At 44.4% G+C, this 72,089-nt stretch overlaps 1 protein-coding gene across 1 annotated transcript; it reads left to right on the top strand.

Moving 5' to 3' along the window:
• The first annotated feature begins 22,906 nt into the window (after positions 1-22,906).
• On the top strand, positions 22,907-61,669 carry PXDC1 (PX domain containing 1). Its single transcript, XM_077353076.1, has 5 exons — positions 22,907-23,515; positions 43,240-43,331; positions 47,705-47,822; positions 50,966-51,077; positions 58,333-61,669. Exons 1-5 carry the CDS (start codon positions 23,260-23,262, stop codon positions 58,448-58,450), a joined length of 696 nt encoding a protein of 231 aa, XP_077209191.1. The 5' UTR covers positions 22,907-23,259; the 3' UTR covers positions 58,451-61,669.
• Positions 61,670-72,089: the final 10,420 nt, after the last annotated feature.

Raw genomic sequence — 72,089 nt, 5'->3', positions numbered from 1 at the left:
GCCAAATGTACATTTTCCACATCAGGTTGCCAGCTTCTGGTTGGAAAAACCTGGAGACTTTGGGGGTGGAGCCTGCAGAGGATGGGGTTCAGCAGGAGGGAGGGACTTCAGAAGGGAGGGACTTCATCAGGCTATAATGCCATACAGTACAACTTCTAAGCAGCCATTTTCTCCAAGGAACTGATCTCTGCTGCCTGGAGATGAGCTGTAATTCTGGGGGATCCTCAGATCCCACCTGGAATTGGCATCCCTATTTGCACAGTAGCCAGCACCCTCCATCCAGCTCCTTGTATTTCCTCAATTAAGTCTGGTTTCTGAAATGTATGCTACAACAGCATTATATCTTTCCCTCACCATTTCCTGTTGATAAAGAGAGTGAGAAAAATGCACATCTGATATCAGTTTACAAGTTTCAGGAACTTAGAGGGGAGATGGGGGTTTTGGCAGCAAAGCTACATCTCATTCTACCCTGAAGCAGAGGGGGCCTGTTGTGTAGGCGGAGTTTAAAGGCCGATTATTGGCCAGTGCGTGGCCAGATCCCGACTGCCGGAGCCAATCAGCTTAAAGCGGAAGTAACCAATCGCATGCTCTAGTAGGAACTTTCCATTGTTCTGTCTTGTATATATGGGGGTGTTTTCAGGGAGGGGTTGGGCTCAGTATGTACCATTTCACTGGTGTCAATAAAGAGCTGAAATGCACTTGCAGTGTCCATGTTTCCTGAACCCACGGATTTAACAGGGCCCAGTGCTGTGCAGTGCTGTGTAGCAGCAGTTTAAAAAAAAGGCAGGAAAGAATTCATATGTTAGTGATTATTAGGAAAGGGACTGAAAACGAGAGGCCAGTATTGCAATATCCATGTATGGTGAATACATGGATATATTGCAATATCCATGTATGGTGAAGCTGCATGTGTGGAAAACTAGTATATACATTTCCAGCCATCAGATTCAGGAAGGATATCATAACAGTGGTGATGATGTAGAAAAGGGCAGCCAGAGCAATCAAGACGCTGGAACACCTTCAGTACAAGAGAAGATTAAGGAGGTTGGTGTTTTTTAGCTTAGAGAAAGCATAAAACTAAAACTCAACAACAGCAGTTACAGAATCCATAGTGGAGAGATTTTCATTTAAGATGGTCAGCAAAACTACTTTTACAATTATTGCAGAGTCCTTCACACTTAGTATAGTTTTAATCCACTGTTTCTCATCAACACAAATAGATCTCAGATCCTTCAGATATTCAGCTAAAGGGCGGCAATGTAGTGTGAACTTAGGACATTCCTAGAGGATGTGGTATAATGTGTCAGGGATATTGCACCTGTGCAAACAAATATCTCTCCTGAGAGGGAATCTGCATAAATCTTCAAAGTCACATTTGAAGGAAAGATGTTTAGACGAGCTAATAGAAATTCTGTTCTTAACAGATGTGGCATTGGGAGATATAAAGGCATAGCTGACTGCCTTGCCAATGCTGGGACACAGGGATCAGCCCTCAAATGGCTGATCTCCTTTCTCTGAAATCTCCTTGAATGACATCAGTAGGTAGATGCAGTTATAGAGGTGAAATAGCAGGCTGGAATGGTGGGAAGGGTTGTTTTACTCCGTTGAATATTGTTAGAATGCTGTTAGTATTGCGATTAATTGGGGTTTTAGTATTGGAGGGGGTATTAATGGGAGTGTACTGTTTTTATAAGAGCCTCTTGTGGCACAGAGTGGTAAGGCAGCCGTCTGAAAACTTTGCCCATGAGGCTGGGAGTTTGATCCCAGCAGCCGGCTCAAAGTTGACTCAGCCTTCCATCCTTCCGTGGTTGGTAAAATGAGTACCCAACTTGCTGGGGGGTAAACGGTAATGACTGGGGAAGGCACTGGCAAACCACCCCGTATTGAGTCTGCCATGAAAATGCTAGAGGGCATCACCCCAAGGGTCAGACATGGTGCCTGCACAGGGGATACCTTTACCTTTACTGTTTTTATATTTATTTTGTTGTATTTCATTCTGTAAGCCACCTCAAGACAACTCTGTCAAGAGAGGTGGGATATCAATAAATCAATACATCAATACATCAATACATCAATACATCAATACATCAATACATCAATAAATAGTTTTGTATGTTGAAGGGATATCCCAGAATCGGCGAAAGCTTATGCTATTAGTTGAATGACTGGGCATCCTGATCCAATCTCTGTGAGATTCATTTTCATATAACTCCTTCTTGACTTGTGACAATTCACTGCTGTGTGAACTTAAGATGAACATCAGTTTAGAGAGCTTTAAAAGGTAATTAGACAAATTCATGGGGCTGACTTATTCAACAGTGATTAGCCATGATGAATGAAGGGGGCTTGCACATTCAGAGGCAAGGTAACTCTGAAGGCCATAGCATTACTGGAGGACAGAAGAAGGGGGAGGCGTTGACCTCTGTGTCCTTGTTATGAGTCATCCAGAATATCTGGTCGTCCGATTATGTGCAAAAGGATGCTGGACTAGGTGGACCAATGGTTCAAGGCACAATTCTTCTTAGGCTCTTACACAGAGGGATCCTGGTGTACAATATTAGAACCCACAGACTTTTTAGAAATGCAAGAAACCCTGGAACAAAAGCAAAGTCTGGAGCTGTCCATGTTGCTTCCACTTCTTCAGAAGTCAAATAGCTGCACAAGTATAAAAGACCATGGGACCACTCAAATGACCTAGGAATTTGCATGTTTTTGTTTTTTGGTTTTTTTGGGGTAAAGTCTCTGTATAGGCTGTTACACACAAACTGAATGACAAGAGACATGATGGACTCGAGTTGAAGTTGTGTAATTACAGTGGTGATGTATATTGCAACTAGACCAAAATGATTCACGTAATTACTTAGTTTATTGCTCCAGCTTCTGCAATGGAGGTCTGTTTACATCCCTAATTATGCTATGCAGACATGTCCAATCATTCACGCTTGTTTTGACGAGAAACGTTTCCCATGGTAAACACTGAAGAGCCATCGACTGCTCCGGCAGTTCTGGGAACTGATACAGCTTGTTCTGGCAGTCATACTTCATTCCGAAAAAAATGGTCTTAGACTTTCTATGCTCTTACTCAGAGTTTTCACAAACTCACATACGGAGCCAGTATGATGCAATGTTGCAAGTGGGCCAGGGATTGGGTTCAAATGCTAAGTCATGATGCTCACTGAGAATCCCTGGGCCTAAAAGGCGTTTTAACCGTAGAGGCATACCTGAAAAATATATCAGGCTTCAAGGCACACCAGAAGTGATGTCAGCTGGCCAGACTTTCCTGCCATGTCCCCCGGAAATGACATGTCACTGGAAGTGACATTGTTTTCAACTTCCAAGTGAGTACACACACAAGAAGGGGCACACAAGAAGAGGCAAGCAAACAAGTGCAGGCAAAGAAAATATGCAGCTTTGTTGTACTGGGAACCATTTCTAGCTACCATTGTTAGAGCAGGAAGAGCTTGGTGGAACTGCACCCACAATTGTTGTTCTCTCAGAAGAACTATGTGTGTGGTAGAGGGAGTAGTACGCATAAACCTATGTGTGAAGTAGGTATCGTAAAGTCCTCTTCATCAAATAGACAAGCATTATAGACAACCTATTCCCACTTGATGAGTCTGTTGGTATTCAAGGTAGATTATGACAATGTTACACAATTTCCAATTGTGTTCTAACTTTGTCAGAAGTAACATAATAGACCATCTCCTTCCGCAGGTACTATTGCATACTTTAAGGCTAACTAAAAGATTGTTTTAACATAACAAGAGGCTGTAATCTGGATTCTCACTGATATTTGAATGTTTTTTTAAAAATATATATGTCTTGATTTGTACTCTCTATGGATAACTGAATTTATGACAAGACAGGGTGGAGCTTTGTATTGAGGATTTCCCTATCTTAATTGCATATTAACTGGATATTTTGATATTCCTTTATGTTTTATGAAATGTTTCTTGTATCACTTAATTCTTGCTTGTTTCCCTTTCTTTATCTCCCATGTTGAATCCAGGATAGCTCCTGTCAGTACTGAAATCTCCCCTGACCCCATAGGATAGTCCAGGCTATGAAATAAATGAAGAACGCAGTGAAATCCTATCAGTACAGCTGTTTTTAATGTGAACTAGTTAACACTAATTGACTTTCAAAGGAACTTGCTACATTGAATTAATGCCAGTATGATGTACAAATCACAGTTCACCACATCTTTTCTCTCTTTCTTTTTACTATTTTACCACCATAGTGGTACCACCAGAGCTGAATCTCAGTTTCCTAAATTGCTTAATTATCCCAGTTCTCAATGTGTACTTTATATCAGGGGTAGTCAACCTGTGGTCCTCCAGATGTCCATGGACTACAATTCCAATGAGCCCCTGCCAGCGAACGCTGGTAGGGGCTCATTGGAATTGTAGTCCATGGACATCTGGAGGACCACAGGTTGACTACCACTGCTTTATATAACTCCATGTCAGCTTAGATTTTGGGGGTTTCACTATCCTCTCCTTGCTTTCACACAATGAAAACTGGCCATCTTACAAGACAGGCAGTTGTCAACAGTATATTGAGCAATATATGAAATATATTTTTAGACTTCTTTTTTTCCTCTAAGAGAGAAAAGAGGAGTCATGTGATTGCTGTGAGAAATGGAGTTTTAAATGGAACCACAGTTCCCTTTGGCATAAATGTACCTGGCTTTCAGCTTTAGTTACACATCCGTGAGCATTTATGATAAAATGTTTTAATGGCATGAATTTCAGACTCTTTCCCCATTATAGCAGATTCATTGCTGACATTGGAAAGGGTCAAGAACCTTTCATATTACTTTTACCCAAGAAGAAGAAAAGTACAGGGCTTTTTCAAGAATGGTTTGGGTGTGTGCAGATATTATTAGTAAAAATAGTAATGGTATAAACAGCCTGACCCAGAAAACCACAGATGGCCATCTTCTTGCCCTGTTTCTGTAGTGAAAGAGTGGAAATCTAGGCCGGAGGCTCCTCATCTTACTTGAATGAATGGAGATCAACACAGCATAAATAGGTCTTCCTGTACATTCTTCAAACACTCACTCTTTTGCTGCCCAAAAGATTTTTCATAGCCGCTAGTCTGTAGCTTCCTTTCATGGAAACCTTTCAAAGATGATCTTGTCCTGGAGAAATTCAGATGAGCAATTGCTTCTGTGGTGAAATTTCATGTTATATTACAAATAAATAAAATTGCTCTATGGGTTATGATAACTTAATGCAAGCATCTGCAACACTATTTTTCAAGACCAGACATTTTCTCTATTGATGAAAAAGGGAAAGTAGGGTCTCATCCAACCACACCAAAGGCTATGCCAGGAATCAGAGGACTTGCACAGACAAACGGCACGTGTTAAAGTAAACAGGAGACTGTGGAGATATTAAAAGAAAAACTGGCTGGATCCAACCCACCATTTGTAAAAATTCCTTCTCAACTTTCTTGGTAGGTCCAGAAACAGAAAGATAGAAGCTGATAACATAAAACAAGATACTTATTTAATTGTTTGACTTCCACAGAATTTGATATAACATTTTCATTCAAGGTTTCTCTTTTTGTGATAGTGGTTGAATGGCTGAAATTTTTATAGGGTTTTCTGTAGTGTAACTATGAGATCTGAGGATTGTTTGGCAACTAGGCAAGGGTTGTTGAGAGGCAGTTTGACTTCTCCTGCCTCTGCATCATGGCCCCTAGTGTTCCTTGAAGGAACTACCACCCAAATCCTTGGAGGTCTCCCATCCAAATATTTACTAGAGTCACAGAATCATAGAATCATAGACTCATTGAATAATGGAGTTGGAAGGGACCTCCTGGGTCATCTAGTCCAACCCCCTGCACTATGCAGGACATTCACATCCCAGTCGCTCATCTACTGTAACCTGCCACCACTTTGCCTTCACTGAATCAGCCTCTCCATCAGATCTAGCCTCTGTTTAAAAATTTCCAAAGATGGAGAACCCACCACCTCCCAAGGAAGCCTGTTCCACTGAGAAACTGTTCGAACTGTCAGGAACTTCTTCCGGATGTTTAGATGGAACTTCTTTTGTCAGCCCTGCTTAGTTTCTGAGTTCGGATGGGATTGGGCTTGCTTGGGCTATCCAGTTCAGTGCTGCCTGATCTTATTACGACACCAGCAGAAACCAGGAATAGCCATCACAAGACGGCTAAAAGTTCAGAATTACAGAGCTGCTGCAATCTATAAAATCCACTTCTTGAGGCTTCTAGCTCAAGCAAAGCCAGTACATATACTGCATGCATACAGGATAAAAAACATAGACACATGTTTATTATAGATGCTTATGCACACACCGTTTTCATACTTATCTAAAGGGACGGATGTTGACCTTTCCAGCCTGCTGTTTTCATATGATGATGGCACAATGCCACTACAAAATATTTACATCTCACAACAAAACTATTTAAATATGTACAACAGGAGGTAATGCCTTCAAAGGAACTTGAAAAATTAATGTTTTATATAAATTGTAACAAATAAAAGGGAGATTTAGACCAAAGCAAACTTTTACAAGACATTTTGTAGACCTGACCAATCTTTAAGGTATCTTGTTGCATGCAAGGTGCATTTTGCTAACAGAATGCAGAGGAAAACCTTGAAAACCTAAAACAAGTTGCTATAGGAATGAATTTTTAAAGAAAAAGACACATATTGATGGCAACCATATTCTCTCAGGTACAAAATCTCCCAATGGCAAAGTCTCCAGATTCCACAAGGGTTGGTTAACAGTTCTGTTTTCTGCAAATAAAAAAACCTCTAGCCAATAAAGAACAAGAAAATAAGTGTTTTTGAGTAAGATGCCTGTCTGTGAAACATAGATAAATATTTCCTAGTCCCTTCAGGGAAGAAGATGTATTTCCCTTCTCTTACCAGTTCTGCCAAGAATTAGTATGAATATAAATGATCACCCTCAAAACAACAGATTCAAAATGAATAGCAAAAATAAATAGACAAGGATTGAGATGGGAGGAGAGAGTTAGAAAATTGTATTGGCAAGATGCATACCCTTGAGGTTATTCATTATTTTATATGGGCAGGCGGGACTGATAACTTTTTAGCTTGTCAAGGTGCCATTTTGCTGCAGATTGTTCTGTGTGCATCCACACATTTGGCTAAATTGTAGTTATGAACAAAAACATCTGTGACATTGTAGCTTAATAGTATACTTTGGGGGAAAACACTATTATGGACACTGTTAAAGGCTTTCCACAACTCATACTGCAATTGTCACATTTATAGATGAACAGCTATATCAGCTATTTTGAATACAAACCTATTATTCCCACAGCAAAAGCAAAGGGACCAGAACATGCCCATTAGACCCCCTGAGTAACTGAAATCTCCTCTGCTGAAGCCCCTTAATGCCAGCAGTTATGTTATAATGGTTCCCTAATTAGGAACAATGGGTGTTCATTAATATTTGTACCCGCTAGTTTTGCCCACAAGCCGTTTGAGTCCACTGAGTTGAAAGCAGCAGTTAAGTCCAGAAGTGCTGTGAACAGAGCCTTGGTGGGGCCCTTCATTCTCTAATAAGCCAGCTGGAAAAGAGTCAGGCATTGATTTATAGTACCTATCTATTTCCTGAACCCTGCTTGTTCAGGATGGATAACATTATAGGAAGTCTCGCAGTCCTCCAGTTTATATAGCAAAAATATGTGTTTCAACTTGCAAGCTATATTCAGCAGACAAATAAGTTGCTAGTTTTGAGGGACTGATTTGCAGCCTTTTAAAAATATTGGGACAACAATGCCTAATTTCTACCCAGAGGAAAATTCACCAGTTAGATTGATCTGGCTGAATGGCCTGACCAAGATGGGTGCCTGCTTATCAGGAAAAGATTTAAACAACGCAGGAGGGACCAGCTCCTCGCCAGGAGATTTAACAGAGGAGAGAGGCCTCTTACTTCAGACACTGTGACAGGACCCTATTGTGATGTAATAAGTAGATCTAAAAGTGGTATCTGCCCCACTGCGTCATTTTCTCAAATACCCCTCTCCAAATACCTGGCTGTAGTGAGCTTGCTAGCCTTATGATGAGATTTGAGCCTCCTATAAAGAGTGGTGACTACTTAAACTGAAGGAGATGAGTTCCCAGAAATTGGACTTCCTCTTTCCTTTTTAACTGCAAACCCTAATTCATGCCATTGCAGTTTAGCAAAGCAAAGCTTCTTCTGACTCAGGAGCATCAAATGAGTCGATGTTAAGGAGATTAGATGATTGATAAAAGTAGGCATGAGCACGAACCACAAAAATGCAGTTCAGTTCATGGGTGAACCATGAAATCTACAAACCCAGTTAGCTCGCATACAACCTGAAATTGGTTTGTGTGGTTCATGCCCAAAACAGTAGAGCCGTGAGGGCAACCTGCTCCGGTGGTCCCTGAGTTGGCGAAAATTGCTTCACAAACCAGCCAAAATTCGTGCTCATCTCCAGATGTTCCTTTCTTACGGTGGTGAATCTTTTGAGTGTACTGCTCTAGCTCTTTCCTAGCAGTTCTACATTCCTGATCAAACCACCCACTTCTAAGATGAGTTATAATTTTAAGGGGCCTGTTATTAGAGAGCAGTGGTCTGAAGCATTTAAGTGGCTTCAAAACACTTGATGGCATCAGAGCTGTCCTGCGTTCGTTCTTGGATAAATTAAATAGCACTGGTCTGGACCTGAAGGTTAATCCAAGAAGCAGAGGAACAGTGGAGCATATTGGCATGAGCAAAGTCACAAAGAGAAAATAAAAAAATAATTGGGACTGAATTTTTCAAGAAAGAGATCTTAGAAAATCAGAAAAATAGTCTCCAAGTCAATTAGAGCTTGGGATCAACTATAGCTTTAAAGCCTCCATAGAAAATATCTCTTACACTGGTTTCATTACCATTAGAGACAGTATCCAATGAATACTTCCTTCTCTTCAAAAACTAGGACGTCTTTCTTCAGAGAGGTTTGACACAAGATAAAACCACAATGATTCTGCATTTTTGTTAGTCTCATAGATCTGGCAAGTAGAACATCCAGCAACTTTCCCCCTCTTTCTCTGTCTTTATAAAAATCAGACTTTCTGAGCCTGCAGGCACCCTTGGCATTCTGAGAAGGGGTGATGGATATATCTAAGGGACCGCCAGCTACCCTATGCCCCCCGCGGGGCCTTACACTCTGCGGGTGCAAATCTTTTGGTCATTCCCAGCCCCAGAGAAGTATGCCTGGCCTCAACCAGAGCCAGGGCCTTTTCAGTCCTGGCCCCAACCTGGTGGTATAAGCTCCCAGAGGAGCTGCAGGCCCTGCGGGAGCTTTCAGCTTTCCACAGGGCCTGAAAAACTGAGCTCTTATGCCTGGTCTATGGGTGAGGCCAGGCGGCCAGGTAGATCAGTGCCCTTCCCACAGAAGCAGCGGTAGCAAATTCGATCTGCACCCTCCCCCCCCTTCTTTCTTAGATGATTAGGATATTATTAGTATGGGGTCATGTTGCCTCCATGTCTTATGGTTTTATGGTTTTATGTAGTAATCTGTTTTAATTGTTAAGGGTTTTTATTGGGTTTTTAACAGAGGTTGTAACCTGCCGCAAACATCTGGGAAGCAGCGGGCAATAAATTCAATAATAATAACAATAACAACAACAACAGCCATGAAATGACTTCTACAGGAAGCCAAACCAACCACAAAATGGCTGCCTCAAGAGGCAGAGCAAACCACAGGAGTGAGAGATCATACCAGTACCTCTTCAACATTTCAGGTAAAGGTAAAGGTATCCCCTGTGCAAACACTGAGTCATGTCTGACCCTTGGGGGTGACGCCCTCTAGCGTTTTCACAGCAGACTCAATACGGGGTGGTTTGCCATTCCCTTCCCCAGTCATTACCGTTTACCCCCCAACAAACTGGGTACTCATTTTACTGACCTCAGAAGGATGGAAGGCTGAGTCAACCTTGAGCCGGCTGCTGGGATTGAACTCCCAGCCTCATGGGCAAAGCTTTCAGACGGCTGCCTTACCACTCTGCGCCACAAGAGGCTCTTTTAAACATTTCAGGTAGAAGGTCTTTAAAAAGACCTTCAACATTTCAGGTAGAAGGTCTTTTTAAATGAACATAATGTTTTACAATATTTCTGGCATAAACACACCTTCAGTCATGCAATGAATATCCATGTGCCATGGTGGTAGCTGCTGCAGAAGCAACTTTTTAAAAATCTGCACAATGAGATCGCCCGTGGCCAGACAGAAGCCCCTGGGGCAAAAGCTGCTCTTGGCCCCACTCACAGTCTAGAAGGACTTGACTAGCACTGCGGCACCCACTGGCACAACACTGGGCATGGGTATGAAGTCTAAGGTTGTAGAACCAAATGTAGTTCAGTATGGAACCAAAGATGGCTCTTTAATTATTAAGAGATGGCTCAACCAAAGATGGCTCTTTAATTATTATTATCATTCAAGCAAACTTAGAGGCAGCCTTGTTTGTATCTGGCTCCCCCTGAGATGGTGTTGCTAGAATGGGTACCTACCTTCCTAGAGCAACCTTCACCTGTGAATTGTAAGAACAACTTGTGGGACGAATGATATCTTCTTCCCTGTGAGATTCCCAGATGGAAAGACCATTCATGGGCTGTATTAGGAATGATTCCTCAGAACTGGATCACGGGGGTCTTTGGGTGCTGTTTGGAGCTTTTGTTTGGAGTTTAGTTGTAAAAATATTGCTGCACATCCCAGCCTACCTCTAGCATTTGCAAAGTCATCACACAATTGTTTTGAATAGTACAGGATATACAAAACAGTTAAGCCATATTACAAATGTTACATCCTGGCTGAATGGCAACAGTACTGAATTGGTATAATGTGTATATTATTTGCCACAGTGCAAATACTTAGGTTCGGCGTATCGAGTTAACTTTTTAGTTTTGGCCAAATTGACTGGATTTTCTTGTTGGCAGCTTGTTTTGTTGAGGCATTTTGGTGTCTGGCACTGGTCAGTTTGGAGCCGTGAATGACATGCACACATTAGCTGAGACCTCTGATTGCATTCAGTTCCATGAGGAATTTTGCTCCCTTCAGGTTACCACAGCAACTTGTTGGAAATAAAATTGCTCTTTTTGTTTAGCTTTCTGCCTTGAAGAGTCTGGGAGAGACTGCCATGTCCTAGAACAAGAGAGGAGATTACAAAAGTGTCCTTTGAACAAAAAGAACCATATTAAGTTGTTCTGCTACAAAGGTTCATGTCAGGCCTAAAAGCTAATAACTCCTACTGAAGAGAAGTCTGTCAATGATATGAGAAATCTTTTGTCACCAGTCAAAAAAAGGCCCGAACTATCCCCCTCAGTTTGTCCAAGCAGAAGTTCTTGCTAATTATAGTACAGTGAAGACAATAATTGGCCATATGCTTCAACTCCATTTCTGGACTTTCATAGATCAGAGTTTAGTGTAATGCATAGCTTCAAGCTTCCTTAAACACAGTTTGATGAGATTTCTGAATTGATTCCATATACTGACTTATTCTGTACTGCTGGCACCATGCTGGGCTGCCACCAGATGTTCCAACCGGGACAGGTTGCCCCATCTCTTCCCAGGTCCAGATGGGGGAGCGTTTTTCCTGCTGGACCCAGTCCGCCTTGGATTTGTGCCTTCAGATGAGGCACCCAGGGTGGCAAAGTTCTGCTGCTCTGTGGGGCATCAGGGGCCACTTTTGAGTTTTAAGAATGGGGTATTGTATCATAGATCTATACAGGGGCATTTCAAAGTAAGCCATAATATGAAATGTACCTTTTTCACTGCTGCAGCATGCTGGGTCGAGACTTTATTTGAGTACTACAATTGCAAGATCTTTTCCCCTCTCTGTCTCAGCAAGTTCAGACGCCATTAGCCTACACTTCAAACTTGGAGGTTTTGGCGAAGTGTGCATTGCCTTACACTTATCAGCTTTGAACTTCATTTGCCTGAGACCATTTCCACACAACAAATCTGCCCCTGGACAGCCTCTGGTTGCTGGCGGGTTTTAGAGCCCTGTCCACATAACGTTGTTTGCATCTCAAGGCTGTCCAGGGGCTGGCTTGAATTTTGGGCAGATTTGCCTCTAAAAAAATAGAGGCAAAATATAATCCTCTTTTCTGAAGGCGGTGAATGGACGGAGAAAGGGAGGACGTGGGATGAAGCAGCCCCCTCCTGATCATCCAGGAGTGTGTGCACTTTGTTTTTAAGCCCACTATTCACACACAATCACTCATTGGGGTCCAGTTACCATTTCCAGCATCTCATACATCTACCCAGATGTAAATAGAGTCTGAAACAAATCCCAAAAAGGGTTGGGGTAATGTTGTATCATTCTGGCATTTCTCTATAGCAACACGGGAGTGTTAATACTTTGTTTAAAATGCTTCTGTGTTATGGCATTACCACATAGCAATGAGGAAGTGCCTTTAAAAAATAATTTTGGGGCTGGGGGGAGAAAGCTTCAGTCCATGAGAGAAGCACTGTGCTATGACTGGTGGCATGATGTGATTCACAAGCCAAGGAGTCGAGGGAGAAGTTCAGCTTGTTTTCCCTTGCAGCCTTGTCAGGAGGTAAAAAGCCGCAATGGGGCAGAGGGAAAATGCGTAAGGGGTCTCCCTGTGAGGAGGGCTGCAATCGCAAGGTTTACCATCCTGTGTTTGCAAGCAAAGAGGTTGCATGCCTTTTACCCCCTGTGCAGAAATGGTCACAGTGTCACCCACTCACCCAATTTGTGGAGGTTCTTTTGGAACTCTTCCCAGTCAGCCCTAGTTTTCTTCAACTCTACATTGGCTACTAGGGACATGGACATCATGGTGCTATGACAACTTGGCTGCTTCCCCCCCCCCCAATTCTTTTTTCACAGATGCGCTAGCACTATTATTGTAGAGAAATCACAGTATAGTACATCTTGAAAGGATAAGTTGCCCAGTGAGTTCCTGTTCCTTTTATGTTTGAATGCATTAATTCAAGCACATACAAAGGAATGAATTACATGATTTGTAACCTTGACAAAGGTTGAACTTTGTGGCAATTAATGATGTCATACCTGGCAAAAAGAGTATTTCATCAATTCATCAGTTATCATCCCCCCCCCCCCATAAGCCCTTTGGGCTCTCCGTCTCATATTTGTCAGCCTGTGGCCCCATTCAGATATGCTACTGCCCCCATTGAGAATACTAGACAGCCTAGTAAGAAGAATTCTGTAATATGGGAACAATGATCTAGCAGTGATTCCATGCCACTGGTCATGTGTACAGTGTACATGCACAGTTCCATGCCGCTGGTCATAGAAGCAGCACAAAATTGGCTGCCAGCATGTAAGCAGAATAGACTTTTACTGCTTTATTTATTGTATTTCTTTTCAGATTTGTCCATCGCCCTTCCCCAAAGGCTTATAGTCTTTATTATAAGTCATGGAGAGCTTTATGAGGTACTGTGAAAAGGTTTTTCATCTTATGGAAACACAGCTCAGCAGAGCTTTGCTCAATTTTGCAAGGCTGTAATCAACTTTAAAATTCATTCAAGACAGCTGCACTGATTTAAAAAGCAGCAACAACACCCCATAGAATGAATGAAATGTGTGAAAGTTTTCCAGAAAACAGAGTGCATTTTTTCCCGACTCATCTGTACATAATCATCAGTTTTGAGTAACTTAGTCAGCCATTCTGAAAATGACTGAGATTATAGACTTTATAGTCGAGCTTTAAGTAGTCTGCAAAGAAACCAACTTCTTTCCTTGCAAAATTTCACTATTTTATGAAGCATTCCAGTGTACTATACCGCAGAGAAATGTATTTCATAATCCAGCAACACAAACAATCTCGTTTTGCAAAGGGAATGGCTTTACATCCCCATATTTAAAATGAATGGGCAACAAATGTACCACCTCCTGAAAAAAATAATCATGAAGCTTCCATTCATTTTAACACATCAGGATTTCCCTTTGGACTTTAGTTCCCTCTGTGTTTTCAAACAATCATATGAAGTACGGTAGTTGTATATATAAACAGAGGACTAAAAACACACAATGAAACATTGCACAGATCCCTCATCAGTACTTGGTCCTGCAATACAATTCACAATGTTTGGGATGCTTTGGTGTTACTAACCACAAGGGACTGAAAGTGAAGAAATGTCCACATGAATTTGGATCCCCCCTCCCCACACACACACACACACATGGCTTTTCCCAGTTCTTGCTAAATATTGGGCTAAAGTTCTCCACAGACTTATGATACGACTCCACAGACTTATGTTGTTATGTCACGTTACAAGTAACTTTGGGGACTCAGTTCAGAACCTGACTCAGTATTAGCAAAAGTATGGTCCCAATCTCCTGTTTTCTGAGAAGCATAAGACCATGCTGATTCTACCCACCAAATACCTCAAAACCTATTAATACAATGAGATGTTGGTAGAGTTTACATATACAGAGAGGAGCAGAGAAACAGACTGCTTAAAATAATAGTTTTATTATGAAGAGGAACAGTTTTGTATAGTAAGAGAGAAGATCAAGAGTCTTAACTAACTGCCTGGTCTGTTGCCTTCATTCAGTTTGTTCTGGTAAGCAGGGAGGAAGTATGTTCAAAGGAGCAGGAAGTCTCCAATAAGCCAATCAGAAGATAGAAGGAAACTATTTGAAAAATTCCAGGAAATTCCTAATCTAACTATGCTAAATACACATCTCCTTCAATGCCCCCTGCTGGACACTCTTCATTTTCTATTCAGTCATGCACACTGCAGATCTTGCATATTCCAACATGAGCAAACATGGGATTGGGTAGCTCATATTTCCTCATAACATCTACTTGCATCTTCAAAGTATAGGAAACAATAAGACTTTAACTGAAAACCTGTCCAATACACAATTATGAGTGCTAAAAATCAGAAACTTCCCCAAACTCTTATCAATCACAAAATGAGCAAAGACAGAGTTGTGGGAAGCAGAACCAGTTAAGTAGCTTTCATAAACAATAAAAATGGCACGTACTATGACTGTCAACTGCACACTATGGAAGACATCAGTAGATACCTAAATTTACTGAGAGCTGAAGTACACACTAGATGTATTTCTATGCTTATTTTTCCTGATTAATTTTTTCAGCCACAGGATAAAGTGCCAAGAGCTGCCATTTAAAGATCAATTCATCAGGGATGATCTGATGCCATACTTAAGTGATATTACGAACTCTTGATTTAGAAGATCCTTTACCCTCTTCCGGCATAATGCCCTGCCCACAGCCTATCTGAGGGGGAAATGTCACAGGCTACCAACTGCAGACCGTGTATGTATATGTAAAAAAGGGCAGATTGAGACCACGGAGCTTGCCTTGTTCGAATGTAAACAAAACAACAAAATTTGAATGGGAGTATTAACATTGCTTTCTGAATGTCCTCAAGGCTTGAAGAAACAGCAACTTCAACGTCTTCTATAAGACAAACTCTTACATCAAATATTGCTCGATTTGCATGGCCAGCTACTGTAATCAGAAGGAAATGGCCACAAGCACTGAAATAAGAAATTTCCATGACAACTTAAAATGCATTCTTTTAGCAATTTTAATGTCTTTAGCTTTTGATAGGTAAGACTGAGAGGTTATTTTATAAAATCTCAAATGCCTTTTAGTGATTCTTATTAGTGCTAGATTAATGTTGTATTTCAGGATGAGACCATTAGATTGCTCTTATTTGTAAATTTGAGCTTTTATTTGTATTGAAAAAAGAGAGTTGCTGTGATGGAGTATTGTGATATATTAGCCTGAGAGGAAGCAAAAAATGTGTTTGTTGTGGGCTGGAAATGCTGAAAGCTGTTTGGAAGAGGGATTGTTAGTTGGACCTCATTCCACTGTGCGCTCAAGTATGTTGGAATACACAAGATATGCAGCAGTGCGCATGATTCAGCAGCATAAGAAAAATGTTCTGCAGGAAGAATGTCCTCTGGTGCTAAATACCCATCAAAGGAAAGATTTATTAGGCATAATTAGATTAGGAACTTCCTGATATTTTGCAGATACTCTCCTGCAGTGCTCTGATTGACTCTTTGGAGACTTCCTGTTCCTTCAAGCTCAAAGAAACCATGTTACAGGGGCAGCTCAGTTTGTGAGGGAACTACATTTTTTCTTGGATGGAAAAATTTACCTCAGAATGGTGACATATGGAAGGATATGCTACTCCTGGTCACACATCATTTTCCTCAGGGGCCCTAGTATCCTGGATTAGGGTGAGGTTGTCTGGGCTAGCCCCTTGTCCTCTCCTCTCCCTTTACACAGAAACTGAGTTGTAGATGAGAGATGGTAGATTCTTCTCCAAGGCAAGTTGTCACACAAGCCTTATGAATTCTTAGTTTTTAATAATTGTCTTAGTTTTTAATTGCTTGTATTTTAATTTTGGTCTGAATGACCCTAAATAAATATTGATTGATTGACTGACTGACTGATTGATTGATTGACACAAGCCTTATGTCTGGGATCTTCAATGGCAGCACAGCAACAGAACGCACTCTCTCATAAAACAAGCAGCTGCCGCTTTTTCCAGGTGGATTAGCTACCATAAAGTATAATAATCTATCTTCAGTGAAAGGTTCCAATCTTTTGTCTGTGGCATACCAGAGGCATGGTTGTCACTGCTGTTTGCCAGCCTTATTTATATTCCACCTCACTCATGTGTATTAATGTAGACTCTATCATCTAAACCAAGCATTCAAATCAAAATGACTTCATTTGTAGCTAGGTGTGGCATCTGACAGATCTAGGGATGCCAGTCCCCAGGAGGGACCTGGGGTTCCCCGGGAATTATGGTTTATCGCCAAACTAAAGAGTTCAGTTCTGCTGGAGAAAATGGCTGATTTGGAGGGTGGACTAGCATTATACTCCAGTGAGGTCCCTCCCCACCCACTCCTGACTCCACCTCCAAAGTCTCCAGGTATTTTGCAACTCACAGTTGGCAACCCTAGACAGATCTTTGTTCCGGATTCTTAACTCCCCTCACGTGGGAAGCCGTGTCTGTTAAACCAGTTTCCGACAGCTTGTAATGTAAAGATGCACTGAGAGGCAATCCCTTCATGAGACAAAGGAGTTTAAACAGCATGAGGGTTTTACAACCACTGACAAAAATAGACATTGGTATCTGTCATTTCTGTTGCTTCCTCAGTAATGCGTCAGCTCAGATTTTTGTCTGGACATTGCTTCCAGGGAAGCTGAAAGAAGGCGTTGGTTCACATCCACAACCCAACCTTCCCTAGAGAGGGTGACTTGCCTCCCATGTCAGTTTTTCCTCAACACAAACAATTCTTCTTTGCCTGGGTCTGAAAACTGTGTCGAGGTCAAGCACAGTCAGAGGTACGTAATGATGTGGCAGCTCCTCTTCTTCCAGGCCCCTGTGCCTCAGGCAGGGGTGGGAAAAGGTTTCACTTCCTTGATTAAACATGTCTCCTGTAAGTCAAGGGGGGGGGCAAGAGGAGGAAACTTGTCATCATCTTTCAGCCTGTCTGCAAAATCATCCAGGTTTCAACTCAAGGCTGATTGCATGTGAACATGCATATACAAAGAACATTAGATGCTTCCTTGATTATCATTAAAATGGACACACCCTACCGATGCATGGCAGTGCTCATGTGTTTTAATTAATGGATACATCATGCTTTTTAAAAAGTGTTTTGCAGGCACCGGAGTCCCATGTGTCTTTCCTAGACTGATTCTGCACTTACTTTTTCCCCCCACTGTTGATCCTGCTGAATTCAGATCAATTTCAAACCAGGTCTTTCTCCTTCTCCCCCCCCCCCATTGAAACAGAAAGGTTTCTGCACTTGATTGGGGAAGCTCAGAGGGGGGAGGGGAGCGCTGGTCACGAAGCTGAACTACCATTCCTGAACTGGGATGGGGGGGGGGGGTCAGATGAAGTCCAGCCGGCACTAGTGCTTTATTTCTTCTCTTTTGACTCCCAAGCCAGCAGCAGCCTCTCAGAGCATGAAGCAAATATCTGCTGAGAGAAGTATGGGCTACTGGAGTACAGTAACTTTAAAACAGGGAGGGAAACCATGCAACCGGGATCCAGGAAGTCTTTGAACTGATGCCCTGGCCAATCAGGGAAGACTGCTTTGCTAAGTCAGCATTGTAGGCATGGAGCAGTAAGTTAATTCACAAAAAGGAGAAATCTACACTTATACTGGTGGCGGTTTTTCAAATATTATAGCTTATATCCACTCATGGATATTGCAGGGGAAAGGTAGGGTCACTGTGGATCAATCATGCATGTTGCAGAAAGAAAATTTAAAACACCCAAAAGGGATTTATTCGGGCTGGGAGTGGATAAAAAGCCCCGTGCAGACTTGACCCTAGTGTTGTTCCTAGTGGATTTGTGGATGGATGTATATATTGCCTCTCCAGAGAGCAGCCCAAGCCAGATCAAAAAGTAAAGCATGAAAAACCAAAAACAAACAAACCAGCATAAAATCAATGGAAATGATCCAACTCTGCTAATAAAACCCCAGTTAGTGCATTAAAACGACACAACATATTTGTTGGCCTGAAACAGTCCTCCAGGCCTGTAAAAAAAATTAAAAAATCAAACCTCTCCATTAAAAATCTGTGTGAAAAGAAATGTTCTGGACTGACGCCTGAAAGATGTGCTAGGCAAGTCTCAACAGAGGGGCCATTCCATTGACAAGGTGCCACCATGAAAAGGACCTGTCTTTGGTTACCACCTGGCTCTGCACAGAATGTACAGCTCCATGAGGAGGATCTTAACAGGTGAGCTGACTCCATTGCCTATAAGCAGGAGTCTCTGATCTTGTTGAGCTCATGGGCACTTGAGGAATTTAGAGAACAGGGAATGGGTGGAGTCATAATATGGCTGCCATGGGAAGCTCAGTTGGCAAACCAAGACTCATCCTGGGATTGAGGCAGCTGTTTCCAAATGGTGGTCACAGAATACACAAAGGTAATGCCTCCCGGGGCCTTCTGAGGCACATCTTGCTCAAATAAAAAAATAAGAGCTGTTTTTTTCCCCATACCCCACTTTTTATTACCTTAGGGAGTCCCAAAGTGGCTTGCATTCTCCTACCTTTCCTCTCCCCACAACAGATATTCTGTGATGTAGGTGGGGCAGAGAAAGCTCTGGGAGAACCCAGGATCATCCAGCTGGCTGCATGTAGAAGAGAAGTGGGAAATCAAACCCAGTTCTCTAGATTAGAGCCTGCCATTCTTAACCACTACACCACACTGACTCTCCAAGTGAAGTGGAGGACAGCTAGAAATGGTTCATTCCTTTGGAGGAAAAATGTTAAATCCATGGGTTTGAAGGAAGCCAGGACCACTGGGAATTCACTCAGCTCTTTATTGTGATCTCAGCATGGAGGTACAAGAGGCAAAACTGAACTGAGGAAACACCCCCCCCCCAACTTATATACAGTAGCACACAATGTCTCTCCCTGCCCATGCCCACTATTGGTCAGTTTCAGTTTAAACTGACTGGATCCGAGGGACAGGATCTAGCCACACATTGGTCAATTTCATTGCCTGCTTCAGTCCTGCCTAGGACCTCAAGCTCTGTCCTCGGCAGAATCACCAACACAACAGAAAGAGCTAGAAATGGTTCGTTCCATTGGTGAAAAGAGCTGGAAATGGTTCGTTCCATTGGTGAAAAGAGCTGGAAATGGTTCGTTCCATTGGTGAAAAGAGCTAGAAATGGTTCGTTCCATTGGTGAAAAGAGCTGGAAATGGTTCGTTCCATTGGTGAAAAGAGCTAGAAATGGTTCGTTCCATTGGTGAAAAGAGCTGGAAATGGTTCGTTCCATTGGTGAAAAGAGCTGGAAATGGTTCGTTCCATTGGTGAAAAGAGCTGGAAATGGTTTGATTCTTTGGTGAAAAGAGCTAGAAATGGTTCGTTCCTTTGGAGGAAAAGCAGACATGTGCCGGAAACCCACTGTTGCCCACCATGGCATCCATAGCCACTAAGTTGGGGGTTGCTGTCTTAATTTAAGGAACTGCCCATAATAGTGCATTTGGATTCCTTCCTCCTTGTCACGTGGCTGCTTGTTGTGGTTAAGAAGATGCTCAGGCTTCTGGGATTCCATGAAGTATGTAAAACAGAATGGTTCCGGAGGATTTGTATAAAGTTAATGGGGCTTTTAAATAACAGAATGGCTGAGGAAGGTACCTTAATGAAGGAAATGGGAATACAGCCTTCAGCTATATTATCTGTTACTGCATGTATTATCTTGCTCCCACGGCATTGGATTTGTACTTCCTTAGTAGCATTTTCCACGTTTAGCATGTCATGTTTAACTCATGCTTTGCTTCAGAGTTCTGCAATCCTCGTCCTATTACATTGCTTATTAGATTCTCATTCTATTGATCATATTTCCTTGTACTGTATAATCAGCCTAGAGCAGGGGTAGTCAAACTGCGGCCCTCCAGATGTCCATGGACTACAATTCCCAGGAGCCCCTGCCAGCAAATGCTGGCAGGGGCTCCTGGGAATTGTAGTCCATGGACATCTGGAGAGCCGCAGTTTGACTACCCCTGGCCTAGAGTGTCAGTGAGAAAGGCAGACTATATAAGAAGGCAAGGAAAAGGTAAGATTCACAGCTAGAGGATCTCTTCCAGATATTTCTGAAAATATCATAACAAACCAGGAATGGGAAAGATGGCAGCGAAGCAAGGGAAAACCTGGAAGGCAGACCACAGCAGGACAATGTCCGGCAGGCTGCCATTTGGGAGGCAAGGCAGAGAGAAACATCTGCTTGGAAGCAACTTCAGCGGGAACGCTGCAGCATCAAACATTCACAAAAGCATCCAGTGCTTTAAACCCTGCCTTTGTGAATACCGAAAGACAATGTTGCCAAGACTCATCTCCCCTCCTCCTTCCTGGGAGGAACTGAGAATCACACGCATGGTTCACATCTTGTGGTTTGTGAACTCATTAAGATAGAGTGTTTAGGTAAGGGGTGGGGATTTGGACCTGGCTTTTCCCATGTGCACCGAGCACGGAGTGCCGTGTTTAGCAAAGCCAATGAATATACAAAGTAATTACTTACAGAAGTTATTGTAACCCCAAGGTTTATACTGACAATTAAACATTGTATAACCTTGAACAAAACATTCCAGATATGTTGTTTTCCAGTGTGGTTAGATGCTTTCTTCCAAATATATTATTTTATGCTGTCAGATGCTTACCTTCCACAGGCACTGGTTACAACCATTTCAAATCTCCTCCTTCAGGGGATACAATACATCGCCCTTCAGCCTGCAATCATTGTAACAATACTGGCTCCGCATAACTCTTTGATCTAATGCTATTTTTACGAATGAGGCAGTTTTTGCATGGGGTGTACATTGCAGCATATGAATGGTGTGTGATATTATGTTGACACGTCATTCAAGGTTATTCAGGTTGTCACTAAATCTTGAGGCTACAATAACCGGTTAGTAATTACTTTGCATATTCATTGAGTCTGTTACACACTTTACTTGGTTCTCACTCACTGACACTTGGTGCGTTTGGTGTGCCCCACTAGCTCTCCCCCCGCCCCAAGTGCAGAATAACCAGGAGGCCACACCATATCCACCATTTCAGCTCTTCCTTCAGTGACTGGAAGCACTGGTGGGTTCCTCAGGACATTTCTAGTCTAGCACATGGTTTCACCGACCAGAAACCATTTCCTTCCTCCCCCACTCCAGTGTGTGTGTCTTCTAATTGCGCTTCTCTTTCTTGCATCTAAGGAACTTGGCCATCTGTCATGTCACCCCTGACTTATGGCACGGTGTCTTGACCAATGTCCCAGAATCCTCTAGGCTGGCTTTCTCCCTCCCTGGTTCTCAGGTCCTTGGGCCATCCAGACTCAACTCATATCATGTTCTGAATATGATCGCTGTCCTTTCCTGCCTCTAAGTGTCAAGTTGTAAAAGGTGCATGCTCTTTGAAGATAAGAAGATGCATCCTGTAAGATCATAGATCGTGGACACAAATGCCCTGGGATGCGGGTGGGTATGCCTGGCTCGATCTCTGTTTCATACTTTTGTATGTGGCCAGCTTTAGCAACAGAGTGCCCTATGTAACCATTTGTAGTCTCTTCAATAAACTACTGAAGTTTTTTCTAAAGATTCAGAGTTGGGGAGAATCGCCGGGAACGTGACACTGCCCCCCTTCGTGGCAAGAGCCCTCAGGCGGCTCTCCCGTCCAAGTGCCACGACTGCTCCGGCTGGTAGGAATGCTCGGCAGGGGCGCTGTCACTGGAGATCCTTGCAGGAGGAAGGCGTCGCGCTCCCTTGCTCCCTCCTCTGGTTCGCAGGCCGCGATCGAGCAGGGTTGTCGCTGGGCCAACGGCCCCACCCTTTCCAGCTGTTGCAAATGGCCAAAGGCAGGGATCGGAGGGTTTGGCAGTCCGACGAGGCGGATTTGCAGGCAGCCGTCTCACGTTCGCCTTCTTGGGGTGCCCCTCCCTATGAGAAGCGGTGGCGTCCCTGTCCCAGGTGGGAAGTCAGCGCGGAAGGGCAGCCCTTTTCTCCAGGGGGCAAAACACACACACAGAGCTTGGACTGGCTTGCGAGGCAATCCCCCCTAGACGGCTAGTTAGGGAACCCCGCGGTGGCGAGAAAGAGCCCTTGCTCTCCGCCTCCCGCACATCTGTTCTCCGTCAGTCCAGCCACGTCCTCTTTTTCCGGTTTCACTGGTTCTTCATTTCTTTCTCCCTAACTTAAAAAAAAAACTATTTTTTTCCGGAATCTAATTGATCTCGATCTCTGTCCGCGTCGCTTGTTCCACCCCGGCCTCGTTGCAGGGGCGGCGGGAGGAGCTCCTCGGGGGCCTTTCTCTCTCTCCCCCCCCCCCGTGTCTCAATTTTCTTCCACGTGTTGCAAGCCCCCCCCCCCCTTTTACTTTTTCAAGGCGCGATTTCGCAAAAGGAGAGGCGCGCCCGCCGAGCTTGGCAGTCAGGCGCCCGGGCGAGAGAGGCGGGCATTCCTCCGACGGGCGAGCGGGAAAAGGGGCCGAGCCAGCCTGGCCAAGGCGCTCTTCTCGCCCGGCCTCGCTTCCCCTGTGCGCGGGCGGCAGAATAGCGCGCCCCAGGCGGGCTGCGTGGCTGGCTGGCTGACACCGCCTTCCCTCCCTCCCTCCCTCTTCCCCTCTTCCCTCCCCCGCTCGCTCGGCCGGGCGGAGAGGGCGGGAGGCGGCCGGACGCCCCCGTTGGCTGCCTGGCTGCGGGCGCCCGCGGGGCGGATGGCGGGGGCCGGTGCTGCGCGGCTGGCCGGCGACTAGAGGCGCGGGATGGCCTCGGCCGTCTTCGAGGGCACCTCGCTGGTGAACATGTTCGTGCGCGGCTGCTGGGTGAACGGCGTCCGGCGGCTCATCATCGACCGGCGCGGCGACGAGGAAGAGTTCTTCGAGATCCGCACCGAGTGGTCGGACCGCAACGTCCTCTACTTGCACCGCAGCTACTCCGACCTGGGCCGCCTCTTCAAGCGCCTGCTCGACTCCTTCCCCGAGGACCGGCCCGAGCTGTCCCAGTCGCCCTTGCTGCAAGGTGGGTCGCGCCGGGCTTCCCTTCACTCCCGAGGGAGATGGGCGGTCCGCGGAAGGGGTGCTAAGGATCGGGGCCACAAGCGCCCTCGAAATGTTGCTTGCTGGGTCTTGGTTGGAGTCCAGCTTTTCAGGATCAGAGCTCTGGATCAGGGCTTTTTTAAAAAAAGGGTGCCCCTGAGCATGGGCAGAGTACCTTTCCACTAGCTGTGCTTAGTTCTAGCCAAGGCATATTGCTGGTGCCTGGTTTGCCACAGAAGATGAGGCACAGGTCATAAAGAACAGAGTGCTTCTGAGAGTGTGTAAAATTCGTTTCCAACAGCGGGGTTTCATGGGATGTAAGCCCCCCCCCCTCCCCGCCCTGCCCTTCGCTTCTTCACCAAGAGTGTAAACCCGGGAACAAGCAAGTCCCTCTGAGCATGTAAAATTCAGGGCCTTCTTGATAAGCTTGCTGTGGGAGACATGATCTCTTCTCCTTTTCGAAAGGAAGTGATAATATCTTTTGGGTTCGTTTTCAAAGTACAGACTGTGCTGTGTCCCTATAGGTCTGCAGTACAAAAAAAAAAAAAGGCTTGGTGATGCTGGCCTGTGATGGGGTGGGGGGGACGCCTACCTCTTTGGCGGCTGCTTGGATTTGGTATCCCTCAGCATCCTGATAGGTTACCAGACTGCCAAAACAGGGAACCAAGAGGGGGAATGAACTCTCTGGTGTAGCCTTCTATGCTGCGAGTCACAGGTGGCTCACCTGCGTTGGTTTGCGCTTAGCCCTCAGGGATAGTCAACCTGTGGTCCTCCAGATGTTCATGGACTACAATTCCCATGAGCCCCTGCCAGCAACTGGCATGGGCTCATGGGAATTGTAGTCCATGAACATTTGGAGGACCACAGGTTGACTACCCCTGCTTTGGAAGATCAGCTGTCAGGGATTTCCGCTGTCTCTGCGGCCCTTGTGAAGTCTTGCCTGTGCTGATTCAGCACTATTGCAAGCTGCCGGCACTTTTAAACAGGTAAGAGAGATGAGTCATGGGCAGATTATCTAGTCACGGGCTCTGGGCCAGAGGTTGGAGGCTGACATGATCAGTGGGGGGCTTAATGACCACTTCCAGTCCTCTGCTGTCATGGATTTTAATGCCGAATGGTAAAAATTCAGGGCGAGGCATTGTCTGAAAAGAGAGATACTTTAAAAACAGATAAATGGTGTGCCTCAAATTTGAAGTTATTCCAAATGGGTTGATCTTAAAGTAGATATGAATTGATGGGGGGGAGGGTTAAGTCTTCTGAAATCAAATGTGGGAGGAAGTCCCATAGTTCTGGGTCTGCTATTAAGCATGATTATTCACAAATTCTTGCTGTCAAGCTCTGGCCCCAAGCGGGAGTGCGTCAGTTCCTCATAACTGTTCTTAGGAACTGCCTACGCACAGTTCCTCCATCTCCAACAGGGATTGCATGAAGATAAGAATAGGCATTCGTTTTATGCTCTTGCAATCCTGGTTTGCCACACATTGGGGTGCACAGGAAGCTACCGGTAGTCATTGTAAGCCAGTAGTGGTTTATCCACTTATCCCGGCTGTTCTAGAACTCCGCACAGTGTCTTTCCCCCCATGGATGTGTGCGGCCAGGTGCCATAGCCAGAGCCTTTAAATTGTGATCCCCACACCTGAACTGCATGTTGCACGGCCTGCTCGGCCCCCAGCTGCCCGTTGATGCTCCCACTAACTTCCTGTCTGTGCCAGCCTGAAGCTGCATGAGCATGAAAGTCCCCTTAGATATTGGAGCATTGCGTTTGTGCGTCCAACCAGGGTTCGAGAAATGTTTTCCACAAACTGAAGGTGTCAGGTGCTTCCACAGTTCCAACTATCCCTGGGAGGGGGTGATTCGCAATTACTTGTGCTCTCCTCTAATCCTTACACCAGGCTTGCCATGGGTACTGGAGTAGAATGGTTCCCACCACCACCAGCCAGTTAGTTCTCCATGTATACCAAATTAATATTCAAAATAATCATTGTATAAAACTGGCTGGTGCTTTTCACACTGGGCTTCCACTGAATAAAATGGGGCTGACTCCCGAGTAGATTTGCTTAGGATTTCTGCTTTTGGTTTGTGTTTCCCTAGTCTGTATGTCAAACGTAGCAACTGCATTAGCACATTTTCAGATCTGGTTTTATAACATGGCACTCTTCTACTTTCTGTCCCATCCAGTCATTATTTTAATGGGGTTTTAATGGGGAATTTTAATGGTTAATATATTGTATTTGTATTGAAACATTGTGAACCGCCGCGAGCCGGTTTCCGAGAGCGGCGGTCATACAAATCAAATAAATAAATAAAATAAATAAATAAAATCCTGTTTTAGCTTGATGCAGTGGTTGTTTACCTTTTGAAGTGGGGTCCATTTTTAAACTTGCTGTACTTTTCAGGAACCCACTGACAAAGTTACTCCATGCTGCTTTCTCCTCCCTGTTATAAGATGGGGGATTCTTCTAACAGTTACCACTAAACAGGTATTCGATTCCCCACAAGTTGACTAGCATTACTTAGCAGCAGGCTTTATCTCATGGCCATTCCCCATGACAAGCAGGGGGAAATGCAAGTCTGCCAAGGGGTGTCATTTCCCCTCCTGGCCTTGCTTGCAACTTACCTGCAAACGAATCATGATCCGCTTTTGAGTCCTGTCTCACAATCTGTCAATTGGTTTCTAGCAGCCAAATGTCCCCGTGGGAGATTTTCAGCCTATTTCCCTTTGTAATATTCAGAAGGATAAAATGTTGTTGTTGTTTTTTAATGCCAAGATTGTTAAGTATCAGCATGTCTAACATGTAAGCAATCTCTGACCTTTTTTTAACTCGCTTCTTCTCGACAATCTTGTGATGTCACTGTTTCGGTCTAGAGTGACTAGCCTGAGTCCATTTTAAGTGGTAGTCAAACTGCGGCTCTCCAGATGTCCATGGACTACAATTCCCATGAGCCCCTGCCAGCAGATGCTGGCAGGGGCTCATGGGAATTGTAGTCCATGGACATCTGGAGGGCCGCAGTTTGACTACCCCTGTTAGGTCGTATATGTGTGGAGTGTAAAGTTGCCCTGGGAAGCCGCCTAAAACTTGGCAGATTCCAGAATGTGAGGGTTTCAGTACAGGCTGCTGGATGCTTTGAATGTCTGGTTTGAGTCAGCATCCTCGGTTGCTCATGTGTTTCCTCATTCTGTGCACAACACTGATTGTTACCCTGGAAGTCGTTCACAGTCGGAGGCCTTCCTATCTGGTTTCAACCCACATGCCTCTTGAGGTTCTCTTAGCTAACATTACTTGAAGCAGCATTTTGGCATAGTCCTCACTGGCAGGAACCGGGACCTTTTCAATTGCTGTGTCTATTGTTGCTTAGGGTCAGCCTTCCAGGGGGAATAATAACAAGCCTTATTGTTAATGAGGTTTTGAAGATTGGGCAAGGTGGTGGTTTTTACAGATTAAAGAATGGTTGGTTATGGGGGTGGGGTTTGCTCTTGGTGGTGGTATAATTCGTAATGCTTAAATTGTACACAGAGAAGAAGGTGCAATTATTCTGGTCAACTTTAAGGAAGGGGAGATGCAAGTAGGAGGATACTGCTGTTTTGCTTTTATTGTCTGAGGGTGGGATTCATGTTTTAGACAATTTATAGGTTGGGGAAAGGACTGTACCACTTGCAGATGGGATGGCTGTACCTTGTTTGAATGTTTACCTTTTTAAAAGGGAAAAATGAACAGGAAATGTTGGAATCCCTTTTCCTGACATGCTATATTTCCATGTGCTGGGAGTTTGGGATGTGGGGACAAGTGGATATATAGGATCTTCCACCTGCCATTGCAGGAGGTGGAACAATATACCAGGTAGGTCCTTTCGTCTTTGCTATCTATGTGCGAAGGCTACTTGTCCATTCAGTAGCCACCAGAACATTTTGCCTTTCCGTGTTACCTTTGGCGAACATTTTAGGGATCTCCACAAAATGAGAAGGACCTTGGTCGCTTGAGACCTGGCTCTGGATTGGCTGGGAGAAATGTCACCAAGTGAATGAACTTGCTTGTCCCCTGTGTGACACTGTGTGGAGTCACAGATACACGTGCCAAGAGGATGTCAGGCAGAAGAAAACAAACGCTCCCGAGTCACATTGAAGCGCTGGGCAGGCAGTGGGAGATCTGTTGTCATAGTCTGGCACCAATTGCTGGGAAACTGAACTGCATAATTGGGCACTGTGTATACAGACTGTGGCTCACTGATGAAGCCTTGGAATACAAGTCAAGGCAGGAATAAAGAGACGGAGGGTCTCCTTAGGCAGGGGAACCTAGCTGGCCTTGTTTACTTTTCCACACCGCAGACTGTGCTCTGTTAGGAAGGGACGCTCAGAGGTAAAGGTCTACAGAGACTGGTTCATGTGTTACAATACACCCTGTGTAACAGAAGTGAGTGTCAGGTTCTCCTCAGTTCTCATCAATACAGTGCCAAATTTGGATTGGGGCCACAGCAGACAGGGAGAAGGGGTTTTGGCCTTCCTCTCTGTGCTGACCTGAAATGGCCCCCAGAGCTAATCAACTCTCTGTTGAAACCCACACGTACAACTGGGTTTCCCCAGTAGGTCAAATAGCCTCCCCACCAAGATTGTTCCAGGTTAGGAAAAGGGGGGAGGGGGCCAAAGCTCCTTCTTCATGAGTGCTACAGTCCCGACCCAAATTGGGCACCTCACTTGCAGGAGCTGTGCAGAACCCGCTGCTCCCATGCGCTTGTTACACAGGGTGGGGATGACAGACTCAAAATGCAACATCTGTAATGTATGAATCCATCTCTGCAGCAGCTGTGCCTGTAGAGGAAAAGAAATCAATTGGAGGGATTTATCCTGGCCCCGCCCACTGTGATACCATCCTGTGTTTGTGGTGGTAGTGCCATCAAGTCCAGTGGACTGAGGGTGACCCCGCAGGGTTCACAAGACAAGACATAGTTTGCCATTGCCTGCCTCCTCATCATGACCTTGGTATTCCTTAGGGGTCTCTCATCCAAATCCTAGCCTTGGCAAACCCTGCTTAGCTTCTAAGATCTGACAAGATCAGGCTGGCCTAGGCTAGCAGATCAGGGTGTGTTTGTAGCAGAAATTTTAAGTCTCTAGCAAGTGTCATGCAAAAGATTCTGGGTATTGCTGACCCTCACTGATTTCAGACCAGAATGTATGTTATCAGATACTATGTGGAAGAAGGGATAGGCATGAATCAGCTCGTGAGCCAAAATGTTTGCATCTGGCCATAGTGCTGTATCAAATAAACTACATTTACTAGATGTTTGTCCAGTTTGGTTCAGCTGTTAGGGTCATGTAAACCTGTCATCCTGTTAGGTCTACCCATCAGCTGTTCGGTTTAAATGGCCGTAAACCATTCAACCTGTCTGGTTTGCTTCCCCGCTTCCAAGCTTCAAAGCAGCGGGAAGCAAAATGGACCGGCAAAATGGCTTGCAACTCTTTCAGACTAACAGCTGATGGGGGCAGCCTCCCTGCTGTTAGGTTGAAATGGCTGCCAGCCATTTAAATCTAGCAGTGTGGCAGATCTGGCGTCAGCCATTAAGGATGCCCATTTTGTTCCCTTCCAGTTCGAAGTGGAGTGAAGTGAAACAGACTGGTTAGATGGCTAGCTGGTCATCCCAGGTGATCCCCCCATTTACCCTGGCCATGACAAGCAGCAGCCAGAATAAAGGGGGATCCAAACTGGCCCATTTGGTTTGGGGAAATTCGAGGTTTGAGCTGAACTGGATTTTTAAAGATTTGTGCCCATCCCTGTGTGGAAGCCACTGGAAATCCTTCCGCCCATAACCATGTGTTAAACTGTAGTCTTGATGTATGGGTTGGACATTGCTTCCTGTGCCAGCGCAAGTTTTTGCTTTGGGGTGTGTGTGCAGGCTGGTATTATGCAAAGTTTCTCAACAGCTTCTTTACCTGAATAGCTCACCATCCCATGGGGCGGTCTCCATTAGTCATGGTGTAGTGGCCATAACTCAAAAGAGAGCTACTAGAGTCCTCTGCTTAGGTGAGCATAATACTTCCCCTGCTATGGACTAGTCAGGGCGCACACACACACATACTTGACTGTTGTATCATTTGATGGAGTGCATGAGCCATTGTGGATTAACTGTTGCAGAACCCCACATCTGCAAAGACACTGGGTGACCTTGGACCAGTCACAGTTCTCTCTTAGCCCCACCTACCTCACAGGGTGTCTGTTGTGAGGAGAAGGGAAGGAGATTGTGAGTAGGCAAAAGCGAGGAACAAAGCCCAGCTTTTCTTCAGCTTACAAATGGACTAGCCCCTCCCCTCTGGAGATTCCAGGAATTGAACCTGGGACTTTGTGCATGCAAAGCTGAGGCTCTTCACCTGAACCACAGCCTCCTTCCTAATTTGCTGATCTATTCATTTTTATTTACTTCATTTTCACCCTGTTTTTCTCCCCAGTTGGGATGGAATCCGAAGCAGCTTATTCCACCCCCCCTTCATTTCACCCTTGCAGCGATCCTGTGAGTTCAAGTCAGTTAACAAGGCATGACCGGCTCACGGTCATTCAAATAGCTTTGCCATTGCCTTCCTCTGCAGAGCCTTCCTTGGTGGGCTCCCCTCCCAGTGCCAACACTGCCTGGCTTCCATGATATGATGAGAGCAAGCCATACCCTGTCACCCTCCTGACTAAAACTGCAGAACTATTTAAAATATCTCCGAGTAAGCATCAAAATAGGTTGCAAGGTGTCCATTTTGCTGTCCAGGGAAGTCTGTGACATCAGTAGCCACTTGGTCTGAACAACAGCAAAGCCAGTTGTTTGCTTTTGTTAATCTCAGCTAGTTCTTGGTTAAGTTCATCACATTGCTATTCCACCCTTCTTCCTAGGAGTGCATAGTTGGGCCCGTGGATGGGGAGGTCTCCTTTCCCCCTTCACATCAACCGTGTGAAATATGTTGGCCAAGGATGAGTAGGACAAGGTTGCCCAGTGAGCTTCATGATTAAAATGGTGATTTGAACCCAGATTTCCATCGCCCAGGTCCAGTGTGCACCAATGCACCACGTTAGATCTGTGCAGATATTTGAAAAAGGTATGCACATGGAGCAGTCTTATATCTAGCAGCCCAGCTGTTGGCATCTGTGCATTCAGTTGAACTTTTGCAGGAAGTCCCAGGCATGTGTAAGGGTATGTGTCAGCTCTTACGTGCTGCTGAGAATGCTTCCAAAAGCCGTAGAGGACTCCCTGAAGGTTTTTGGTTGACAGTGGAGGCAGGGCCTTGCGGACTGGCTTGTGTTAAGTAACCAAGTCATGAAAGATCACACAAGGTACATGCATGTCTGAACTAGCCCATGTTTTCCAGATGATGGATAGCTAGCCAGCCGAGAAACTCCTCAGCCTGAAGATCTGTCTGTGTGTGCCTCTTGCCGGTGACATGTTTTGAACATTAGACTCAATGCCTTGGAGTGAACTTTCACACATTTTCCTGATCTTCGGTATTGCATGAATTTTCCTCAGCCTCGGCCTGCAGCGGTGCTTTGTCCCAAGTATTTGTGCTAGTTCGGTTTCCTTGGCTTCCGCCCCGCAGCCCTGACTGCATTGTTTTGAGCTGTCGTTTCCTTTTCTGATCTTGGAAACCCGAACTTATTTTCACAGCTCTCTTGGCTCCGCGGACGAGAAGGAATGTTGGCAGAGGCTGACAGTCACAAGCTGCCCCCTTCAGACTGCTCTGAAATACTGCTGTTCAAAACCAAAGAGGAATTGAACTGCAGGCTTTAAAAAATGTTATCAGGCAATAGGTGTATGCTTGGTCTTCTTGGAAATACAGATCATTCGCGGGTTGTAAGTGGGTGGGCAGAAGGGATTGTGTCGGTGCTTGGCTCTTGTGGCCCTTTCTTGCCTGCCCAGGAAAATTCCAATCTCCACTTTGGGGTCGGGAGGCGAATTTCCTCCAGGCCAGGCTGGCCAAGGATTCTGGTTTGGGTGGGGGAATCATCTGGGCATGGAATTGGGGTCACTGTGAGTGGGCAGGTGGTTGTGAATTTCCTGCATTGTGCAGAGCCTTCGACTAGATAACCCTGGAGGTCACTTCCAGCTCTATGATTCCAAGTGTTACGAGTTTTCCAGTGAAGCCACATATGACTTAATATTAGGTCTAGCAACAGGAAACTTACCAAGCAGGCAACTAATTTTGGAATTGTGGCTGTAAGGCCATCAACAAATGCTTTCCATCAGAGCCAAAAAGTTCTGTGGCATATCAGCGCTGTATTGTCCTTTGAATTTGGATTGCCAACCTCCAGGTAGTGGCTGGAGATTCTCCAGAATTACAACTGGTCTCCAGACAACAGAGCTCAGTACCCAGGCAAGCCCAATCCCATCAGACAGGGGTAGTCAAACTGCGGCCCTCCAGATGTCCATGGACTACAATTCCCAGGAGCCCCCTGCCAGCAAATGCTGGCAGGGGCTCATGGGAATTGTAGTCTATGGACATCTGGAGGGCCGCAGTTTGACTACCCCTGCTGTCAGATCTCAGAAGCTAAGCAGGGGCGGCTCCAGCTAGCACTTGGAAGGGCGAATACCAGGATTATGACCCAGGGACAGGTAATGCCAAACCACCTCCACAGTCTCTTGCTTGGCTGCCAGAGGAGCTCGGGATCTTCTGGCTATATTATACACATGCCATACGATAAATAAATAAAAATCCTGGAGATAATGGCTGCTTTGGAGGGTGGACCCAAAACCCCCTCCAGGTATTTCCAGATCCGGCAGACCTACTTTGCATGTAGTCCTGCCGTGTTGGGGTCCACAGTCTATTCTCCACATGAAGAAGCTTGCTTCCAGTGCAAGGAGCTGTTCCCCTCTTCAGGACACCCTTGCAGATGCTCTCTATGGAAGTTGTGTTTGCTGCTACAGGCCCGAGGTAGGCAATGGGATGGTGACTGCTGCTACATCTCATTGTAGGTTGTAGAGCCAGCCATAATGGAAGGGTTTTTCATAGTGGGGATTCCTCCCACAAACGCACACATAATTAATGGGTTTTGCTTCAGTTCATGTTCCTTAGAGCCCAGGAAGGTGTGTAGGCCTGCTCTGCTTAAAGCCATAAAACCCACAAATAGGTTGGGCTGCCGATCCCAGGTTGGGAAATTCCAGGAGATTTGGGGGCAAACCCTGGGAAGGGCAGTGTTTGGATAGGAGAAGGACCAAAGTGGAGGATAATGCCATGGAGCCCACCTTCCAAAGCAGCCATTTCCCCCAGGGGGACTCATATTGTAGTCTGGAGATTCACTAGGACAGGGGTAGTCAACCTGTGGTCCTCCAGATGCTCATGGACTACAATTCCCATGAGCCCCTGCCAGCATTTGCCAGCAGGGGTTCATGGGAATTGTAGTCCATGGACATCTGGAGGACCACAGCTTGACTACCACTGCTCTAGGAGATACCCAGGCCCAAACTGGAGGCTGGCAAACCTATTTGCAGGACCTTAAAGGGCAGCAGTTTTGCCCCAGCTGTTAAGCAACGAACTCTACAGACAACAGAGTAGTGTTACAATTTCCACTGCTGCATGTATATTGTAGAAACACAGTTGATTTCCTTACGTGAGAGGCAGAGGGGAAAATGATAAGTCATGCATGAATAAAAACGTCTCAACATTTTGAAGAACAAAACAATTCCATGATTGGGTCCCTTTAGCACGAGTAGTTGAAGGCCCCTGTTCCTTCAAAGTGCCATTTGTATCTGTTATTTCCAGGAAAGAGCGATGGATAAACTGCCACAAAGTACTTAAGATTATCAATCGATTATCAATCGAGGCTGAGATTTGGATATTTTAAAAAAATAAGTTTGTGACATAAAGCATTTTTTAAAAAGAGAATGATCAGGAAATGCTTATGGAGATCTTTCTGCTAGTTTCACGGTAGTCTGAACTGTTGGCATCAGATTCGCAGCTGACTCTACTTGTGTCTGTGCTTTGACAAGCTTTGCCTGCTAACTCTTGCACACAAGATAATATCATTGGAAATGAGACAGTGTTTTGATACACATCCCGGGCATCCCATGAATCTCCAACTGTACCAGTCCTAAGTGACAGATCATTGGTATTTTACTGCAGACTGTAACTTGAATAATATTCGATTGATTTTATTTTGTGAATTGGTTGCTGGATTGAAGCTGCATTATTTAGCAGGTGTGAAAGCACCCATTGTTAGCCTTTGGGAGATATAAACCTTTGAGATCTTCTTTAGCTGACTCAGTTTGTTCAGATGAGCATTGCCTTTAAGAGTAAATGGAAGAGAGGCTGCTTTCATGAGAGAACTGGACATATCTGTATTAGGTGGTCGTCTATTTATAATTATTATCCTTGGGATACTTAATAGGGCTTTGCATTGGAATAAGAAGGACATGGATTTGAGTTAATGGGTGAGCACACCCTCTTGTATTCTCCCTGGTAGGGTTGTTACAATGACAGCAACAACAATCATGCCTTTATTGGCATGTTAAAAGAAGTACAATATAAGGGGAGAAATACAGAAGGACCTACTGCAATACAGAGGGCCTTTACGCACGGGGATCTTTGTTGCAAATTGTTTGCGGAATGAAAAATCGCCATTTAAAATAGTGGAATTCGTCGTTATGCATACCTGCCTTTGTAGTGGAATCAGTTGCGTTTTTTAGCGTTTCCCACAGGCTTCCGGTCTCGGCAGAAATCGCTAGAAAGGAAGCGCTATTGCCAAGCTCGTCCCGCCCCTGGCCGTCAAGCAGCCAATGGGCAGCCGTTAGCATGCTCCCAAACAGCCCCTTTCCCTTTAAGAAAGGTTTTTTAAAAAAAGAAAAACAGACCCATAGCAACGAATCTAGGTAGATTCGTTGCAACGGAGAGACCCATCCAGCTGCCTAATGTGAGCTGTCGTTTGATTGTATGATCGTTGGCAGGCTGCCTCGAGTGATAAAAAAAAAATCCCCCCCCCTCTCACGGGCCCGATTTTCGGCTGAATTAATGTGTAAAAAATAAAGGGACTTTATTTCAGCAAACGGGCTTTTATGTGGTTTGTGCTTAGTGACTAAAGGTGAAGGACTGAAGCCAGGGAAGCCTCTAAACAGAAAGAGGCTCGCTGGTGCGTTTATCCCCGCTCGCTCGGAGAAAAAAAAATGGCGATCGCTTCGCCGGAAGTTTGGAGGACAGGCTCAGGAGGAGGGACTTTGAAGAACCCGCAACAATGGTAACGCACAGGTCTTTAGCGCTAGTGTTGCAGATTGGTTGCAGGAGTGTATCGCTATCCGGAGGGTGAATCCACTTTTCTGGATTCCCCTAAAAGCGCTACAACGAAGCGCTTTTTGCTGATTGGTTTCAGGAGTGTTGCAGATTGTCTGCGACGTCGTGCGTTAAGGCAAATTAGTAGCGTTTTCAATTAGCAACCATTGTGCTATTTTGAAGCCATGCGAAATGGCCCAGAGTATACAAAAGCAGATCTCATGCTTTAGGGGGAGACCGAATTTAACAGTTTCCAAAAACACTGCTTTCAGATCATAAATCCTCATCAGAATTCCAATTATATCTGCGTTGAAATATACAAAGGAAAATAGCTCCTCCTAAGGGAGTTCTTGATAAGCCAGTTAAAATGAGGAGGCCTTCATGGAAGTTCTTACTACCACAAAATAAACTTGGAACTTCGATTATACATATGCCTCTCACGGTCTTCATGCTTAGCTACCCATACCGTGTGGCCAATTTGTGTGTGATTTTCTCCCTCAAATGGCTTCTCTCATTCTCCCCTGTTTTACCGCTCACAACAGCCCTGTAAGGTAAGGTATGTTGGGCTGAGATTGTGTGGCTGGCCCCAAGTCAGCCAGCGAGCTTCCATAGCACAGCAGAGATTTTTGACATCCTTTGCACATCATTAACAGATTCTACAACAAGCACCTTTGAAATGGCACACCAGCAGCTAAGTGCTGAAGCCATAGCCTGCGTGAATTTGGCTTCAAGCTCTTGATAATATGAGATGGAAGTAGCGGCACTGCGTGGTAGGAGTTTGCTGTTCCTATGGATACCTTTAAATAACCTCCGAGGAACCAGTTTATCCTGCTTCTTAGACATACTTTGTCAAACATGAGTACCAAATGAATGCCTTACACTCTGAGCAAAAATGCTCCCTCTTAAAATAGCATCAGCCGTCTGGCCTCCTCAAAGTTCTCCCCTACCCTGCTGTCGTAAAGACAGTAAGCATTGTATGCGGTGGGAGTAGAAGCAGGGCTTCTGTGTTCAGCGTACAAAAAGGGGCTTTGTGAAAGTTTTATCTTCAAATTTTTTTTAGGAAAACAGTAAATCAAAAGGAAAGCCACAGAAAGTTTGACGCTTTTTAACATTTAAGAAATCTGCTGTGATAATTAAACAATTAATGTATGCGTATCAGTGGGGAGGTGAAACTGAAGGACCAGAGCAATACTACGCCATGTTTTTGGTTCTGTTCCACAGCCCCATTGAGCTGACATTTCCCACACTGGGGCACTGGGTTCTGCTGGGCACGAGTAGATTCACTCTGAGTTCTGCTGCCGGGAACTGTTAGGGTAGCTCAGGGCTCTGCTGCTGGGCTCTAGTACATTGCACTGGTTCTGCTGCCCCGGCAGAAATGGCCCCTCCCCTTTGGTTTCAGCTTCAGAAATTCTCTGATGTGAACTTAGTCCTGTTGGGTCAGCACTGGTTCTGCCGGGCACATTGCCCTGGTCCTGCTGCTGGACTGGTCTTGCAAAAATGCCACCCCCTTTCACTGCAGAGATTCTGTGGGCCTAAGAAGATGATTTGCAATCACATTTTGACTACGCTGCATTTAAAAAAATTAAAGCATTGCTATTTGTAATGTGTCCACTGCACACTTTATAGATGCACATTTCACCTTACTTTGTCTGTTAACGACGAAAACCAGCCTCCAGTAAAGGCAGGAAGACACACACATCCCCCAAAGACTCTGGTGAAATTGAGATGGTTGCTTCGTGATTTCATTCCTTCCTTCAGAGAGGAGGCAAAGGTAAGGAGGGGGGGAGCAAGCACATAATGAAGAAAAGGGAAGGGGGGTGGCCTCTGTCTGGTAATGACAAGGCTGCCGCTGACAGTATTCTCAGAGAGTAAGGCCAGCTACTTATTTTTCTCTCGCACAGGATGGACATTTAGAACTGGGACATTATTGTAAAACTATCATTTTAAAGCAGGGGTATGGATCTTGACAAATTCCTCAGTGACTCACAAGAGGTTGCTGGCTAGCCTTGCCAGGAGAACGTTGTTTGTTTTTTAAAGCCAGTATCACACGCAGCATCCCATCACTTTTGGGGGTGGAGGTTGGCATCCAGAAGTGAGGTCTTGTAGTTCCAAGAATGGGCAGAGGTTCTATGGTTTTAACATAGAATTGCCAGCAATTTGTGACAATAATTTCTTTCCCTCCCCTCCCCATGACAACATGGTACACACAGGCCTAGGGTCGCCCATGTCCCCCCCCAGCTCCCCTCCCCATTTGCCAGGCATGACCTGGCAACCCTATTTTGGCCTTAGCCGGACCTGATTCTTAGAATGGGCCACAGCAAGGGCCATGTGTACAGAACATCACAAAACTGATCTAATCTCATTGTTGAAGCTAGCTAAGGTAACACCAAACTGCGGTATTGGGACACTGATGAATTTCCGCATGGTGACATTTTTATTAATGTTTGCTCCCATGGGTGCCCCATGCAGTATAAAACTATATTCTTGAAAGGCGAAGCCATTTTCGTGCTTATTGTTTTTGCAGCTACATGTTTGGATTGAGGATCCACCCAAGGCTTGACAGGCATGCCCAAGCCTTAAGCTGCGCAAGACCCATTAAGCAACCGGTCTCTTCAGCAGCCCATCAGAAGAACTGCAGTTAGGTAGTTAAAGTCACTCTGAGGTAGTCTTTCAAGGACTCCAAAGGCTGCCTGTGGCAGCGCCATTCCTGGGAACAGGACTTGCTTCAAGCAAACCTTTATACATGTTAATATTCACTTGTTGCCCTGTTGCTATGCCGCTGGTACACTTAGGACAGTTTTCCTTATGTGTTCCCATGTTTCACCCTTTCTTCTGTTAGGATGGGGTGCCCCATGGCATTGCCAGGTCCCCTCTGACCACTGGCAGGGGATTGAGGGGGTTGGGTTGCTAGATCCAGGTTCCCAACTCATGGAGATTTGGGGATGCAGCCTGGGGAGGACCGGGACCTCAGTGGACTACAGTGCCATAGAGTCCACCCTCTAAAGCAGGGGTAGTCACACTGCGGCCCTCCAGATGTCCATGGACTACAATTCCCATGGGTCCCTGCCAGCAAATGCTTGAATGCAAATGCTGGCAGGGGCTTGTGGGAATTGTAGTCCGTGGACATCTGGAGGGCCGCAGTTTGACTACCCCTGCTCTAAAGCATCCATGTTTTCTAGGGGAACTTATCTCTGTAATCTGGAGATCAGCTGAAATTCCGGGGGATCCCCAGGTCCCAACCAGGGGCTGGCATCCCCAGTACCCCAGGGCATAATGCTCAGAAAGAAACATTCATGAAAGAAATGCACACATGGTTTCCTCACGCAGAGCTGACCCATCTTCACAATGCAAGTTCCTCTTCTAGTGTTGCACTGACCATGCAAAAATAAGAAGTGCATTTGCCTTTCCCCTCTATCCACATGAAATGCTCTGAGTTAACATGAAACATGATGTGCCTTAGTATAATCTGGTGTGTGTACATTGCATGGGCACACAGCTTGCTAGTGGCGAAGAGCATCTGTATAGAACTATTATTCTGCTGGTATTCTGCTTTTCCATTCTCTCTCTCTCTCTCTCCCCCCCCCCCTCTCGATTTAACTATGGAGCAGCAAATCAGCAATTTCCAAAGAGAGCAGCTGCAGTGACTATGCTGCAGCAGTAAAGATTAATACCTTACATCAAGGGTGGCAAATTTTATTGTGGGCAATGTCAACAGTTCATTAGCCAAGCTTGTCTGGTAAACAAAAGATCTGACTCTTTAATTATCTAACCTAAAGTATATCTTTGGCTGCCTTGATCTCATTTAAAACATGGCACAGGGCTTTGTTGCTGTACAGTTTGTAGAATAAAGACCCTGTTTGTCACAGTATCTTTTCTTAGGCATCACCTTTTTTTTAAATGCTACCCAGTGAAGGATCTTTTCTGCTCATTAGGTGCAAAGTGTTGGATTTCAGCAAATGGCCAATTTATGTTTGTCACTAGAGCAGCTGAATGTACCCTTTTCTGCCAGCTTTGGCACAGATCAGTTTGCCAACGTTTGGAGGTCAAACTTCTTTTTACTAGCTCACCCATCCATGAATACCTAAACAAGCCACCTCAACAATATATAACAATTAGAATGAAGTTTGAGTTCAGTGGCACATTTCATGTACAGGCACACTTAAGCTTATCCTTAACACTATTTTGCTCCCTTATATATTTGGGGAAAAGACTCCTGGGAGGAGACTCTCCAGGGCCCTGTCCATCCAGGTCCACCCTGATTGGCCCTCCCTCTCCAGCTCCCACCCTCCCTCCTTGCCTGCTAGAAGCCTTGTGGCTGCAGCCTCTATTGTCACCCACGAGGAGACAGGCAGTGACAGGGCTTTGCGGCCTGCAGCTACACTCCTGCTGGGAAGGAGCTGGGGAGGAGTTTGGAGCCTCCCTGCGGGAGCCCGGGAAGCATTCTCGCCATGGTGAGCTGGGCCAAAGGGAGCCTTCCTTGGCAACGCCGCCGACGGGAGGGGGGGCATTCCCCTTTAGCCCACTTTGTGGGCCAAAAGGAGCCGCCGCCGTCCTCTCACACCCTCCTGCCTGCCGCCCCTTTCAAAGCCCATTTTTAAAATGGGCTTTGATACTAGTATCTTGAATAAAAGTTTGTTGGTCCTAAAGGTACCACTGAACTAAAACTTTGTTCTGCTGCTTCAGACCAACACGGCGGCTCACCTGAAAGATCTTACCTTTGAAAGCTTTTGCACCTGGCTCCTTTGAGGCAATCCGTACTTGCTGCAGTTTAAGCAGACAGCCTTTTCAAGTGTGAACAAAGCCTACAAAATCACTGCTGTGATCTGGTTGCTGGCCCAGGTTTGTGTGCCCTGCTCTCAGTCCTTCCAATCACCTTCTGCTTTCTAGTGCTGAAACTGGAATCTCTCAGGTGAGAGGTGTGCATGGCTTTCCTGCCTTTAAACACTTGCTTGTTTACCCCTTAAAGAGCTGTGTAATTTTGGATGGTCTATATATTATTTATTCATTGATTAGGATTTGAATCCATATCACCCAGAAATGAAATGAACCAGACGAAACCAAGTTTTGTTGGATCAGTTAATATGTGACTTTACTGTAAGAACAGAAATATTTGATGCTGGAAGGAGATATTAAAGTGCCTGTCTGAGTTTACAACTGGCTAGTGATTCTGGGAGTTCAACCAGGGAGATCTCTTCAGGGAGCTTGTTCCACCTGGTGGGGGCCAGTACAGAGAAAGCTCTGGCCCTTGTTGAGGTCTGACGTACTTCTTTGGGGCCAGGAATTACTATTTTCAGTTGGTGGTGGCAGAGCGTAGTGCTCTTTCAGGGGTATAGGCAGAGAGACGGTCTCTCAGGTATGCTGGTCCCAGACCGTAATGTAATGTAATTACCAAAACCTTAAGTCTAATTTGGAATTCAATTGGGAGCCAGTTGAGTTGTCGGAGTACCAGCCGGATGTAGGATCTCCATGGTGTATTTGTGAGTATCCTGACCACAGAATTCTGAACCAATTGTAGTTTCCGGATCAAGGATAAGGGTAGGCCTGCACAGAACGAGTTGCAGAAATCCAGTCTAGAGGTGACTGTTAGATGTATGATGAATATTTAAATAGCTTTTGGTAACATTGGCCAGATATTTTGCATGCTTGTTGTTCATTTCTTCTTGAAAAGTATTTGTTCTCTTCTTGAAACATACATTTTAACCCAGGAGCTCTAATGATGTAGCTAAACAACAAGCTCATGCTGATGTTATTCACTCTTCCCAAAGAGCTAGAAAAACAGAATCACAGAATCATGGAGTTAGGAGGGACTTCCTGGGCCAACTAGTCCTACCATCTGCACAATGTAGTTCTGGGATCACAAGGAGAGATTTTTATGCAGAATATATGGTCCTATGGGGAAGGGGGATGCTTACACCTGAGACATAATACTTCTGCCAGGTTTTTTCCTCCCATTTTATAGAGTTGATTCTTATCCATGCAGCAAAGAAATATTCCATGGTTGGAAACAATGAGCCATGTAATGTACAAGTACCTAGGCAAAAGAAGCCTTTGACAGAACGGCCAATATTTTTATCAGGCAGAGATGCACATCTCTGGGACTGTTTTTGCTCTTAAACACTAGTGCGGAAACAGTCAGAGAGATTTCACACTTAAATACTAGTGCAGAAACAGTTAGAGAGACTGGTGCTTATGTTTTGCTGGGAGATTCTTGGGGAATGCATGGAACTTGGGCACCCTCTACTGGATAACTTGTAGGTTGTCCATGGAATGGAAATTTTCATCTGAGTTTCTACTTGGGAGCCTTTGTGCATGATTTACTTTTAAAAAAATCATTTTTGATTTTACTGAATGCATTTTTAGCTTGCTTTAAAGTTTAAGAGCAATGGTCATATCTATTAAATGATAAAAAGTGCCAGAAACATTGCTGTGCAATGCATAAAACTGAAGATTGAATCTATTTGTTCTGTTTCTTTATAACTCCACTTTCCTCCCCAGTGGGGAGCCAAGGTGACTTCCATTGTGCTTCTCTCTGCCCTTTGTGAGCCTCACAACTATCTAGTGAGGCAGGTTAGGTTGAGGGTGTGTGGCCAACTTACGCCTTCATGGCACGATGTGGATTGGAAACTGGGTTTCATGGATCCCAGTCTGACTCTCTAACCATCACCAATGAGACACCCACTAGATCGGACTTGTCACATAAAGTATGGAAGATGGCTAATAGAATATGAACAGGCTTTGGCAGTTGGGCAGACCTGCTGTTTAAATGAGGCAACATACCAGATTCTGAATGCAATTGTGGTGCATCCTGCCAAATTATTTTCCATCTGTCACAGGAATGTGAGTGTCATGTTTTCCAGGGAGATGTGATGGAGCTCTTTGTACTCTTCCCAGCTGTGACTGAGTGGATTGAAAGCTTAGATATTAGAATTGCCCAGTCAGTCTGCATAACCTACTTGGCTACCTATATTATTATATGCTTCCTATGTGCAACTGTGTCATACAATAAATAATAACAATAACAATAGTATTTTATTTGTAGCCCACCATTCCCCAGAGACTCAGGGTAGGTAACAATGCATTTAAAACAATAAAATAATACAATAAAGCACTATAACATATTAAAGACTCTAATAGGTCCCTCAAACTGCCTCCTTCTTATAGTGGGTGGGTCGATATATGTCTTCAAATTCTGAGGTAAATTTGGCTGATATTCTGAACAGGGAGGTCGGAATTTTGATATTATTTTAGGCCTCAACTGTAGGCCTGGCAGAGTAACTCTACCATAGGCCCTGTGGAGCTGTCCAAGGTCCTGCAGGCCCTGCTCTCACCAGGGAGAAGGTTTCATCAAGCTGGGGCCAGGGATGAAAAGGCCCTGGCCCTAGTTGATGCCAATTTGACATCTTTTGGGCCAGGGATCTTAAACAGGTTTTGCTCTCCAGATCTTAAACTCTTGTAGGGGATACATGGGAAGAGGCAGGTGTAAATTAATACTTACTGTCTAACTGTTCTGCATTCATTATGCCTGTTCTGGAGGCAAACAAGGAAGAAGTTTGCTCAAGGGAACAGGAAGCCTCCAAATGAGGCAATGAGGACCTAGGAGGAAAGTATATGAAAAATATTGGGAAGTTCCTAATCTAACTATGCTAAATACACATTTTCACTAGTTCCTCCTGTTGGACATACTTCTATTTTGAATCATGTATGCGACAGATCTTCCATATTCCAACAAAAACTTCCAAGAGCTTTTAGTATCTAGACCAGGCTTTCTCAACCAGGGTTTCTTGACAGCCCTGGAAAGGTTTCCTGAATGGGTGGGAGTATATTAATTTTTTAGAATATATTTTTAATTTGTTAAACCATTATTGGGTGATATGACCATCTGTGGTCATGTCGACCTCCCCCCCCCCCAAAAAATGGCCAATGATGGGCCTGGAGAGGTTGGGAAGGGCCTTGGGTGGGCGTGTACACAGCTCTGCTTCCCAGCCATATTCTGCATGATCAGCCAATTCTGGGGTTTCTCAAAGCCTAAAGAATGTTTCAGGGGTTTCTCTATGATAAAAAAGTGGAGAAAGGCTGATGTAGACCATATCCAGATATGCATCATTACTTCTGGTTAACTTTTCTTAGTCTCTGGTCATGTTTATTGGCTGTTTTTATCTGAAACTGTATGCATGCTTGACTATTTCCTGTACTGAGATTTTAATGTTTCTAAGTCTGTTGCATGGAAAGACAGTAAAGAAATATTGTACAGAATAAACATTTTTTATTGGTTGATGGAACTCTTCATGCACGCTTGTTGTTGTTTTTAATACTATATAAAATCTATAATCAATTTAAAATTATTTTATATATTTAATATGCTGGCTTTTTCCCTGGGCATCCAACACCCAGTGTAAATGAATTACTAAATTAGAATGTTGACCCCTATATAAAATGTAAATCTTTGGAAGCCAAATGATCTCACGAACCTTCTGTTTTACTTCTAGGATTAATTGCAGTGAAAGAGTCCCAAGACATAGAAGCCAGGCTTAATGAAGTCGAGAAGCTTCTCAAGAACATCATAAACATGCCTTGGAAGGTAAGAGGTCTAAACCAGTCAACTGTTTCTTGGGGATTTTGTTTGTTTGTTTGATAAATCTCCCTTCCTTTAATTATAGGATTTTCCTGCAAAACTAGGTGACCCCTCCCCACACACCATGTGTGTTGTGTGAGTCCATGGCCCTGGTGCATTGGATTTAAATACTCTCAGATGGAGTTTATTGAATGTTATTATTATCCCCATTTCTGACTGAGGGCTTTACTGCATGCTGGGCTAGTTCCCTACCGTAGATGATCCACAAGCATCCAGACAGGTTAGGGCACATTTCTTCTTTACATCTGCCCTCCTGCTGCATTTTTGCACTTGTGTAATCAGTGTCTTTTTTTCTGCGTGTGCCTTAAATAAGGAAGATTTTTCAAAAGAACAATCATTGGTGGCATTAAAGGTTCACCCCCCCCCCTTATTTATTTTCTGTGGGTCTGCTTAGATTGGTATCAGGGCCACATGTTTCAAAAGATCAAAATAAGGATAAAGTGAAAGAACAAAGGGCTGCTGGGGGGAGGGTAGCATTTCTGGGAAGGGGGGCTGCAGCTGGTATTGGGTAGAGTCAAGACAAGTCCCCCCATACCTCCCTGCAGCTCCACCATTCATGTGTTTATGAACCAATGTGAAGTGTTAGTCCCTTTCCATCTGAGTCACTTTTTTCTGGCCCTTCCACATAGACCAGGGCTTTTGCGATTTCTTTAAAATGCTGCCCTAAAATGACAACATGTGGTTCTACTGGAGGTTTTTTTGAATTCCCAGCTTCCTTTTTTTTTAAGCGAGTATCTATGTATTTATTTAATTTGTAGACTGCCCCTCTTTCCGAGTATGCTCAGGGTGGTTAACAACATATAAAAACACATAAAAATCACACATCGTTAAAAGCCATCGAAAAAATTAAAACTTTCTGACAAGTTCATTGTTAGAGGTTATCCTGATTCCAATGGTGGAGAGGGCGGGGGGACGACGACCCATCATGGTCTTATTTTTTGTTTATTTTGACCTGGTGGAAGAGCACTGTTTTAGCGGCCTTTCGGAACTCCCATGGAGATATGGGAAAAGACATAGCTCTGCAATAGGAGTGGCTGGAAGCATTTTCAAAAAAGGAAAGTTAAGCATCTACACCTAATCCATATAAGGTTGCATTTTTTGAAAAAGGAAAATAAAACCACTTTTCTTCAAGGAAAGTGCTGTTAAGTAAACTAAAATTGGTCCATTAGCGAATCAGAGTCTAACAATTAGTTTGTGAGGGAATTCTCATTTCCTCATGGAAGCTTATGCAGGAACAGTTTTGTTAGTCTCCAACGTGCCCCCAGGCCTGCAGTAGACCTAACATGGCTGCCCTTCTGGAGTAATTTGCAGATCAGTAAGGCTAGTACATTTGGGAAGTGGCTCGTTGCTAAAACAGCCAGTCTGTGGGAGGGATTTTCCTCCCACAGCCAGTCAGGCTGGCAGCCACAAGAAACAGTCCCATAAGCCTCGTTCTGTCTCCAGAATAACCACCATCTGTATGTTGTAATTCATGTGTGATTTCCAAAACATTTGGGGCTAATTATAGAAATACTGCCTGTGGCATTCAGAGCATTTACCTCTATGTTTATTTTCAGCCGTTGAGGCTGCAGCAAATGACAGGGTGTCACTGAGTACAGTGTGCAAACCGTTCTCTTGGTCAGTTGCTTGATGATGCTGCACTCTTCCAAAAGCGTTACAGAGCTGCAGTTTGATGCTTCTCCTGGGAAAGCCGGTTTCATAAGGGAAGGACCCAAAGAGTAGAAAAGGTGACCCTTCTGTGAGCTGTTGGTCAGTTTTGGCTTTCAGTGTTATCTCTGTGGAGGTTTGAAAGCTTGAGACAATCTTTAACCGCTCCTGCGGAGCGGATTAAATAATCGGTTAAGGGCACTGAGGGAGGGCCCTGTCTGTGATGAGGAAGGGTGCCAATAGGCCACTTCCTCATGACTGACAATCAGAGGACCTGCGCTGTCCGATTGTCAGTCCAGCGGCAAGTGACCAATCGTGAGCCGCGCGCAGCGAGGCTCGCGATTGGTCCCTTGCCGCCAGATTGACGAATCGGGAGGCGCAAAGCGCCTCATGATCCGCCCCCCATTGACTGCGCTCGCTGCAGCCTCGCTGCCGCCATTCCTTCGTTCGCCACCCACCAGGCAGCTCCCCTTCGACTCCAGCCGCCCCAGCGCCCGCGCCCACCGCCCCGCAGCTGCCTGCCGCTGCCCCTCACTTGCCGATGCCTCCAAGAGGCTGGCCGCGGCCGGGAGCACCTGCTGCCACCACCCGCCACAGCTACACGCGGCTGGCTCTCCGTTCCCGCCCACCACGCTGCGATAACACTGCCACCGCTGCCCCGTCCTGCAGCGCCTACGACACCAACCCCGCCCACATGCCGGCCAAACCTCACCCGCCCCAGAGGACCTGCGCTGAGCCCACTGCCTTCCTCCTACCCTCCGAGGCCACAAGCTGCCTACCGCCCGCAGTGTCTTCCCCTTGGCGTTCGCACAACAGGTAGCCTGCGGCCCGGTGGCGCCTACTCACCGCCACTTCACGGCCCGCTCACCACCAAGCCTCCGATCTGTCCCCGCTGCGCCGTGACACTCCGACGCCCCACTAGCGCCCGCTGTCTTAAAGTTACAGCAGGCTCTATTTCTAGTTTCTCATATTTGTCTGTTTCTAATGAGCTAGAATGAGCTTCTTGTGGCGCAGAGTGGTAAGGCAGCAGACATGCAGTATGAAGTTTTGCCCATGAGGCTGGGAGTTCAATCCTAGCAGCTGGCTCAAGGTTGACTTAGCCTTTCATCCTTCCGTGATCGGTAAAATAAGTACCCAGCTTGCTGGGGGGTAAATGGTAATGACTGGAGAAGACACTGGCAAACCACCCCGTATTGAGTCTGCCATGAAAACACTGGACAGTCTGAGCGGTTTCTCAGTGGAACAGGCTTCCTCGGGAAGGTTCTCCATCTTTGGAAATTTTTAAACAGAGGCTGGACAGCTATCTGATGGAGAGGCTGATTCTGTGAAGGCTCAAGGGAGTGGCAGGTTAGAGTGGATGAGTGATAGGGTTGTGAGTGTCCTGGGTTGGACTAGATGACCAATGAGGTCCCTTCCAACTCTATTATTCTATGATTCTAGGGATGGCAGGGGACTTGGAGAATGACATTGCAAGGTCATTTCCATTTGAGTACCTGGATGTGACATCACGGCACTCTAGGAATTCCCCACATCTATGGAATTCCTGGGGTGCCGTGACATCACTTCTGGGCATTCAGTCAGAAGTGACATTGTACAGCATTACTTCCTGCACCCCATTTCTCTCCTGTTGGAGCAACGAGACCCAGCAGTGCTTAGAACCTGGGTGTGAGCGTCTGTCTGCTGCTCCAATAGCATCTCTCTAAAGCAATGGAATAATATACTTGCAATGTGAAAATAATGCCACAGTGTGCAGGGCCAGTTTATCCACATAGCACATGTCACACGTGCTTCAGGCCCTGCGTTTCCAGGGGCACCCCACAGTGCCTTCCCCCCCCCATGGAGGGCTGTCACCTCTCTCCCCCCCTTTTCCCTCTTTAAGGACACTCAGAATGACACCACTTTCCATTGTGGGGAGCCCCTCCACCCCAAGTCTGGCTGTTCCCCCCACAATTGTATCCTCCTAGGACCCTGCAAACCCTTAAACTGGCTCAGCTGATATGGGCCCTGCAAATCCTTAAACCTCTCCTGACAGTGTGTGATGCTATAAAGTCTTTACACCTAGTCCTAAATGTTATTTCACGGAGCAGAATGTCTTAAAATGCTACTTGTGTTTGGGGGGCCAACCTAGGCAAAACAGCAGCTGTTGTTGCCTTGTAGAGCCCTCTTAAGCAGAGGGACACCTTTCCAGGTTTATTGAGGTTGATGAGTTTAGAAGGGTGTAACCTCTCTTAGGATTGCGCTGTGAATCATACAGAAGGAGTTTGGAGGGGGAGGCGTGTAATTTTAAAAATGATAAAGGTGCATGAATCAGAGCTATGGAACCCTTTAATTCCCCAAATGCTTTTCACCTGACTCAGCATCAGCTCTTTAGGGGGGAAAGATGTCCTTGCGGAGATGAGCTGTACGCAGAGGGCATTTCTTCCAAAAACATCCTTTGCTTTTAGAACTGCCCCACCCTGCTATCATTTAGGATTGTTCTGCAAATCTTGGAGAGTTACGCCTTTTTAAGTACAGTGAAAGCAGTGAGCCTGGAAGGTTTTCACAAGACGCTGCATAGCAGTTCCAGTTGCATCATATAGGGCTGTTATGAGTGTGTCCCAAAATCCCAAAAATAAATCATGGAAAGGCTTCTCTTTAATCATAATTGTCTCTTTAATCTTCCCCTCCCCCAGTATTCCAGATCTGAAGTTGTCCTCACCTTCTTCGAAAGATCTCCTTTAGACCAGGTGCTGAAAAACGACAACATCCATAAAATTCAGCCAACTTTTCAAAGCCCAGTTAAAATATCAGGTAAGATGGATTCTCCTCCCTGAAGTGTATTGCCCAGTAGAAGGTTGCTTTCTCTGTAGCTGGTGTAATATGGTGTTTAGACAGTCTGGGAGTCAGAATTCCCATTGTTGCCAGCAAAGCATGGACCAGTCACACCCTCCCAGCCTAGCCTACCTCAAAGGGTGGTTGTGAGGAAAGGAGCTGCTTTGAGTTGCCGTGGGAGGAAAGGCAGGGTATAGTTAAAGTAAATAAATAAATAACTTTTTGGAACAGCAATTGCTTTCCTCTTATTTTCTTGAAATTTTCTTTATTTCACATGATCCTATATTATTTATTTGTTGTGCGTAGTGCAGCCAGGAGATCTGAGGATTGTGGGGCAGCCAGGCAAGGGATGTTCGGAGGTGGTTGAAGTCAGCAAGAGCAAGTCAGCTGGTGCATCATCAACCCCCTTCATGCTCCCATCATCTGGAGGGGGGGGGGTCTGAGTTCTCCACATTTAACTCAACATCTCCTTTAGCAGTATCCAAAGCAGAGTTTCCAGAGGAATCACTGTCTCCTTCTGCATCATGACCCCTGGTGGTCCTTGGAGGAACTGCCAGCCAAACACTTTAAGGTCTCCCATCTAAAAACTAGCCAGGGTCGGCCCCGCTTAATGTTCAAGATCTAATGGGGTGCAGCTTGTCTGGACTAACCAGATGAGAGCACACTATCTTATAAGTATTTTGTGAAATTTGAGGCATCATCTGGGCATAGAATTGGGGTCACTGTGGGTGGGCAGGTAATTGTGAATTTCCTGCATTCTGAGGATTAGACTAGATGACCCTGGAGGTTATCTTCTATGATTAGACATGATATTTGGGAGGGAGGACAGTCCAATTTTCTGTGTTGGTCCTACAGCATATGATAGGTGACCAGGGTACTAATACTTTCTGCTAGCCTCTCATGGTTCTGAATTGTTGGAAGCTCCAAATCTCTGCCTGTTCTCAGGTTTTCCATACTGAATGATGAAACTGTATGTCTTGCTTGGTGGTGTCTGACAGGAAGTGGTATAGTCCTCCCCCCCCTCCCCGACTTGTCTCAGGGAGCCAAGAAGCTTACTGGTGACTTTAGGACCATAAATCTCTTTCCAGTCGCTTCATAGGGTTATTGGAAAGATTAAAAACTGGAATGAGGGGATAGCAATATATTTTTCCCAGAGCTTCATGAGGACAGGACTGGATAAAGTATAATAGATATTTTCTTATTTCTTGCAGTCTTTTGTTCATCCGTCTGCTTTCAGTGTCCCTCAAGCCAACAGGATTTTGCTACTTTAATGCTTGTGTTTGTACTTATCTCTTTCCCGTCCCTGTATGAAGTCTCTTTCAGAACCTGGCAGGATAAAGGTTCCTACCGGTTTTGTGAAGATAGAAGATAGATGAAATTAAAGTTAATGGTTAAAGTATCTTTTGACCTTGAAAGAGAAAAATCTCTGGCCATGAGTCACATGAAAGCATTTCAGGAGGAAAGAAAAATACCTTCTAGTATTCTGCTCACATTTCACATTTGATCTTGCTGAAACCATTTTTGTCATCAACAGAAGTGTGTGTGTGTGATTTTGTATTCACTACTGAAAATTGTCTTCCTGCCGCAGCAGGCTTCAGACTAAAGAGGGAAACAACTCAGGCCTCCCAGAAGGAAACAAATCTTAAGTCTCTTTCTGCCCTGCTGTCTTTTGTTCCAGAGCATGAGTCATACCTTAAGTGCACATCCTGGCTTGAAGAAGGCTATAGGAGCAGAGGCAGGGAAGGGAGGGAGGGAGGGACCGGGGGTGGAGGAATTGATATAAAACTAGCAATGCCTGTGTTATGGTCAACTTGGAACAAACCAAAAGCAGATTGAAAGTCAGAGCAATTCTCTCTATTAAATCTGAATGAAGTTAAACAAAAATACAGTGATAATGGATAAGAAGAGTTGGTCTGTATATTCCGCTTCTCTCTACCAGAAGGAGTTTTAAAGCAGTTTGTAGTCGCCTTCCCTTCTTCTCCCAAAAACTGGCACCTTATGAGGCAGGTGGGTCTGAGAGAGTTCTGAGAGAACTGTGACTAGCCCAAGGTCCAGCAGCAGAAGTAGCCATCTAAGCCCTGGATTTTGTTTATGCCCCTTTGATATCTCTTTGTAATATCCCCTTTGCCCCCTTTCTGCTGGATATTTCACCAGGCCTCCTGGGCTTATTCTCTTATGCACCCGAAGAAGAGTTAGTTTTTATAAGCCACATTTCATACCAGAAGGTGTCTCAAAGTGTATTACAATCACTTTCCCTTCCTCTCCCTGCAACAGACACCCTATAAGGTAGGAGAAGAAGAAGAAGAGTTGGTTCTTATATGCCGCTTTTCCCTACCCAAAGGAGGCTCAAAGCGGCTTACAGTCGCCTTCCCATTCCTCTTCCCACAACAGACACCCTGTGGGGTGAGTGAGGCTGAGAGGGCCCTGATATCACTGCTCGGTCAGAACAGTTTTATCAGTGCTGTGGCGAGCCCAAGGTCACCCAGCTGGTTGCATATGGGGGAGCACAGAATCGAACCCGGCATGCCAGATTAGAAGTCCGCACTCTTAACCACTACACCAAACTGGCTCTCTGGTAGGTGTGGCTGAGAGAGCTCTGAGAGAAACTGCTCTGTAAGAACAGCTCTAAAAGGACTGAGCTTGACCAAAGGTCACCCATCTGGCTGCATGTGGAGGGACGAGGGAATCTACCCCCGGCTCTCCAGATTATAAGTCACTACACCAAGCTGAGGAAGTGAGCTCTGAGACCTACATATAAACTTATGCTAAAATAAGTGTTGTTAATCTTTAAGGTGCCACTGCACTCCTCTTTAATTTTCTTTTAGCTGAAATTAAAATATGCCTGTCACTTCAATGGAAGATGGATTGAATGCTTGAAACACCCTTTGAAACAGACTTCCTAAATTTTCTGTTCCTAAAACTTTTCTCAGTGAGTAGAAATGCTTGGATTTGGAGAATATATGGATTTGGTCTTTTTTTAAAAAAAAGAACGGGCATCTTTTGACTCATTATATTCTCAAAACTGCTGTAACATCTACAAGGGAGTAGTCAGTTCTGTTTGTCTTTCTGGATCTAGAGTTTGTGGTTTGGATGTTTCACGGTCCCTTTTCCTTCTTCTGCAGAAATCATGCGCTCGAATGGGTTTTGTTTAGCCAATACTGAAACGATAGTTATTGATCACAGTATACCAAATGGAAAAGACAAACACTTGGATGTCGATTCAGCAGAACACTTGTAAGTATATGCGATCTTTCAATATACCAAACTTTGCTGGTTCCCCAACATTCTACTTGTGTCACACTGATAAGGGTGACTTGCCCAAACCAAAGCATGAACTGCCTTTCAGGTTGAAAGGTGAATAAGGCCAGTGTGAGACTAGACAATTTAGGCAGGGGGAAGAAATTCAGAAAGGAATGGGAGCAGCTACAGGGCAGATGATGGGGAGATAAGATCTGGAATTGGGGGGTGATGGGGAAATTACTAATTTTAGCTGGGTTCAAAGAAGGACTACCAACAACTGGCTTTAATTTCTTTCTCTTTAATGATTAGCAATGATCAAGGGAAAGAAATACCTATTTCTAAGTAAGTTCAAGTTGCTGACCCTGTTAGATTATTCATCGTTTATATTTGTAATAAGTGGTACATCACAAGAAGGCAGTAACATGTCGTCAATGCATGCCTACTCAAAACTGTGCTAACTTTAAACCAATAGAAAAGCAATCTATACTTCTTGACATACATTTAACAATGCTACTACTTTATCTATGGTACATTACTAGCACAACACAAACTGCTGACTACTACAGTTTAAAGAAACAGGATCTGCGTTAAAGGTCCTATGTTAAAGATAGTTCTTTTGACAGTCTAGCTGTCATTGTAAGAGAGAAACTTTGGAGGATCTGCTGTGCCAAATTAGTCACTTAAATAATTAGTTTAGGTTAGTTTGCCCTATGAGATGAGGAATGTGGACTCTTGGGGCCTCCAACTAAAAGCATAGATGGCAGTGCTGGTGCATCACTGGGTCAAACATTCCCTTCAACAGGTAAGGTACTAGTTTTGCTAAAAGTATGTTAGGAAGGAAGCATTTTCTGTTTGGTTAGAGTCGGCTTTCCCCACTAGGGTTTTGTAAAACCCTGGGGTTTCTTGATGGCCCTGGGAGAAGGTTTCCTGAATAGGTGGGAGTTAATTCTTTAATATTTTTTTTTAATTGTTAAATATTTATCAGGTGATATGACCTTATATGATCATGTTGACCTGCCCCCTAATGGCCAATGATGGGACAGGAAGGGGAGGAGCCCCAGGTGGGCATGTACACAGCCATGCTTCCCAGCCATATTCTGCATGATCCGCACCACTACTGGGGTTTCCCGAAGCCTGAAGAATGAGTCAGGGGTTTCTCAATGGTAAAAAAAGTTGAGGAAGACTGGGTTAGAGTTAGTGCACTGTTGAGTAAGCATGCATTGACTGATGATATGTTACTGCCTTATTATGATGTAAAACTTGCTATAAGGATCAGTGTCAGCATCTTGAGCTTTCATGAGAATTGGTGCTTTCCTTAATCATGGTCAATTGATAAAGAAAAGATAGATACAGATGTAGAAGCCTTTATTGGCATAATGAGCAATACAAGTAGGGAGATACAAAGTTATAAAATTAAAAATCAAGCAGAGTTACTCAGTTTCATTAAAAACAAGGAATTAATTCTAAAAACCTTGCCTAAAAATGCTGCAATGTGGGCGATTTGAGCAGGATCTGTGCTATCAAATAATTTATTAACTATTACAGTTTCATCACAGTGGAATTGAAAGGAAGATAGAATGTCAGATATCACATAGCGGTATAAAGAGAACTTGGGGCAAAACAAAATAATATGAGGAAGAAGATCAGGGACCATACAACCATGAAAATATAGTCTATCCGCTAAATGAATGCGGTTAAACCTCCCTAAGAGAATGTTCTAAGGGAAAGAGTTCAGCCGAGCAAGCAGAGTTTCTACTTCAGTTGTCAGTAGCAATTTGGCCTCCTTCTTTGAACCCAGCTAAATATTTGCCATTTCTTCATCAGGAAGCACCAAGGAGCCAGACCCATCTCCAGTTTATCGGCAACCAAGCCACTTTGAGTAATCACTAGGAAGAAAAGTAGTGTATAAGTATTTAAATAAATACTATCTGTAAAATGTCACTAGCCTCTTTCAGTTAAAAATAATACTTACTCATCCCCATGACAGTACTCCAAGATGGTCAGTCAAATTGTCACTCTTTATCACATCAGCCAATGAGCCATAGCAATAAAGCACTACAATGCCACAAAAATGAGAAATTTCAGTGTATTTTCATGGAGGTTAAAATATATAATAATCATTTTAAATATGACAAAATAAAGGCTACATGACCCAGACCAGAACAATTAGTGTGCAGGTCAACCACGCTTCCATGTCTGTGCCAGGGAGCCAGCTTGGAGTAGTGGTTAAGAGCGTCAACTTCTAATTTGGCAAGCCAGATTTGATTCCCCGCTCCTCCTCCATGTGCAAACAGCTGGGTGACCTTGGGCTCGCCACAGCACTGACAAAAAGCTGTTCTAATGGAGCAGTAATATCAAGGCTCTCTCAGCCTCACCACCCTCACAGGGTGTCTGTTGTGGGGAGAGGGAAGGTGATTGTAAGCCACTTTGAGACTCCTTTGGGTAGAGAAAAGCGGCATATAAGAACCAACTCTTTTTCTTCTATGCTTCATCTTTGTGGCAATAGCAACAAACCTTGCCATTTGGAAGGGAATCTATTTCTCCCCCAGTCTGCTAGTAGTAAGAATATTTTGTCCTGATCTGACCTTCCTGGGAAACAGGATATAATGGCCCTCGGAAATCCTTTGCGTTCAGACTCAAAATCTTGGGCACCAGAATGTGACACTGGGATAAATCTTTAATGGACCTGTCGTCACAAGAGCAGACTTCTTCATTAAATGGAGACCGACCGAAGCCGCCTTCTAAAATAGCAAGTGGTAGAATATCTAGGCGTGCCTTAGTGTGAAAGTCATCCTGTGCTCTTAATTCATGGTATCAGAAAAGTACACTGGAAGAGTGCTGAGATTTTTGTTTGTTTGCTGCTGAAAGGTATCCTTGAGCATGAAGACATTAGAGCAGGGGTAGTCAAACTGCGGCCCTCCAGATGTCCATGGACTACAATTCCCAGAAGCCCCCTGCCAGCGAATGCTGGCAGGGGCTCCTGGGAATTGTAGTCCATGGACATCTGGAGGGCCGCAGTTTGACTACCCCTGCATTAGAGCATATCTGAACATGCCAAAGAAGAAGAGATTTCAAAACCACAATTCATTGATGTGTCTCTCAGTCCCTCTTCTTATATGAAACCCAAAGTCTGGGCTTTGGAGTCCTTACCATTTTTTCACTGTGGTGGATGGAGAATTTACATGTTAAATACACTTCAGTGTAAGACAACGTGGGGCTATTTTAAAAATTGGTTTCCTTCTTTAGAGCGATACTGCACAACTTTGAGTGTGATGTTGTTGGGTTTCCCCCCCCCCCCACACACACACACACATTTCCAGGCTGCATAGCTCTCCTCTCTTAGTCTGAAGTGCATAATGCCCTTTTCTTAATGGTGAATGAACTACATTTACCTCTCACCGTGGGAAGAAGACAGTGGGCTATTCATCATTGGGAGAGAGTGCTGGTTTCGTACTATACAGCCGTGACCCCGGGTAGCCCTTAGCTGGCCCAGTCTCATCAAATCTCAGAAGCGAAGCAGGATCAGCCCTGGTTAGTACTGAGATGGAAGACTTCTAAGGACGTCCAGAGTGGCAATGCAGAGTCAGGCCATGGCAAGCCACCTCTGAACTGCTCTTGCTAGGTTGCTAGGGTTGGGTGCTGTTTGCGACCGAAGCAGCCAGCACTGCAGTGGGAGGGGAAGAGCAGCGCGGGTACTGGTGCACCAGTCAGCGCATGCACTCAGGTGCAGATCTCAACCCTAAATCAGCTTTGACTTGATGGCAAAAAAGTGCTACACACTTTTAAAAACAATCTGCCAACATAGTTGTGTTGAGAGGCTTTTGCGCCAGGGGAGCAGCTTAGGGATAGAAGCCATATTAATAGTAAAACAGTTTTCGTAGATCGTTCTGTTGACAGCCGAATTGTCATTTCAGGAGAAATTTGGGAAGTTCTGTTGTGGCAGGTGATTGATGAGTCACTTAAATAATGTTAATTAGTTACAGGGTAGCAGTTTCTTCAAGAACTTTAAATATCGACAGCATCGATACTGAACTCTTCATCAGTTGAGAGCTCAAAAAGAAGGGAAAGAGAGGAATTGGAGAAATACAGAAGCAAACAAAACAAAACTATTGCAACACAGATTCGCAAATTGGTCTGTAATTGATAGGGAAGAGGGTCTCCAATCTTTCTGGGCCCATGAGCACCTTTGGAATTCTGGCACACGGAAGTGAGTGCAACCTCAAAATGGCTGCCATGAGAGGCGGAGCCAGCCACAAAGCAGCAACAGCAGGCGGCAGAGTTGCACACATGGAGAAAGTCCAAGTGGAGGGGGGAAGAGGGGTGATTTTAAAAGAGAGGCTGGGAAATAGAGGTGTGAGAGAGAATAAAACCAACACTCTGGTGGCATCTACCAATGAATTTATTTTTTAAAAATCTGTACAATCAATCACATATCCAGTTACCAATCAGATGAAAAATCGTTACCTGGCCCCACCTCCTTTCTAAAAACGACAGTTGCCAGGCAAGGTGTTGGCAAGCACCACCACATTGAGGACCCCTGTGCTAGTGCTTTAGATCCCCATGTGCTAGTGCAAGTCCTGTGTGTATGTATTTATTCCCAAGGACCTTCTGTGTACTACCTGGTGACTTTGGGGGTGGAGCTGGGAGTGGGCAGGATCTGGGGCAGGGAAGGACCTCAGTGGAGTATAATGCTATGGGGCCCAACCTCCAATGCAGCCATTTTCTCCAGGGGAACTGATCTCTTTAGTTAGGAGATGAGTTATAAATCCAGGGGATCCCCAGGTCTCACTTAGGGACTGGTATCCCATCCATCTATATCCCCTAACCCAGGATTTTTCAGCTGGGGTTTCATGAAATCCTGGGGTTTCATGATGGCCCTGGAAGGGTTTCTTAAATGGATCAGTGTTAATTAATTTTAATGTATTTTTGAAATTTGTTAAATATTTATTGGGTGATATGACCATATATGGTCATGTTGATCTGCCCTCCCTTCCAAAATTGCCAATGATGGGCATGGAGGGGGTGGAAAGGGGAGGGGTCCTGGGTGGTTATATACACAGCTAGGCTTCTCAACTATATTCTTCAGGAATATGCCACTTCTGGGGTTTCTCAAAGCCTGAAGAAAGTTTCGGGGGTTTCTCAATGGTAAAAAAGTTGAGAAAGACTGCCCTAACTATTCAGTAGTAGCCCCGTGACTCTTATAACCACATTTCAGCTGACAAAATACAAAGTCCCTGCTCTTGTGAATGAATGTCAAAGGCAAGAGTAACTATCATGCTATGGACATATTTCTGTGTATGCAGAGACCACAATCTTATTCAGTGATTGGACATGGGGCTATGTTTTAATTTAATGGGAAGCAAGCGGATATTTCCATCATACTCTAGGCAGAGGGATTTTGAATTCAGTAGGTGTCACTCTTTCCTCTTGAGTCCTGCATGTCCAGAACCTTGAATTGTTATTATGTGGCTTCCGCCTCGACGTTTGCTTGGTGCTGCACTAAGCGTAGTTCGTACAAAAGACCCGAAGCGATCCACAGCCATGCAGTGAAATATTTATGGCTCAGTCCACTTGGTTTCCCATTTAGATAATTATTTTAAATCATATCAAACAGGATCAAAGGAAATAGGAGAGTGGCCCCTTTTCTCAATGAAGCACGACTTAAATTGGCAGGAACAGTGAAACGATCACAGCAAATGCCAGCACAGGAGAGTCAGAGAACATTTTTCATTCTTGATAGCTAAACCAAGGCAAGCCAAAGTACATGGTGCGCAAATTTGTGACTGACATGAGAACAGGTCTGCGCAGAATCTGAAAACACATACAAGGGCACCTCTTCTCCCCCCAATTTATTATTTATTTGTACTACTTTTAGATTATTTTTCCATTTAAAGTATTTTAGCGTAATGTACAAAAATATTACTGTTTTCTTATAATGTAGCCACTGCAGGCTGAACACAGAGCTATAAAACAAGGATTCTTTTACTGTTTCTATATTGCTTTACATGTTTTCCAAGGCTTGGAAACTTGGCAAAGGGTTATCTGTGCATTCCAGGTCTGTCATTGCCTGCGGGAAGTATGTTTTCCAATGCTGGCTTTCTAATTAATTGTCTGCAAACAAGACTGACTCCTGCGCATATTGATGTTACATTTTCCTTAACAAAAAATCAGTAGCGGAGCTTATAGTACATGGTTGTGGGGCAAGCTATAAGCTCTTTTATGGCTAAACAATAACATTTAGATAATTTAATCAGCCGTTTTATCAAATGAAATGGAAATCCTATGGGCAGCACCACAGCTGGATACATCACCACTTAACCAACTTATGGAATGTTTGTGATGGTCTCCAACATTGATCTTGGTGCTTCTTGTTTTCACATGAGAGGGATCAAGTAATCTGCAACGTAGGCAAACCAGGTGACCATCTAAATGCTCAGAGGTTGAGTGAACTGGTCCTGAAACAAAGGCCAATGCTCACAATGTTTGGGGAAAAGGTATAGTGCATATGAAGGGCAGAATATAGGGTTGCCAGTTTTGGGTTGGGAAATACCTTGAGACTTTGGAGGGTGGAGTCAGGAGTACATCAATTTTGAGCCAGGGAGGGACCTCAGTGGAATATTTTATGGAGGCCACTCTCTACCTGGGGACTGGCATCCCCACCTCCTCCACTGCACTAAGTAAGGTTGTATGGAACTGTCACTGGATGACCACTCAGGAAGGTATGTAGACCTGAAGAAACAGGAAGGAGTTTGTTTAGATCTAAATCACAGTGAGTTGTTAACTCTGCATTCTGCAGGGCCTGCAAGACAGAGCTCTTCCGCCAGGTTTATGGTTGAGAGAAGACAGGTTGGGGGGCCTGCCTTGTTAAGAAGCAGATATGTCCAGGGACCATTTAATGGCCCCTAGTCAACCCCCCTGTTGAGAATGGTGTTAGGGGGAGGGTAGACGATTTATAATACTGCTATATGTTGTTTTTTAAATGTCCTTTGTATTGTTATGTCTTTACATTAAATTGGGTTTTTTTTTGGCTTTTAGAGTATGGACTGATATTGTAACCTGCCATGAGCCGTTTTCCAGGAGGGGTGGGAAATAAATTTAAATAATAATAATAATAAAAGGTAACCAATGGAGTGGCAAAAGCAGATTCTTAGTTAGGACTGGTTTGGTGTCTTCTAAGTTTCCATATTCTCTATGAATGTTCCATCCCAGTCCTGGACTATGCAGGATAATTTCTTTCTTTCCTTTCTAGGTTTGAGAATGTTAGTGATTTTACCTCAGAACTAGAGGACAGCGATGACCCAGCAGCATATGTCACCAACTTGTCATACTACCACCTGGTTCCATTTGAGACAGATATTTTGGACTAAGACTGTCAAATGAACTTTGTGACTGATGACTTGTTCACAACATCCACTGCTTTGCATTAGTCACACATGTCGAAGCTGTGTGATGAACAGCAGAGCTAGCTATAAATACTTGTCTGGAAGCTTACAAGCTGCTTGGTTCTTCACTGTGGCGTCTGGAGGCACCTTGAAAAGATATGAACAGCTGAGAGGCCATTCGTATTGCTGAATGAATGCAGCAAGAAAAGACATGATGCAGCCAAGTCAACAGTGGCCACTATGCTGACAAACACAAGTTGATGGCACAAAATATTATGGTGCACTTTCTTTCTGACATAGGGTCACACTTGTGAAGATCATTGAGACTATTTCTTTCTCAAACTTTCCCATGGGAATCACATTTTAAACATTTTCTTCGCAAGGTCACCTGTGTTTAGACACCAGCTTCTTTTTCAGTTCCTCAGAGTGACCCATCGTAATGGGTGCCATTTTGCTTTGTCCATGGAGAGGTGCCAGATTAACCAATGCCTTATGTCATGTGTGCCTACAGCAAAAATGCTCATTAATAGATTGCTTAATTTATTCTAGGCCTGGAGTTGCTTGGTTGACTCTGCTGAGGGCCTTTCTTTCTCACTTGAAATATTATCTGTGTTAATAGAGAAAATAAGCAAACCCTGTAATTTTTGGATACTTTGTCAGAATTTCTAAAAACTCTTCTAGGAAGCTGAGAATATTCACAAACCAGGAAATGTGGGAAATTCTCAATTCTACACAGTTTACATAAGAGAGGTGGGGTTTAACTGAAAGTTAAACCCCACCTGGCTTAGCGTGGTATTGTGGTTAAGAGTGGCGACTTCTAATCTAGTGAGCCGGGTTTGATTCCCCACATACAGCCACCTGGGTGAGTTTGGGCTTGTCACAGCACTGATAAAGCTGTTCTGACTGAGAAGTCCTGTCAGAAGCTCTCTCAGCCTCACCTACCTCACAGGGTGTCTGTTGTGGGGAGAGGAAGGGAAGCTGATTGCAAGCCACTTTGAGACTCCTTCGGGCAGTAAAAAGCAGGGTATAAAAACCAACTCTTTTTCTTCTTCTGTATGGTCCCTTCCAGCTCTATGATTTTATCCTCTTCTTATATTGACCACAAGGATGCCACCAAAAAGAGCCTTCCAATATAGCCATCTTATCTCTCTCCTGCCCTAATGGCTTGGAAATACTTAGGAGCGTAGAGCAGAAACATGGAGACTCATGGTGTCATGGCACTAACCACAGCAATAAGTGGTTGTGTAAAACTGTATTTTGGGTAGGCGTCATGTACCTGTGGGAGATTATGGGCAGAGGCAAGCCAATGGCACTTATTTCAGCCCTGAGATAAATCCAGCTCTGATTTTGCATAAAGGTGGTTTCTTGACAGTACAAATCAATATTAGTTTTACAGTCGGGGGGGGGGGGATAGGAAGCAGGGAAGCCATCCGTGTTCTACCTTATCCCACATACACATCATTCCTTTCCCATAACAAAGCAGACTAAGTATCCCATGGGTATAGTTGCCAACGTCTCCCAGAATTACAACTAATATTCAGACAGCAAATATCAGTTCCCCTGTAGAAAATGGCTGCTTTGGGGACTGGATTCCATGGCCTTGTATGCAGCTGAAACCCTGTCCTCCCCAGGCTCCTCCCCCAAAATCTCCAGGTATTTTGCAACTCTACTCAAGGGGCAAGGCATGTTCCTTCATTCTCTGCCCTTAAGAAATGGTTTCAGTACTCCACCTTGCTCTACCCTTGCTTGACTTTGGGGTTTCCAGTCTGGCTGAAAGAGGTCCTCCTGTTTCTTTATTAGATATAGAACATGTGAGCAGTTGGGGTGGTTTAGCTTCTTCTGACAGCATGCTGAAGAAGCGCAAAATGTATCTGTACTGCTGTTAAAGCACAAGAGCACCTTTAAAGGTGTTAAATGTTCATTTGGGGTAAACAAGAGGAAAAATATGTTGGCTCTTGTACTCCATTATGGAAAGGGGATGCAGTCCAGGGCAGAGTCTGCACTTATTTCTTTATTCCATTGTCAATCCTGTTGAATTCAGATTGCTTTGAACTCGATTCTTCCTCTCCCCCCCCCCCATTGAAACAGGAAAGTCTTCTGCACGTGGTTAGGGTAGTTCAGAAGGAGGGAGGAAGCCAAGCATCTTTCTTTCTTTTCTTGAAGGGGGGGGGGGGAGAGGAGCCAAACAGGGAGCCTCTTTCTTTCCTTGGAGGGGAGGGGGAGAGGATCAAAAAAGGCAGAGGAGGGAGGAAAAATCCAGGACCAACAGAAGTTGAGAGAAATTAGGGGCTTCTCCTTTAAGGCAAGCATGTCACATGGCCAGGTGTAGCCTATCAGAGGTTCTCTACCATGGAGCTTTTTCCCCCAAGCTGGATATTCAGGCTTAAAAGCAGTCTGAGATATCGCACAATAAAGGTAGGATCACTCCTTCTTGCTGCAGAAGGAAAATTAAAATCGCCCAAAATCCAAACGGAAATCGCGTTCTGTGTAGAGGGCAGGGACTGAATCGATCTGGGGTTGGAATAAAAGCTCCGTGCAGTTTACACCCAGGTTTCAAGACCTGAGGCAGGTAGGGATGAAAGGGAGAACTGGCTGTGTGTGATAGTGGGGTAGTTTGTGTGTGTTTTCCATAAGATTCCTGATGCAGCATTTAAGGACCGAATGGTGCTATGTTCTGGGCACAAGGTGGCCACCTGCAAAACACCTGTTGTCACCATTCAGATTACACTATAATGATTTCATCTGGCTAAATAGTCATTCCTTCTATCCAGAGATCCTGGGAATGGTATTTCTGTCATCAGGGCTTTCTTCAACCAGCTTCCTGAAATTCCAAATACTCTCACCAAGTTTCTAGCCCATGAGATTCTTTTGAGGGAGCCACAACCATTTTAAACTCGTACAGGTTCATAAGTGTACACACAGTTTGCTTTTAAAATGGTAGACCTGTCAGGATTTATGTGCCAGATTTTGGAAAAGAAACAAAAAGCACATTCCAAGTTACTTGTCTAGTTTTGTTTGTTTTTCTTCAGCCCAGAGGACTATGGTACATCTCCTGTGAGCCTTTCAGTGTTCTTTTGTATAATAATTGTAAAACAAAATTTGCTAATGTAAATAGTAGTAAATTATTGAGAACCCTAATTCTTTTGCAGGATATGTTTTCGGATATATTTTAATGAAATAAAATATTATTCCTCTGAAGTGCAACATTGAGTTTTGTTTTCTTTTAAATAGAGTTATGTTACTAATGCAGGGGTGGCCAAACTGTGGGTCTCCAAATGTCCATGGACTACAATTCCCATGAGCCCCTGCCAGTGCGTTATCCCCAACCCAGACCTCTGGGCACCATGGTGCTTGCTGGGGAGTTTCCTAGGGCCTGTTCACCTCTTCCCCCAAGCAAGAAACTAACCTGGCTTTCCTCGATATCAGTGGAGCAGGAGATGTATTTATCTTATGGCACACAGAAAGCATATAATAGCATAGAATATGTAGCCTAATCGGTCCTGTAACTATAGTCCTGAGAAGAGCTGTTTGATTGTTTGCATGTGTGTGAAGTAGCCAAGGGATCCTACAATTATCTGGCAGTCAAAAATTCTAGCGTTTTAATGTTATCCAGGATGCACCATGAGGAGGTGAGCTAGAATTGGACCCCAGAACAGGAGAATTCATAAACAACTGACTTCATCAAAGGAGGTTGCTTGGCTTGCAACTGCCAAGCATTTCATGAAGGGTTCCAGCTTGCCATGGCAGCCATTTTGTGATGACACTCATTCTCTATTATCAACATTCTAAAAGTGCCCACTGCCACAACTTGAGAACGGGACAATGATCTAGCCCAACATAGTCCGCTCTGATTGGCAGCACCTCCCCAAGGTCTCAGGCAAAAGTGGTGATTTTCCCAGCCTGGCGACCTGAATCCTTTGAGTTATCAGCAATGAATCCTGCTATTCTATTCATAGAAAACATCTAATGACTGAATTTTAATACCACTTTATCTCCAAGGAGCTCAGGATAGCCTCTATGGTCCCCCTCCTATCCTACCATGTGAGGCAGGTTAAATGAGTAAGTAAATACACTCCAACCTTAAACATTAATTGACCAGGGACTTTAACTGGAGTTACTCAGCACACGATTGCCCTGCCAGCAGGACTTTGAATCTGGATCTTCAAAGTCCATCCCAATAAGTATGTTTGCTTGCTTGCTTGCTTTTGATGGAACATAAATCTAAAGAGATTGTTGAGAAACAGAGTTTCTTGAGCAAATTAGATTGTGGGGGGATAATAACCCGGCTATTTGCCCCCCAACTGTTCAGTCACTAGTGCTGCAGCTGTAATTAACTGCCAAGAGAAAACTGAAAATCCTGCTCTTTGTATCAAAGGCAGAAATGGATTAATAGATCTGCCTAGAGGGGAGCTGCTTGGGAATTGCTCAGTGATTGAACTGGAAGCTGTTCCTACAGTGAAGTTCTTGGAAAGGGATCAGTCCTCTCAAAGGGCAAATGGAACATATATTTGAGCCCTGAAAAATGGCCAAGCAGCAGTTTTGTAACTCCAATCAATTTCACTTTGAACCATTTGTCTTGATAAGAAGGGGTTGATAATATTACTTATTGTGATTTCTAAGTGAAGTCAGAACATATAATTCAGCCTAGTAATTGCCACGAGTTCACCTGCTCCACTCTGGCAAGGGTTGTCAAACTACCAGGTCCCACCTGGCAACTAGAGGGGGGTGGGGAGACTTATCAGGGGAAAGAGACCAGGCCATGTCATCAGCATTGCATGGGAAGTGATGTCATCATACCAGCAACTTTCAAGAGATGCTCTAGTATTTGGACAAAAACTCTATGGTAAAACTGACTTCTGCCATAGGGGTTTTGCCTAAATACCAGTGCCTCACCCAGAAGTCACTTGAATGGTGATGTCACTTCCTGTGCTATGCCAGCAACATGGTCTGGGCCTTCTTTCTACTGGTAAATCACCCCACCAGCTAGCTATCTGGGAGATAGGGCCTAGCGGCGGGGGATCACTACCTCCCCCATAGGGAGGAACTTACAAGTGGCAAGGGAGCCTCATCAGATATGTATGTTTTTGACCACTAACTAATTTAAGTCACTTCCATGTACCCAGAAGTGATGCCAGGCAGAGTGCATTCTGGCATTTGAGAGAAACTCTATGGTTAACCTGTCGTATGTTGCCCAAATGCCAGAATGTTCCTGATTTTGCTTGGTGGTCTCCTGGCCTCAATTTTGGTCATGTGGGGAATTACAACACACTGAAATGCTGCTGGCATTCCCTCCCATTTTCTACTCTCTCCAAACTGGCCAGGTGAGTGAGAGGAATGCCTGCTGGGGGCACAGTATGCCCTGGCCCTGGTGAGGGGCCTCACAAAGCTACCACTAGAGTTGCGAACTCCATGTTAGAAAATTTCTAGGTATTTGGACATTGGAGCCTGAGGAGGGTGGAATTTGGGAAGGGGAGGACCTCAGCTGGGGATAATTCCAAAGAATCCAAAGTTGCCATTTTCTCCATGGGAACTGATCTCTGATCTGGAGATCAATTACACTTCTAGGACATCTCCAGGCCCCACCTGGAAGTTTGGAAGCCTACTGGCTTGGCAAATATGCCTATAAATAACAGAAAGGCAAGGAATTAGGCCAGAAGAGGATAGGTAGAGGGGTGTAAAGATGAACTAACAGAGGTGGATCTGGTGAATCAGAACACAATTAAGTACCTGGGGCTGCTTACTATGCTTTCCCCATTTTTGCAGCCATATGTGCTCTGTGATTGACAGTACTTTGAAAGTCAGGTGACAAGCGCTAAAGTAACTGCAACAGTAATTGCAGGGTTAAAATCTTCACTAGGCAGAGACAGCCAGAGCAACAGGCTGCTCTCAGATTGGCCAACAACAGCTGAAAGAGAGTTGATATATTAGCTGAGTGCTGAAGAGTGTTTTGTTCTCTTTCTGGTTCAGAGAGAGACATACATATGGAGAGACAGCATTCTGAAAGAACTTCTCTGTGTTTAGCTGTACATCTGCTCTGAGGAGAAACTTTAGTCAGGGAAAAAGAGGCTGAAAGCTAATCCACACAGTGCCTGGAGAACTGGGGCAAATGTTTGGCAGTGGGAATTTGGGCAGTGAGGTTATACTTCCAATTCAAGCCAAATTAAGAGAATTCTTTTGAGGTGATGAGGATTTGTGTTAACTTAGAAAAGCGAAAATCAGGTGAAAGGATTTCCTCAGACGTGTTTGTGTGAAAGGGTGCTTCAGACTTCTCAGTAGGCAGAGGTGGTGGTACTTGTAAGAGTGCCACCTTCAACAAGCCATGGGAGTTTAGTAGAATTCACAAAAACAAAATAAAAATGAACAAAACCTCTTAGTTTAAAAGAAATTTTAATGTCTATGAGAAAAGCCCATTAATATTTCATAAGCCTGTTACAAAGAACTCTATAATTTAAGATAACTGATTTGTAAGAAAAAGCTTAATCTCTTCATTTCAACTACCTTATTCCTCTTTTTAAAATAAAATCTATTTATTTATTGCTAACAATAACTCAGTGCCATTCCGAAAAAGGGCTTTTACATTTTCCCCAAAAGTTCTTAGGCAAAGCCAAAAGATCTAACAGTAACAGGGTGAGAAAGTGAGCTACAAGGGCAGCTCAGCTCAGTCTGTGAGGGAATGACATTATTCTGGAGGGGAAAATTTACCTCAGAGTGGGGAAGTATGTAAGGGTCCATCATGGCTCTTCATGAAGGAAGTTACACAAGTGTAATACAGCCCTTATTTTCTATTCCTCTTTGAATGCTGCTATTTGCCTGGCTTTGCACACCAACAAGTAGCTAAATCCCTTGGAAACAGGAAGGGCCAACTGGGAAGGATCAATAGAGCTAAGACTACTGACTTTTACCACCTTGGGGCCAACTTTTTTCATGGATGGTTCTTAGTGTGGGGCAAAATATAACTCTTTTGCAGTCATGTATTAGGAAAATAGAGCCTCTTGTGGCGCAGAGTGGTAAGGCAGCTGTCTGAAAGCTTTGCCCATGAGGCTGGGAGTTCGATCCCAGCAGCCGGCTCAAGGTCGACTCAGCCTTCCATCCTTCCGAGGTCGGTAAAATGAGTACCCAGCTTGCTGGGGGGTAAACGGTAATGACTGGGGAAGGCACTGGCAAACCACCCCATATTGAGTCTGCCATGAAAACACTAGAGGGCGTCACCCCAAGGGTCAGACATGACTCGGTGCTTGCACAGGGGATACCTTTACCTTTACCTTTATTAGGAAAATGCATTGATCATCTGATCATAGATTGATCTCCAAATCATTAATATAATTCAATGTTTGTGTAATTTCGTTAGGAAAGCACTGCTTCGAGGCTTTAGCAACAGTTGTGTGAATGGGTATATTTCCGCACCTAACGCAATTCCCCCTCCCTTTTAAGGAGGTTTTTAAGTCAATTAAATAAAGTTTGTGTGTCACATAGGAATCACTTGCATTTTTGTAAAAAGCAATACCTAGTACAGCCATGATTCTCGTTGCCTCAAGTCTCATTTTTCAGCACCACCCTTTTCCACCTAGAGATCATCCAGCCAAGCCCTCCCCAAATCCTTTTCTGTGTGAAACATTAATTGTGCCTGGTGGGGCCATCAAATACAGCTGTTTGGTCAGCTAATCCAGTGGGAATACAGATATTATGCCAACCCTTGGACCAGATAACCCACAGACATTGACTGATTATTTCTTTTGGGATAAGTTTACAATTGTCCTCCATTCCTATAAACAAGGAGAGAATCTTGGACAGAGTAAGAAATATATGCCACCGAGATCAATGAAATTATGTGGTTTGAAATTTCAGAAGAATTATGAAAAAATAAGATCCATTTTTAGTTTAGTCTCCCCTCCCAAAATTTTCTGAAGGATAGCCCAATTCATTCATGTACTTTGCCTTTGATCCAACCTGAAGTGAGGACTCCCAAGTGATTCTGAGGAAGAAAGAGTGATGGTTCCATGAATGTTTAAACTTTGTGCATGTTTGTTTTCATGGGATTTGCATGATAAGTACTTTAACTCCTAATCTGATGTCCTTGTTCAAATTCCCTACTCTTTTTCTGCTTTTTTAGCATCGGAATAAACTTTTCTTTTGAACTAATGCTAGTTTGGCTGAACTTTTCTTCTGCACTCTGAAACCACTTAGCAAGAACTTCTTCCTGAGAAAGCAAGGGTTAACTCCCCCCTTCCTGCAGATGCCTCTTTTGGAGAGATCTCATCACTCACTCTCTAAGACTTTGACCCATAGCTGCGCAAAACTGTAATACGAAATTGATAGTATATTAAGGTCCCGCCTTTACCTTCCCTGGTTTTAGATATAAAACTGAACTCTTCTTCTAAATAAATAAATCCCCCTTTAGCTGCCATTTCTATGAGCGTACCATGGTACTTAAGGAAGTTGTGTAAGTGGTTAAAAGCTTCTATAAAGTGAAAATAGCTGTTCTTATACAAAAAGAGGAAGAGCTGGTTTTGTTAGCCCACTTTTTCACTACCTGAAGAAGTCCCTAAGTGGCTTGCAATGGCCTAGTCTTCCTCTCCACATAACAGACACCCTATGAGGTAAGTAGGCCTGAGAGAGCTCTGAAAGAACAGTGACTGGCCCAAGGTCAGCCAGTTCCCCAGATAAGAGTTTGCTGCTCTTAACCACCACAACACACTGGCTCTCTTACATCAAATTGGCTCTCTAGTGATGTTTGGATGTGAACAATTCATAGAGACTACAATATATTACAAGGATAGGCCATTTTTCCTCCAGGCAGTTGGCAATCATGAAAAGGGTATAGTCAATTTCCGTCAGTTATAAGGAAATCACTGGGGAGGGGGCTCATTTGTTTAAATTCCCACATAGAAATATTGTGACCTCATGTAGCTGAGAAAGCTTGTAACAGCCCTCACCTGTATCCTGTTAGGGAACAAACTCTTGCCTGCAGAGTCTCAGGTTAAATGAATCAGTAACTTCGTCATATTGAAACCCACCTTGTCGTAACCCCATTTTATTGAAGAAGGTTAAATTATGGATTCTGAATATGTTCTGCATTAGGCAAGGGTTTTTGTCAAGGTTTAATGCATCTCTGGGGACCTCATTATACATCTCCATAGATGCAAACGGTGCGGGTGAACTCACAAGAAAGCAAGAGGCTCTTCCAGGATTTAAACGGGTGATTTCTAATTTCCATCCAGTGTCTTCTACAGCAGGGGTAGTCAACCTGTGGTCCTCCAGATGTCCATGGACTACATTTCCCATGAGCCCCTGCTAGCGTTTGCTGGTAGGGGATCATGGGAATTGTAGTCCATGACCATTTAGAGGACCACAGGTTGACTACTCCTGTTCTACAGCATGGTTGGGATGAAGGGGCACATTTTTTTCTTTATTGTGCATAGAGTTGGCTGATATCAGTCTAATCTCAATTGGGAGAATGCAAAGGCATGTCAATTGTCACTGATTTTGCTGAGAAAAGCAGTATTACTCAAGTGATGCCCCACATAAAACATTTAGCACTGTTTTGTCTGTTTCCTCTAAACTACCCTTGAATAATTTTGACACCGACATTGGATTGCCAGTGAGAACCACAATCATGGCAAAGGAAAATATTTTAAGATCCTCTTTTTCTGTAACTGAAGGTCTCCTTAGGCAGAGATCCTGGCCCCAGAGACTCCTTGGAAGGCTGAGATGTTAATATGTTTTAAAGAGATAGGTAGTAAGAAGTGAATGGAATAAAACAACGAGAATCTAGCAAATTAGTACATAATGCAACCTAGTGCATAATGAATCCACCTTCTCACAGCATTTGGGACGATGCATGTGACTTGCATGGATCCAGCTCTTCTCTACTAGCTCCACTAGTTCTCTCTCACTGAGGAGTCCCTTACAGCAGGGGTAAACCTGTGGTTCCCCAGATGTTCATGGACTACAATTTCCATGAGCCCCTGGTTTTGAATTTGACTACTGACTGGCTCTTCAGATTGGGTTTCCTGTGCTCCTTTGGGACTCCCAGCCATGACTTCTGACCATGGCATTTTTACACCTCGGCTTCCATGTGCGGATGTGTCTACAACACACTGCTCCCCCACCAAAAAAGAGGGCTGATTTGTCCTGAACTTCAGTTCTGCTGTAGAGAAGTCTATAACAATGGCAAAAATTGCTTGCACATCACTGCCACAGTTCTGAAGACTGAGGGCAGGTTTGCCAATTCCCCGGCAGCTTCTAGATTTCCGATAACAAGCACTATGACATTTGATCCCCTATGCTTAATAATCTGCAAAGCTCTGAATGAAGAAGGCTGGAGGCAGCAGGGGAGTGTGCATTCGTTACACAACCAAAACAAAAAAAAAACAACCCACAGCAGGCAGGCAAACCATTATTGTAAGAGCATGTTAGTGGGGAAAAGGAAAGCAGCCTCCAACATGGCTACAGGTGTACTCAAGGAGTACATAATGAATTTGCAGTGTGTGCTGCATTTACCTCAAGCTGTCTGAAAGTGTTGGCTAGGAGAACAATTCTACATTATATGCTGCAGAACCAGACAAGAATTCTCTCTCTCTCTCTCTCTCTCTCTCTGTGTGTGTGTGAGAGAGAGAGAGAGAGAGAGAGAGAGAGAGAGAGAGGGAGGGAGGGCTAAGCTGAGAAATGTATAGCTGGGTGAGTCAGCTGGGAATTGTAAAATCGCTTTGGTGTCGGTGACAAACACTAAGGATAGGATTATTACTCTCAGCAGTGCTGAGTTACAGTGTTCTGCCCACAACAAAAATATGCTATCATTGATGGGCCTGACTTCTTCCTTACAGATAATGAAGGACAGAGAAGTGCAGAGGAGGCAGTATGGAAATTCTCCTCTAAATTATTAGGCATTTTGGCCACTCTGCTCATCTTGAAAGGAAGAGGGAAGCGTTGTTAGATATGTGTGGCTACATAATGCTCCATTGGGGAAAAGGCTGAAGAAATGAATCTGATGTCTGCCTACCAAAGGTTTTTTTATGAGCAATGTGAGGCAATTCTTCTAAGAGGCATCTTGTTTCCTTTTTAAATTTTAATTGTGCCCTGGGGTACACTTGAGTAATGGCTAGCTAGTAAAATATTTGTTGCTTTTGATGTTGCTCAAGGTGCATTTATAAATCCTTGTTTTAAGATACTGTGAGGATCTTCAATTACCCAGAAAAGTAAACTTTTGATTTGAAGCAAAAGATTTTTTTAATTGAGTAAGAAAGCACTTCTCAGTAAAACATTGTTGAAACTGAGGCCAAAGATACATATCTCACATATATCTCAAATCCTGTCCCCCCCCCTCCTGTGGGAATCCAGAGAAAGTGGGAGAACATCAAATAGCCATAATACTCAGATAAGGGAATTCAGCTCCAAGGGGTAAGGGGGGTAGGGGGAGAAGAGATTGATCGGTTAGGGATGAGAAGGAGGGGAGGGTTGGAATGCAGGAAGGAACATCAGGGACCATAATCAAAGCTAAGGAAGCAAGCTGCTCCCAACTCCTCCTAAAATGGTCAATAATGTGCCTGGAGAGGGCGGGAAGAAGAAGAAGAGTTGGTTCTTATATGCTGCTTTTCTCTACCCAAAGGAGGCTCAAAGCAGCTTATAGTCACCTTCTCTTTCCTCTCCCCACAAGATGCCCTCTGAGGTAGGTGAAGCTGAGAAAGCCCTGATATTACTGCTTGGTCAAAACAGCTTTATCAGTGCTGTGGTGAGCCCAAGGTCACCCAACTGGCTGCATGTGGAAGAGAAGCAGGAACTTGAACCTGGCTCACCAGATTAGAAGTCTGTGCTCCTAACCACTACACCAAGGGGCCCTAGGTGGGTCCATACACAGCTATGCTTCCCAACCGTATTCTGCATGATCACACTTCTGGAGTTTTATGAAGCCTGAAGAATGTTGCAGGGGTTTCTCAACAGTAAAAAAGGTGAGAAAGGCTGCTCCAGCATCAAAGAAGCCCCTTTTTATACAATAAATCATCAGTGGATTTAGAAGGACAAGTAAATTGAATCTTCTCCCCAGTGTCTTTGTTTTTTGAACATTCCTGCTCAATACCAATCCTAAGATATGCAGATTCAATAGACATGACCAACTTTCCTTTTGTCCAAAGCTCAGTAAAATGCAAATATCTGCTTCTTGCCAAATTTTCTCCTGCTGACATGTGCCTTTGAAGTTATTGACTGTGCAAGTCTAGAATTTTTTTATAAGGATCAAAGTTGTACCCATTAATATTCTAAGTGAAATTCTGTCTTCAGATTGTTGTTCCCATAGGCTCCCCACCAACCAAGATCTATGTCATGTCTGGAATGTCTCTATGAAGAAGTCAGCCCTAATCCTGGGGGCTTTACAGGGACTAAATTTAAAAAAAAATGAATGTGAATGACTTATCATTAATAATAATAATAATAACAACAACAACACACTTTATTTTTGTATCCCACCCTTCCTAGATATCTCAGGACAGGTAACAACATGGTTTAAGGCAATCTCATAATAAAATCAAAATTAACATTAAAAATAATTTTATAATTACAATAATCCCTGCCTAATTTGTGTTGGGGGGAGGGTTTGAGATCCTTGGAGGGAAGATCTTCCTTCTATTTCTGCAGTGAGCCCAGCATTTCCTGATGTCTTATTTGGGTCTTAACTATAGGCCTGGTAGAACTATTCTGTCTTGCAAGTACTGCAAAACTGCTTAAAGCCCTGCAGGGCAGAGCTTTCCACCAGGCTGGTGCCATGGCTGAAAAGACCCAGGCCCTGGTCAAGATCAATCTCACTTAAAGTGTAACTTAAAGAGGTTTTGGTCAAATTACCTTAATGCTTTTGGGGGGACATAGTAGAAATATGCCATTTGCAGACTATATAGGGCTTTGAAGATTAATACAAAAACTTTGAACCTGATTTGGTCTCCAATCTATAGCCAATGCAGCTGGTTGAGCACGAGCCCTCCACTGAGTCCTAATAAGGACCCAAGCTGCTGCATTTTGAACGAACTGGAGTTTCCAGAGCAGTCTCAAAGGAAGTCATGTGTACAGCACGCTGCAGAAATCTAACCTAGAGATGACCATTGCATGGATCACCCTGCCTAAGTCATAGAATCATAGAGTTGGAAGGGGTCATACAGGCCATCTAGTCCAACCCACTGCTCAACGCAGGATCAGCCCAAAGCATCCTAAAGCATCCAAGAAAAGTGTGTATCCAACCCTTGCTTGAAGACTACCAGTGAGGGGGAGCTCACCACCTCCTTAGGCAGCCTATTCCACTCCTGAACTACTCTGACTGTGAAATTTTTTTCCTGATATCTAGCCTATATCATCGTACTTGTCGTTTAAACCCATCACTGCACATCCTTTCCTCTGCAGCCAATGGAAACAGCATCATACCCTCCTTCAAGTGACAATCTTTCAGATACTTAAAGAGGGCTATCATGTCCCCTCTCAACCTCCTTTTCTCCAGGCTGAACATTCCCAAGTCCCTCAACCTATCTTCATAGGGCTTGGTCCCTTGGCCCCAGATCATCCTCGTCGCTCCCCTCTGTTCCCTTTCAATTTTATCTACGTCCTTCTTGAAGTGAGGCCTCCAGAACTGCACACAGTATTCCAGGTG

The sequence above is a fragment of the Paroedura picta genome, chromosome 9 (assembly GCF_049243985.1).
Source record: "Paroedura picta isolate Pp20150507F chromosome 9, Ppicta_v3.0, whole genome shotgun sequence".
NCBI lineage: Eukaryota > Metazoa > Chordata > Lepidosauria > Squamata > Gekkonidae > Paroedura > Paroedura picta.
This window is presented reverse-complemented; position numbering and strand designations above follow the sequence as displayed.

Excerpts from the sequence above, each read along its gene's own strand:
- PXDC1 (XM_077353076.1), top strand. The coding sequence starts at position 23,260 with ATGGCCTCGGCCGTCTTCGAGGGCACCTCGCTGGTGAACATGTTCGTG. Across the intron at positions 47,823-50,965 it reads AAGCCCAGTTAAAATATCAG|AAATCATGCGCTCGAATGGG; the intron begins GTAAGATGGATT and ends CTTCTTCTGCAG. Across the intron at positions 51,078-58,332 it reads GTCGATTCAGCAGAACACTT|GTTTGAGAATGTTAGTGATT; the intron begins GTAAGTATATGC and ends TTTCCTTTCTAG.